Here is a 69,411-nt window from a genome sequence, read left to right as displayed (position 1 = left end):
TAGTCGAGTAAGTCTTCAGCCCTGAGGGGCAGCAGGCAGAGGTACCGCAGGGGAAGTAAACCTGGTGGGATGAGAATAAGGTCAAGGCACGGGGCTGGCTTAGAGCCATGGGCAAGAAGCACTGAGGCAGGGGCATGGGGTCTGGGACCCAGCCCAGGTCCACGCTGCTGCCGGCCAGGCAGGAGGGAAGAGATCTGGGCACGCTGACCAGCCCCAGTCTCACGAGGTACAGAGCCATAGGTGCTGCTTCCCAATTTGGAACCTGTGCCTCTCTCGTTCTGGATGGCTCACGTCTGCAGTAGTGGACCCTGCGGGAGGGAAGCGCTGTGCCACGTAGAGCCCTGGCCCCGGCCCTCAGAGTCCCCCCGGGAGGGCCGACCTGCTCCCTTTGCCACCCGACAGATGCGGAGAGGGGATTCCGAGGACGTAGTGTTAACTGGGCAGCAGGAGAGCAGATGTCTAGCGCCCTCTCTTCCTGGCCCTCAATGACCAATGACTGGGGGCAGGGTTGGGGGGGCAGGTTACCATCGCTTCCAGAAACACAAAGCCACGGGCAGCTCCCAAAAGGTGTAGAAGCAGGGACTTCCCTGGTTGTCCAGTGGGTAAGACTCCACGCTCCCAGTGCAGGGGGCCCGGGTTTGATCCCTGGTCGGGGAACTAGATCCTGCATACATGCCGCAATGAAGATCCTGCGTGCCGCAACTAAGACCTGGCGCAGCCAAAATAAATAAATAAATAAATTAAAAAAAAAAAAGGAGTAGAAGCAGGAGGAACTGACCTGAACCAGCAGCCAGCAGCGTAACCAACAGGTACCCCTTCATCCAGCGGGCGAGGGTCTCTTGGCTCAGGAAGAGGCACGCAGCTGAGCTGGTTATTCAGCTAGCCTCCCAGGTGCTAACCAGTGACATCTGTCTACGTCTGATGGAATGTCATGCATCTATTTAAAATATATAGAGATCTGTCTATATTAAGGTGAAAGATTTATATTGTTCAGTAGAACGAGAGTTAAACAGTAGTATGTGGCCTATGGTGCCATTTATAGATTACGTAGAAAAACCTAAATGTACACTAAATGTATCCATATTTACCTTCCGCAGAAGTTGAGTTATAAAAATTCAAAGCAGAGGGACTTCCCTGGTGGCGCAGTGGTTAAGAATCCGCCTGCCAGTGCAGGGGACATGGGTTCGGGACATGGGTTCGAGCCCTGGTCCGGGAAGATCCCACATGCCACGGAGCAACTAAGCCCGTGTGCCACAACTACTGACCCTGCACTCTAGAGCCCGCGACCCACAACTACTGAGCCTGCATGCCACAACTACTGAAGCCCACATGCCTAGAGCCCGAGCTCCGCAACAAGAGAAGCCACCGTAGTGAGAAGCCCGCACGCAGCAACGAAGAGCCAACGCAGCCAAAAATTAATTAATTAAAATAAAATTCAAAGCAGAATTATGCTGAACACATCATTTCTAGAGTCAGAAGTGAGGCCACTCTGGAACACCATGCCCGGCTCAGGTTAGGGTTGATTGCCTTCATGATCCAGCATTTTCCTTCCTCCTTCTGGAGTGGTTTGCAGGTCGGGGCTCACTGCCCTCCACAGCACTCAGGAAGACCAAGTCCCGTCTGGGGACCTTTGTCCGCATTAGCTCGCAGGGGGCTGGAGGGATTCGGTGACCAGCTTATCCCCGCTTAGCAGATGGGGAGCAGGCAGGAAGAACACATGCCTCTGAGTGGTCCCCTGCGGGCCCTCCAGGAGCCAGTGTCCAGGAGGGCGAAGGTGGCAACGGTGAAGCACTGGTAGTGAGAGTGGAAGGGCAGAGCTACCCTCCAAGGCCATCGTTCAGGTCCTGAGCTGTCACCGAAAGGACACCTGGGGAGGAGAGAAGTCAAGGAGGGGGAGGGGAGGGGCAGCTCCAGCACCACCGCCACTCACCTGACTGGATGGGCCACTGAGGATACTGGAAGGGGTTGGCGCTGGTGCAGCACCAGGACCAGAATGGGGTCTGTCCTCTGCAGGAGCCAGACCTCCATGGGGTCAGACTCTTGAAGCAGCCCCACAATGGGGTGGTCCCCCTCCCTGTGGTAGGAGCTGAAAGCCTTGTCTGCAGGGAGAGGGGCCCATGAACTTCGGTCGGCTGTATGTCTGGGAAGTGGGGGTGGGTAGAGAAAGCGCAGGGACACCGTACCCTTTTCCCTTGTCGATCTGCAGCTGGAGCCACAGGGGGCTGTGCTGGGTCACAGTGGCTGGATGGGGGAGGAAAGAGGGGCGCCTGGAGGGGCAGGAAGTCACTGGCGTTGAAGACACAGTGGATGTGAAGCCTGAAGTCCAAGTTGGAGAGGATGGAGGAGAGAAGACACAGAATCGGCGCATCCAGATTACTGTACTATGTGGATGGGACATAGGAGGCTTGGTCCAGCAGGGCGGATGGATGCCACCTGCAGTCCCCTGGGTGATGTGCGTCATTGCCCCATCCTCTGCCCACCACGTCTTGTCTTCTGGGGACAGGTCGAGCCTGCTGTGCCAGGCCATCTTCTAGATGCCGAGGATGGAGCCCCCATGGGGCTGACAGATGCCCACCCTGTTCTGAAAGCTCTGTCATCTCACACACCCGGGTTTGAATCTTATCAGCATTTACTGGCCATTTAACCTAAGCCTCAATTTCTTCATTTGTACAATGGCGCTGACCGCCCCCCTCCAAAGGCTGTGGTTAAGGATCAAGTGAGGTCACGAGATAGCGCCCTGGGGTCATCATTGTCCTTGCAGTTGTGGCTGATCTGCCACTGGGTCCAGTGTGCCTGGCTGGCCTGCGTGGCACTGCACGCACCTGGTGGGGGGAGGGGCACGCCGGCACCCGGAGGTGTCCTGCAGGAGGAGCTGACCCACCCCACCCCGGCTCCTGAGCGCTCGACCTTTACTTCTCCTTGTGGCAGAGCCCTGGGTCCGGGCCTGGGCCGGTGCCCTTGGGGAGGACGTCCTACCAATGGAGACCAGGGCCTGGCGCAAAGGAGGTGTCAGTACACACGAGTGATTCCACCCTGACCGGAAGGCCTTTCCTCTGCGGAGCCCTCCAGCTCATTCCTGATGGCCTACAGCTGTTTCCCCTTATGCTTCCCTTCTGTGATGAATTCCGGCTAGCTCCCGTAGCTTTTAAATCCTGATGTCCAAAGCATGCCAGATTTGTCCCCCGGTCCCCCTGGGAATACATAGCATTTTAAAAGAAAAGACATTTGAACCCTGACGCCAGCAGCCTGCCCCAGCCCTCATGGCAGGAGGGTGGGGAAAAAAGACATCTGGAAACCCACTCAGTGCCAAGCACAGAATTCCTACACCCCGTGGTTACCATATTAGTTCAGGCTGAGGTTGGTGCCTGGCCCCTGGGGTTCAGAGACAGGTGTGACAAGCTCAGATGTCCTCAGGGGTTACCCCCTGGCATCCTGGGTTCCTGGCTCGTTTTGCCACCTGAGTCAGCAGGTGCCGGTGGCCCCTTTCAGTGAGGGGTTCTCCCTCCGCTCCTCCCCCACCCCACCCCGTACCCTCAGAGCTTCAGCCCCAGTTATCTTCTGCCTCATCTGCGGCTTTGTGACCTCTGAGATCAGGAGGCGGCAACGGCCAGGCACAGCCTTGGCTTCTTCCTGGGGCCTGGAAGGGGACTTTTCAGCTTCTTGATGCTTCGTTTCTCAGCTTAGTTCCTGGAGGGATAAAGGCGAGGGCTCTCGAGGACTCCGGCCCTCTCAGGCCCTGCTGTGGCTTCTGCCTGCCAGGCGTGGGCAGGCCTGGTCTAATGCTCACATCAGCTCTGGTTGAGGGGTGTTGCCCCGGCCTGGGGGGCGGGTGGCGCTGGGAAGAGGTAAGTAGCTCATCCGAGGTCACACAGTGGGTGATAGCAGAGCTTGGACATGAACCCAGACGGCTCCAAAGCCTGTGCTAAGCTCACCTGTGCTCCCTTCACACCCAAGCCCGCAGCCCAGCCTGTGTGAGGAAGGTGCCGTCCCACGTGATGGAACCCTGTGGCCCCATCCAGATGCCGATGTTGGTCACCAGCTGGTTGTGCTGGATGCGGTCCACCTGTAGGAAGAGACAGCTGGGGGAGGCCCTCCCAGGGGGTGGTCATGGGCACCAGGGTGGCCCCCACTCTTCCTGGACTGTGGTGTCACAGCAGGTGAGAGGGCCAGCCATGGAGACCACGGAGGATCCCGCCTCCTGGTTGGGGGGCAGCCGGGGGAGGTGCGGGCCAGGTGGAGATTGATCAGTGTCCTGCACACCAAGGCCGTTTCCTGGGACACCACCAGGACGAAGTGACTGTTTCTGAAGCACTGGACAGTCGCTGGGACGAAGGCAGATCAAAGAGGAGGGTCAGGGCCTTGGGGTTCAGGGTCCATCATAGACACGGTGCGGGGAGGGCCTGGGCGACCGTCAGCATTTGAGGGCTGGCCTCGGAGGGGAGAGCTGGCTTCTCTCACTGCCCTTTCTTGCAGTGGTAACTCCAGCAAAGCCTTCACAGACCAGACTTTCTCACGCAGGCAACAGACAGGTGAACTACACTCTAGAGGTCGGGTCACCATTTAATTTATCATCCACGCTGGAATGTTCTAGATCTACGGGTAGGGGTACATGTAAAGATAGATTAACTGAGAGATATGGGAACATATGTATATGTATAACTGATTCACTTTGTTATAAAGCAGGAACTAACACACCATTGTAAAGCAATTATACTGCAATAAATATGTTAAAAAAAAAAAAGATTAACTGTTATCAGGCTGGGGCAGGTGGTCACCACATCTAAAGATCTCTTCTGCGGTCCATTCTGGGGGCCAGGCTCTCCTAGGAACGGGGCGTGGAGCAGTTTCATCACTGGCAGGTGGGGTGGGGGAGGAAGCCCTCCTATTCCTTCAGCATTCAGGGGACCAGGGCCTTGCTCGGTTTGGAAAGTGGCACCTGTGTTGCCATAGTAACAGGGACCCTCTCTGGTGTTGTCATGACTGCAGCCAGCTGACGGGCTTCCTTTGAACTTCTTCTCACTCTGCGGGGGATGTGCCTGGAGGCCACCTGGCACTGTTCCTGAGTCAGAGGGTACCTAGGGCTGGGGACAAGAGTGGTGAGGACAGGAGAAGGAGCCAAGTGGGCTGCAGACCTCCAGGGAAATGGAGGGCAGTGGCCTCGTAGAGCCCAGCAAAGGGCTGTCAGGCCACCCGATCCTCAGGAAGGCTCCCGACAGCGTGTGCGCGCACGGAGGACTCCTCCGTACCTGCGTAAGCTGCTTCTCAGCTGCTCCCCACCGTGTTCCAAGGTGCCCCGCTGGGGTCGAGCTAGGGTGGGGTGGGTGGGTCCAGGGACAGTGAGGCAGGGGTTAAATGAGCTAAGCTGTCCTCTGGGGTAGGGCAGAGGGGATGCGGATGAGGGGCAGGAAGGGAGAATGTGGTTGGTGGTGCCAGGTGGGAGTCTGGAGTCCAGGTGTGATCAGGTTTGGGACAGATCAGAGTGACCATTGGGCAGCCCAGCTTCCACGAACACCCTCGGGTGGGAGCGCCCATCCTACAGGAGAGAGGGCGGCAGGGGAGCAGCCTCCAGGCAGAGGAGGGGTCAGTGCCCAGGACTTAGTCTTCCTCACCCACCAGCCCATTGAGTGGTCTTGGGTTCCGATGTGTCCCTGGTCCCTGAGGGGCCTCTCTAGCCTGACACTGTGTCAGGGCAAGCTGGTTCCCAGCCGTGGGGTCTCCCCCAGAGCAGTGAGACCCCTACCTTCTCCAGCACATGACAGTCTTTGTAATTGGCAGAAAAGACAGCGGGTCCCTGGGGGATGGAGCAGCTGTTCACCTCAGATGGGTTCCCAAATTCACCTGCAATGGGGGGAGGGGAGAGAGGGATGGAGGGAAGGAGTCATGGATGCTGAAGGGTGAAGCCAGAGGCCGTTGGGGTCTGCTGAAAAGACTCCCCACTCAGGAGAAGTACCTCCTAGAGGTCTCCTGGGGGATTAAGGCCATTAATACCACCGTGGCTGTTACCGATGACAAACAACGGGAACAGACAATTAAATAACGTGGCCTCCTGGCTGGGATCCTAAAACAGAAAAAGACCTTAGGTAAAAGTTAAGGAAATGGACTTTAGTTATAACAATGTGTCAACATTGGTTCATTAATTGTAATAAATGTACCATCCTAATGTGAGATGCTAATTACAGGGGGAGCTGTGTGGGGTATATGGGAACTCTCTGTGCTATCTTCTCAGGTTTTCTGTAAATCTAGGACAGTTCTAAGAAATAAAGTCTATTAACAACAACAAGCCTGGTTCACAGACAGGGGCGCTTCCCACGCGGCCGGCAGGGTCCCAAGGCCTTGCTTGTATTAGCTCATTAGGGGCCATCCTCCGAGGGGAGGGGCTGTCCCCGTCTCCATCTCCTGGAAGCCTGAGCGCAGGGTCCGGAGGAGCCCAGCTCAGCGCGCGTTAGACCCCGTAGGTCATTATAATTCATGGCTGCAGGGAGAGCATGTGGCTTGGTAGTTAAGAGTCTGGCTCCAGTCCAGCCCCCTGGTCACTTTCTGGCTGTGACAAGGGACACGTCATTTTTCTGAGCTTCGGTTTCCCGTTGGTGGATTGGGGTTGATATCGCTTACCTCGCAGGGTGAGGGGAGACTGAAAGAGACGAATACTGGGGGTGATGAGTCATTTGTGATAATGACTGAACACTTGGTAGTGATCAACTTTTACTGCGATTAGCACTGAGATGGGGGAAGCTCCGTGGGTTAAGGGCCCCGGGAGCAGAGCAGGTGGAGCCTGCGAACCCAGAGGGGGGGCAGTTTCTGGAGGGAAGGCTGCCTGAGCAGAGGCAGAGGCGCCAGTGGGCACGGGGGGGTGCCGTGGGGGGGGGTGGGTATTGTGCCGAAGCGGAGGGAATTTGGGGGTGGGGGAGGGCAGGGCATAGAGAGGTGGGGAAACATCGGACTTAAGCTGGGCTGGGAAGGGGAGGAGAGGTGGCTGGAGGGGGGCAGGGGCTGGTGAGGTGACTTCTTCCTGCGGGACGATGGGAGGATTTCAACTTTTTATTTTGAAATACTTCCAGACTTACTGAAAAGAAGTTCCATATATCCTTCACCCAGATTCCTCAAACGTTAACTTCTTTTAACATTTGTTTCAACGCTCATCTTCTCTCTGATTGTATGTACACGCACACACACACACACACACAATTTCTTCCATATAGCATGAGAGAGCTGGTTGCAGACGTGACTGACTCTAAACACTGCTGTGTGTATTTCTTAAAAAACAAGCAACCACAGTCAAAAGATCAAAATCAGGAAATCAACATTGGTATGACCCAACTGTCTAATCTATGAACCTTATTCAATTCACCTATTGTCCTCATGCTTTTACAGCAAAGGAGAAAGTTTTTTTCCCAGACCAGGTCCAGTCCAAGGTCAGTATCATGTTCCTTGGGCCTCCTCCAATCTCGGACAGTCCCTCTGTCTGTGTCTTTCATAGCGTGAATATTTTTGAGGAGTACAGGCCAGTTATTTTGCAGCATGGCCCTCATTTGGGTTTGTCTCGTGTTTCCCGCTGCTTAGACGCAGTTTATGCATTTTTGGTGGTGTGTGGGTTGCTAGGGCCACCATAACAAAATACCATAGACTTGGTGGCTGAAACAATAGAAGTGTATTTTCTCACAGCTCTGGAAGCTGGAAGTCCAAGATCACGATGTCAGGAAGCCTGGCTTCTTCTGAGGCTTCTCCCCTTGGCTTGCAGGTGACTGCCTTCTTGCTAAGCCCTCACATGTGCGCATACAGCCCTGGTGTCTCTTTATGGGTCCAAAATTCTTCTCCTTCTAAGGACACCAGTCTGATTGGATTAGGACCCACTCTAATAGCCCCATTTTAACTTCATCACTTCTTAAAGACCCCATCTCCAAATAGTCACATTCTGAGGTACTGGGATTAGGGCTTCAATGTATGGATGGAGGCACAGTTCAACCCATAACAGGCAGCAACACCCCAGAGGTGATGTTGTGTCCTTCTCATTGCATTCAAACTGGAGGCCCATCGGACTGGCTTGTCCTATTACTGCTGATAGACCTTTGATCACTGGGTGAGATGGGATTGGCCAGGTTTCTCCACTCTACAGCTAGCTACTGTGTTTCTCTTTGTAACTAGAAAGTATATTATGGGGAGATATTTTGAGACTACTTAATTATCCCGCCTCTCAGCAAACATTCACCCACTGGTGTGCTGGTTCTCCAATCCATCATTCCTTCTGTCAATACATTGCTTTGCTTTCTATTGTAACAGAGAGCTTTCCCTGATGGGGGGTTTTAGGTGCCAGGGAGAGCACCAGACAGAGGAGTTGAGAGACCTGGCTTCTATCCTGCATTCACCTCTCAGGAGCCAAGGGACCTTCCCCGTCTGTAAAATAGGCATGGAATTAGATAATATTCAGAGAGGTGTTTTCTAACGGATCACGGACCTTACTCGTGAGGAAGGCGTCTCTCCCAAGTCCCTGGAAAGGCAGAGAAAGAGCAGGGGAGCTTCCTCATGGCCAAGGGCAGAAGGATGCCTTTGAGAAAAGTGGTGCTGAGCTGTCCTGGAGAGAGAGAGCCCTGAGCCCTTGGTCATGACTCTACATTTCTGCAAAGACTCATGGGTACCAGAGCTCATCTGCCTGATGCTGGATCGCTTCAGCCTGCAGCGGCTGGAAGCAGGGTTTCAGCTCCCAGCCAGGGATTGAAGTCAGGTCACGGCAGTGAGAGCCCTGAGTCCTAGTCATTAGACCACAAGGGACAAGTGGCCAGTTGCAAAGCCCTGGCCCATCAGCTGTGTAGAGACGAATTTCCATATAGAGATGGAAAGTAGCGAAACAAGTAAAGTGTTTATTAGGAGGAAAAGGGTTACGTGTGGATAGACACACGGGCGGGCTGAGAGAGAGAGAGAGAGTCATGCCCTTGTGATAGTTTGAATCACTTATATGGGGCATTCCTTCCCGGTTTCCTTTGGCCCATCATCTTGCTTTGCCTGGTTCTGAGGCCGTATTTGGTTTATCTCAGAGTCCTCCCGTGTGTGCACACGCATCTCTTAGCCAAGATGGATTCTAGCAAAGAGGGCTATGGGTAGGTTGACATCACTTACTATGAGATGATGCCCCCTCCCTTTTGACCTCTGAGGAGCCTTTCTGCACATGTATAGTTGGGAAGGACTCCTTGACTTCAAGAATGAGGAGTATGTGGTCTTTTATCTCTTTTCTGGGCACGGCTCAGCTATTCTTTTGCTCCTCATCTTGGAGTATCTCTCCGCAGGCGACAGACTCTGGCTGCTCAGCCTGGAGCCCATCTGTCTCCTGCCTCAAGCCTGAAGCTCCAATGCTCACCCACTAGAGACCTTGGGAAAGTCACCTACCGGCTTGGTGACTCCATTTCCTCATCTGTATAATGGGGCTAATAAGGGTACATAACTTGTAGGGTTGCTCTGAGGATTCAATAAATAACCCATGTAAAGCACTGAGAACAATCTGCATGTGGTAATCATTTGAACGTGATAGTGGTGAAAACCACCATTATTTTTTATGGTTGAGGAGAGAGGGTCAGATCAGGGTGACTTGACTTGGAACCTTGGCTTCCCTCTTGGCCTCTTTCTGAACCTCAGTTTGTTTATCTCTTTCTCACCTTTCTAAACTTAGTCCTTTTTATTTTTGAAAATTTGACTTGAGTTTCTGAATATGTAAAGTGGGATTAAAAATAAGGTCAAGGGACTTCCCTTGTGGCGCAGTGGTTAAGACTCCACGCTCCCAATGCAGGGGGCCCAGGTTTGTTCCCTGGTCAGGGAAATAGATCCCACATGCATGCTGCAACTAAGAGTTTACATGCCACAACTAAGGAGGCTGCCTGCTGCAACTAAGACCTAGTGCAACGAAATAAATAAATAAATATTAAAAAAAAATAAGGTCGAAGTCACTGAGGTGCTGAGAATTCTGCGTTAGTTCTCCACCCCATCTGTTTTTTGTTTTTTGTTTCCTTTATTTTTAGTCTCACCACAAGGCAGTGGAACTTCCTTGACCAGGGATCACGGATCAAACCCGTGCCCCCTGCAGTAGAAGTGCGGAGTCTTAACCACTGGACCACCAGGGAAGTCCTCACCCCATCTCTTCTGCTAATAAAAGCCAAGGCTGGAGGGAGGGTGCCAGTGGAGGCAGGGGCCTTTCTAGGCTGGAAAGGCAAGGCTAAAGGGGACTGAGATACTGTGATTTATGATAAGAAATATGTATTTGGTCTTTGTCCCCATCCTGGCAGAGCTCCTAAACCCCCTTGGAATTTCCTGGGAGGGGAGCAAAACAAATGTGTCCTTTGTTATGTTGTTGAGGTTCCTTTAGGAAGGCACCTAGGGATGGGGGCTTGTTGCCAAGGGAACCAACCACATGGTTAGAGGGTTAGAACACATCCCCCCTTCCCCACCTCTTGGGAGGGAAGAGGGGCTGGAGATTGAGGTCAATCACCAACAGCAAATGATTCAATCGATCATATCTATGTAGCGAAGCCGCCATAAAACCCTCAAAGGACGGGGTTCAGAGCTTCCACATTGGTGAACATGTGGAGATACGGGGAGAGTAGCCCCAGAGAGCATGGAGGCTCTGCGCCCCTCCCATACACCTTAGCCTGTGCATCTCTTCCATCCGGCTGTTCCTGCAAAACGTTTCTCTGAGATCTCTGAGCTGTTCTAACAAATTAATCAAACCCAAGGAGGGGGTCGTTGGAACCTCAGATTGATAGCCAGTTCAGATCAGAAGAAGAGGTGACACCTGGACTTGTGATTGGTGTCTGAGTAGGGGAAGGGGACAGTCTTATAGGACTGAGTCCTTAACCTGTGTGATCTGATGTTATATCTCCATGGAGATAGTGTCAGAATTGAATTGTAGGCCACCCAGCTGGTGTCATGGGGAAAAAAACCCACACAAAATCATGGGGACCAAAGCATGTACGGGGAACCAGCAGGAAGCAGGTCACCTCACCCCAGGGGCTTGCAGACAGACCCAAGGGAAGCCCTAGCCATGGTCTCTGTGTCATAGGGAAGAACAAATCTGACTCCATATTGGATCTGTTTATTTTACTTTAACCTTTGTATTCTATTGCTTTTGCTACAAGTTAATCACTAAAGGGATTTTGCCTATAAGCTTAAATTATACATAATGGCCCATCTCTGGGAACCCTGCCTCCCAGGTAATGAGTGTTAAGCTAAAATCCCTTTGCTTAGCTCACAGGAAACATCCTGACCAAGCCCGCATGTGAATGGCTGTAGGAAAGAAGAAATTAACACATCCCCTCCGGAGTCTGGCTGGAACCAGGAAGTGTTTGACTTCCCCCCCACCCCCCCACACCGCCCCCCCTACCCCGCCCCAGCCTTTTAGTATAAAAGAAGCCTGAGTTCTAACTCAGGCAAGATGATTCTTTGGGACACAAGTCCACCATCTTCTCGTTCTCCTGGCTTTCTGAATAAAGTCGCTAGGCCTTGCCCCAACAATTGGTCTCTCAGTTTACTGTCCTGTCCTGTGGTGAACAGTACAAACTTGGACTTGGTAACACCTGTGGATCCTGTCGGCTGCAGAGATGTTTCCCGAAGCTTGTGGAGCATGTTTAACAGCAGAAAGTCAGCCCTACTTATCCTGCAGGGCTGATGACAATGAACCTCAGAGAGTCCAGTCATCTGGGAAGCGCTGGGTTCTGGTGCTGGAGCACCTTCTTCTTCTTCTTTTTTTTTTCCTGGTTTATTTATTTATTTACTTATTTATTTATTTGTTTAGGCTGCACCACACGGCATGTGGGATCTTAGTTTCCTGACCAGGTATCAAACCCATGCCCCCTGCAGTGGAAGCATGGAGTCCTAACCACTGGACCACCAGGGAAGTCCCTGGAGCACCTGCTTCTGAGTTCCAGCTCTTCTGCCCACTGGCTGAGTGGCCTTGGCTGGGCCACTCAACCTCTCTGTTTTCTTCTCCGGGAGTGAGTAGGATAACAGTCCCTACCTCAGGCTCAGAGGGTGCTCGTGAGAATTAAACTAGCTAATACACGTAAAGTGCTAAGCCTGGTGCCTGGCACATAGGAAGCACCTGGTAAGTGTAGCTGTTACTATTTGAAATAGGTTGAGTAGCAGCCCCTCAAAACATATGTCCATATCCTAACCCCCAGAAACTGTGAATGTAAAGCTTGTTTGGAAAAAGGGGCTTTGCAGATGTAATTGAGTTAAGGACCTCAAAATGAGATCATCCTGGATTATCTGGGTGCAGTATATATATATATATATATATATATATATATATATATATATATATATATATAATGCATATAAAATATATATATATATATATATTTTGGTGAGGATTAACTGGCATACATGTGGGTCTGAGAAAAGTTATTAGTTAATAATAACAGGAAGTTATTAGTCCCCAGGGTTGCACCCACGACAGGTGAAAACAGAGACTGGGAGAATTGCATCAGGCCATGAGTAACAGTGGATCCAGATTGGTCACCATGAGGAACTGGGGGTTCTTTTTGGGCCTAATCTCCAATACTAGAGATTCATTCTGTGCAGCAAACATTCACTGAGAGCCCTCCCACATGTCAGGCCCTCTGCTTGGCTTTGGTGATGAGGAGATAAAATAGGAACTGTCTCTGTCCTCCAGTTGCTCGTGATGAGGGTGGGGAGCAGTTGTGTGAAAGTTACCATGGAGGGCAGAGGTGCAGTATATGAGGTGAGGCAGGGATGTGGGAGGTAGGGTCTGAAAGGCTCAGCAAAGTCTTCCCAGAGGAGGTAACCTCTGATCAGGGTTTTGAAGGATGAATAGGAGCTCACAAAGAGGCCAAGGGAGGAAATGGTATTCTAGAGCAGGAAGCAAACAGCACAAGGGGACAGAAACAGTCTGGTATGTACAGGGTGTGGGGAGGCAGTGATAAATGCTGACTGATGATAGGATGTGATTAGGGAGAAGCAGAAATGAAGGTGGAGGCACAGTCAGGGCCAGATCACTGAGGGGCTTATGGGCCATGTGAGGCGCTAAGCCTCCACCTGTGGGTGATAGTGGCATTAGGGTGCTCCACCCGGGCCTCCCACAAAGTGTCATGTGGGGTCCTGCCCCTCTGCTGTGTGTGGCCAACTCCAGGGCCTCCCAAGTACGGGAGGCTGGAGGGTTCCAGGGCCTGCCTCCCCTGCTTCCTGTTGTGCATCTCACTTCCTGTTTTTCTGACTCTTTGAAGAGGCCAGAAAGGAACATGAAAACCTGCTTCCTAAGGCAGGGCCGGAGGGAGAAGGCCCTTCTGGGCTTGGCCCCATGGCTGGGGGGTAGTTGGCCCCTTCCCTTGACTGTTCGTTAAACACACTTGATGCCATGATCATCCTCTTGGGATCCCAGAGACACTGATGATCACAGAAAGGGGTCTTGCCGTAGAGAATGGACTTGAGGACACGGGGAGGGGGAAGGATAAGCTGGGACGAAGTGAGAGAGTGGCATGGACATATATACACTACCAAATGTAAAATAGATAGCTGGTGGGAAGCAGCCGCATAGCACAGGGAGATCAGCTCATTGCTTTGTGACCACCTAGAGGGGTGGGGTAGGGAGGGTGGGAGGGAGACGCAAGAGGGAGGAGATATGGGGATATATGTATCACTTTGTTATAAAGCAGAAACTAACACACCACTGTAAAGCAATTCTACTCCAATAAAGATGTTAAAAAAAAAAAAAAAAAAGGGGGTCTTGCAAGATGAATGGGGGAGGGGAAAAGGCATTCCAGGCAGCAGCAACAGCGAGTGCAAAGGCTTGGAGGTGAGCAGAGGGGGAGGGGGCAGGGACTGGTGGGCAGTGTGCTGGATCCCGAGAGGACCTGAAGGCTGCTTTGAGAGTCCGGACAGTTCCCACAGGCAGCAGAACCCCCGCAGAGCTCTGTGAGGCTCTGGTTCGTCTCCTGCAGTACGTGTGGCTGACGTGGAGACAGACCTGACTTTGGCTCTTTCAGGCTCTGACATCAAGTTGCAAGCCATGGAGAAGGCTGTGCTTCAGGGACTATGGCCTGTGCTCTGCGGGTGGCTGCATCTTTCTCCAGGTCCTGGGGGGGTCACTGGACCGCCCACCCTCCCTCCCTCCCAGTGCTACCAGGACCCAGCTGCTGCTGCTGCCTGCTCCGAGTGCACCAGACGCGAGGAACCCGAGTTCTCCATCCCAGCCAAACCAGCAGCATCAGCATGCTCTGGGGAACTTGATAGGAATGCAGATGCCCAGGCTGCACCCCCAGACCTGCTGGATCGCACGTACTAGGGGTGGGGGACCCAGCAGTCTGGACGTAACAAGCCCTCCAGTGGGTCCTGAGGCACATTCCAAGCGGGATTGGCTGGTCTATCGGCCAAGGCCCTGATCACGTCACTCTCCTCCGGGCTCTGAGCGCCACACGGGCCCGTCTGGCCGCCTGGGTGTCCTCCTGCCTACAGCACTGGCCTGACACTGCGGAGGCCTCCACAGGGTTCTCTGATTGCATCTTCTCCCGGAGGCGCCTGTCCTCTGCTTTCAGCCAGGGAGCCCCGGCTCAGAGCCCTCACGGCTCCCGAGACTTTCTCTCTCAAGTGTCTCGTGCGGAACCCCAGTGCTCGAGATTCCTGACATCCAGGGAAGAGGCACATCCTCCCCGTGCCCCCACCTCCCACCCCCTGCCCCAACTCCAGCTCCTTCCCGCCCAGGCCACCTCCATGTGGAGCCTGAGGGACTTGTGTGGGAGGCAGGTTTACACCGTGGGAGTGCAGCCAAGGGCCCTACAGGAACAAACATCCCTGCCTCCTTGTTTAGAAAATGCCTTGGGGCGCTGCTCATCTGGAGTACTTCGTTTGTTTTAGTAACTTTTCATAAATTGTCCTCGGGGATCGTTGGGAGACAGTCACCGCAGTGATTACAGGATTGGAAACGAGGGTTGGGGGAAGGGGCAGAGGAGTGAGCGTTTCAGGTGAGCAGGGCCGCCATCAGGGCTTGTGCAGAGTGTTCACTGCTCAAGGGTACCTGGTGGAGGGGGTGAGGTAGGGCTGAGAGCCAGGAGGAGGGCTGGGCCCCACCCCAAGCCTGAGGCCCTAGAGCTGAGGTAGGTTATAAGAGGAGAGGAGGGATTCTTTTTTTTTTTTCTGGCCGCACCACATGGCATGCGGGATCTTAGTTCCCCGACCAGGGATCAAACCCATGCCCCCCGCATCGGGAACATGGAGCCTTAACCACTGGACTGCCAGGGAATTCCCAAGGCAGGGATTCTTTCTAAGCCCAAAGAGCAGTCTGTGCACCACTTTGGGGCAAGGACCGTGCAGAAGGAGCACCTTTAAAAAAATTCATATTTTATTGCTGTGAAGTTACTTGCCCAAGATCACCTGCTACATTCCACTGCCTGCATGGCCTTAGAGGATGTCTATGGCTCAGCAGGTTGGGTGTGGAGGGGGGTGGATGGGGATGAAGGTACTTTCCCACGAGTGGAATGGAAACACCCACCTAGGGAGGGCTGTAGGCACTTGTCTTTAGCAGACGGAAACCCTCTGTCACTAAGAGGAAAGGGGCATTACCCTAGAGCTAGTGATTTGTTTAATCAAGGCTCTTACTGACTCCATCTTGGATGACAGTGAGCAATAGTTTCTCCATCACATTCTTCACTCAGGATTGCAGTCTCTCAGCAAATTTATCCAGTGCCAGGCCCTGGATTAAGTCTGTACCAAAATGGAAGAGTTTTGTAGAGTCAATCCTATGGGGGTACCCTGGCCCTGATTTGGGGGTACTGAGTTCTTAACATGTTTTGAGTATTTCTTGGGTGCTGGGATGCTGAGGTTGGAGGAAAGGTCCCAGGAAGCTTGGTCAGCGAACAGGAGTGAAGACTTAGGGAACAGTTCAATGCAAATGTATACAGTTCAATCACCTCATCCATGGGCTCTGAGCCCAGCCCATTTTATTATTATTATTATTATTATTATTATTGGCTGCACCACATGGCTTGTGGGATTTTTAGTTCTCTGACCAGGGATCAAACCTGGGCGCTTGGCAGTGAGATCGTGGAGTTCTAACCACTGGACTGCCAGGGAATTCCCAGCCCGTTTAAAATAAAAGCTGCATTGCCTTTGCCCTGCAGCCTATACCTATTTTTCCCCAAGAGGGAAGAAACCTGATTTTTATGAGTACCTACTGTGTGCTGGGTGCTTTGTGAATGAGGACACCTCACTCAGCCTGGGAAGTGACACTGTCGCTCTGGTCACAGATGGCCGAGTGGGGGCTGGCATGGGGAAGTGGCTTACCTCCCAGCTGGGCCTGCGGGCAGCATGGACAGCCAGGCCTGTGTTCTTACCATGGCCCCGCCCTGCCTTCCTGGCCATAGAGCCCCTGGGGCCCCTCACAGACGGGCCCCCCATGCTGCCGGGCACATGGAAGGAGCCACACCGGTCTCTTTCCTGAGGGTGGTGGGGTCAGGGGAGGGCAGTCCAGGACAGTGGACAGACGGACAGGACGCCCTCCTCCTCACTTCTCCTACATACCTGTCGCTCTCAAAAGCACCCCCCATGCACACTCGGGCTCACACTTTCTGGCTCACACCTATGTCCCCATGTGCACTTGTACTTGACCTTGGGCTTTTGCAAAATCTCCTTCGTAAAGGGAGATAGGATGAGCTGGGCTGCCGGCAGTTACGTCCAGTCCCCATCAATGGAGATGGATGTTACTTGAACACCAGTGTGACAACTCACTCTCTAGCTGTCCCCGCCTCCCCCCACCCCACCCCTAAATACACATGCACACACACACACTCTGGGGCTGACATCTATTTCCTCCCTCAGCCTCCCTCCCCTGCCTCTGCCTGCCCGCTGCCTTGTGTCTAGCTGCCTCCAGAAGCTGACTGCCTCTGGGGCTGGAATCCTGTGCTCCCTCTGTGCCCAGGTAAGGAGACGGTGGCCCTGGGGCTGGGCAGCCTCAGTGCCCTCTCTGGACCCAGGAGAGAAGGCACAGTTTTATCAGGGGAGAGGGCTGTTACCAGCTAGGATGGCAGAGGGTTGGTTTTACCAAAGACTGGAGGAGACTTGCTGCTCCGAGGAGGAAAGGACTACATTTTCTTAGGGAATAACTAGATGCCAGGCACAGTGGTCAACCATTAAAGCTTCTCTTCCCAGACTCAGGAGCGATCTGGGTGGGAGGGTTACACGAGCAGTCTTAAGGTAACTGACCCAAGTGCACCCAGCCAGGAAGAGGAGCTGGGATTCAAAGCCAGGTCTCTGACACCAAAAGCTGGTGTTCTCTGCCCCCAGCCCTCTGTCAAAACAGGACCTTCGCTGCTGGGCTCCCTGAGAACCCTGGGAGGCTGGGGGGCAGACTCCTTCAGCCAGGAGGCCCATACTGGATCGGTGCCCAGGGCACAGCAGGATGTGCTGTCTGAGCGTCCCCATGGGACTTAGATGGGGCTAAAGGGAATGTTTCAGCACAGAGAGGGGATGGCTCGTGTGTGTTTGCTGGGAGTGGAGTTCTCTCCCTTCCACTGCAGCTGAGGGACGCTGGGCAAGTTGCTGTGCTTCTCTGAACCTTTGTTTCCTCTTCTAAAAAATGCAGTCTCACAGGGTCATTGTGAATGTAATTGCTCTGCAGACTCTAGAGCTTGGGAAATGCGAGCATTTTCAGGGAGCACGGGGACAACAGCTCCTCTCCCCCCACCTGCGTGTCCCCAGCTCCAAGCGGCTCACCTGTCAAGGAAATTCTAGTTTGATATCTGGCACCCTCACCCTACGAAGGACCGTGGTCCCGAAGAAGGGTGTGGATTTTCTCATCCTGGCCAGCAGTGCCTCCTGTGGAAAGACGAATACTGAAGAACACCTCCCCCTCCCTCCCCCACTTTCCTTCTCTTCTTTCTCCATCATCTCGTGCTTAGAGCAGAGGTAGAGGAAAGAGAACAGGCTGAGTGCTAAACTGTCGCTCCTCCACATGCCTGTGTTGTTCGGGAAGCTTTGGGTCAGTGATTTAAACACTTGAGTCTGTTTCCTCATCTGCAAAACGGGATGGAGGGAAGTACCAGCACTTTTCTTCTAGAGCTGTGAGCAAGAGAGTGAGTACCTACGTAAAGGATCTACCACAGTCCCTGGCATGTCATGGGGGGCCCAGGACAATCGGAGTTCCCAACCCCTGTTATCTGTCGGTCCCCACCTCCTGCAGGCAGCCTCCCACCCTGACCTCCTCTGCCCTCACTGATCTCCACTGGCTCCACATCAGATGGTCTCAGGTTCTTTTTTTTTTTTTTTTTAATAAATTTATTTATTTATTTTGGGCTGCGTTGGGTCTTCGTTGCTGCAGGCGGGCTTTCTCTAGTTGCGGCGAGCCGGGGCTACTCTTCGTTGTGGTGCACGGAGTTCACATTGCGGTGGCTTCTCTTGTTGCGGAGCACGGGCTCCGGAGCGCAGGCTCAGTAGTTGTGGCGCACGGGTTTAGTTGCTCCGCGGCATGTGGGTTCTTCCCAGACCAGGGCTCGAACCTGTGTCCCCTGCATTGGCAGGCGGATTCTTAACCACTGGGCCACCAGGCAAGTTCCGGCCTCAGGTTCTTGATGAGGCTGTGGGTCTTCACATCTGGCCAGGGGCTGGCTTCTCCAGCACTTAGATGAGTAGTTGCTCAGTAAATAGCTGTTGAATGATTATGAACAGGGCTGGGTTTCCTGGGGCTGGCAGAGCGCCTGGGGCTGCCCCTGAGCAGGGGAGAGGTCTTTTGGCCCTTCTGGGCCTCCAGAGCCCAAATCTGGTAGTTCCTTCTGCCCAGCTCTCTCCCTGCTCTTATCTTATTTCCTCTTAAACTACCAAACAAAGGAGGGGCTGGCTCCACTGTTTGCAGTCAACACACCCAACCAGCCACCACTGTGGGAGCGAAGGGCCACAGGACGGATCTGCAGAGAGGCAAGGTCCGGGGGTGCCGTGGGTGGGTGCGTGGGTGGGTCATCCCTTGAATGCACGGACTCCGCCTTCCATTCCCATCCTCCAGCCCAGCTGAATCCTCCTGCCCTTCAGGGGGGCCTCGCTCACACCCCAGTGCTCTGGGGATTGGGAAAAGGAGTCCTTCATGGCCTGATCTTGGTTCGTATTTCTCCAAGTGATCTTAGGCCGCCTGCTTAATGATAATCACAACGCCATTGATGCAGTGCTTACTGCATGCTTACTCTTGCTTGAAATGCTTATATATATTATTAACTCATTTAATTCAACAACCAACAACCCTGTGACCTAGATCCTGTTATGACTGCCATCCGTGTTACAGAGGAGCAAACAGGCTCAGAGAGGTTAAGTGTATTGCCCAAGGTTGCACAGTGAGCAGGTGGTGGGGCTGGGATGTTATCCCCCCACCTTACTGCCCTTGCTCAACTTCATTGATCCCCAGGGGCCTCACCTGTAACTGTCATGGGTCAGAGTCCCATCTCCTGGCCAGGGTCGCCCGTTGCCTGGCACTGCCCACCACAGTGCCTCTTTCTCTCCGCCGCAGAGCCCACGATGTCGGCCAACATCACGATGAAGCCCCTGTGTCCCCTCCTGGAGCAGATGAGCCGCCTCCAAAGCCACAGCAACTCCAGCATCCGCTACATTGACCACGCGTCAGTGCTGCTGCACGGGCTGGCCTCGCTGCTGGGCCTGGTGGAGAACGGACTGATCCTCTTCGTGGTGGGTTGCTGCATGCGCCAGACCGTGGTCACCACCTGGGTGCTGCACCTGGCACTGTCTGACCTGCTGGCCACCGCCTCCCTGCCTTTCTTCACCTACTTCCTGGCCGTGGGCCACTCCTGGGAGCTGGGCACCGCCTTCTGCAAGCTGCACTCCTCCATCTTCTTCCTCAACATGTTCGCCAGCGGCTTCCTGCTCAGCGCCATCAGTCTGGACCGCTGCCTGCAGGTGCTGCGGCCTGTGTGGGCGCAGAACCACCGCACGGTGGCCGTGGCCCACAGGGTATGTCTGGCGCTCTGGGCCCTGGCCGTGCTCAACACCGTGCCCTACTTCATCTTCCGGGACACCATCCCGCGGGTGGACGGGCGCATCATGTGCTACTACAACGTGCTGCTCCTGAACCCCGGGCCCGACCGCGATGCCACGTGCAACTCGCGCCAGACGGCCCTGGCCGTCAGCAAGTTCCTGCTGGCCTTCGCGGTGCCGCTGGCCATCATCGCCTCGAGCCACGCGGCCGTGAGCGTGCATTTGCGCCACCGAGGCCGCCGGCGGCCCGGCCGCTTCGTGCGCCTGGTGACGGCCGTGGTGGCGGCCTTCGCGCTCTGCTGGGGGCCCTACCACGTGTTCAGCGTGCTGGAGGCGCGGGCGCACGCGGACCCGGCGCTGCGGCCGCTCGTGTGGCGCGGGCTGCCGTTCGTCACCAGCCTGGCTTTTGTCAACAGCGTGGTCAACCCGCTGCTGTACGTGTTCACCTGCCCCGACGTGCTGCGCAAGCTGCGGCGCTCGCTGCGGAGCGTGCTGGAGAGCGTGCTGGTGGACGACAGCGAGCTGGGCGGCGGGGGCAGCAGCCGCCGCCGCCGCCGCACCTCCTCCACCTCGGCCTCCTCCTTCTCGCTGGGCGGCCGCCGCCTGTCCCCGCTCGTGCCCGCAGGCCTGCTCGGCTGGCTGCGGGGTGGCCGCGCGGCGCCCCCGCAGAGGGACCGGGCCCGATCCCAGGACGAGCGGGGCCCCCTGAACCGGGCTCTGCGCACCACCTCGGCGTAGCAGGCACGGGCCGGGGGATCGCCAGGCTCGGACCATTCTCCCCACGCCCCCGGGAGGCAAGGGCAGGGAGCGATCGCGCGCAGCAGCTTCCCCAGGGCCCGGACGTTTAGTCGGAGGCTAAGGAATCTGCATGTTAAAGCGCCCCACGTGACTCAGTGAATCCTTTTCAGAAACGAAGTGAGCTAAAGCCGTGCTTCTCAGACTTTCTTATGCGGGAGTCACCCAGGGATCCTGTCTGCTTGAACGCGCCGCCGGGCGGGTGTGCTGACAATCTGCATTTCTAACAAGCCCCCAGGAGGCGATGGGACCACACTCGGAGTAATGCGAGGTTAAAACCCTAAGACATCTCAAACTAGGGTAGTGGACGCCCCAAGGTACACAGGACGCATCTCCCTGGAGCTGTTTTTAGCAGATGATGGGTGGGGTGGATTTTTACATTAAACCAGTGATGTAGCTTTGGAGTAGAAAGCGAGAGAGGAAAAGTTCGGGAAGCACTGTTCCAGTCTAACCTTTTCGCTTTGGTCATTTAGTTGCGCTTTACTGAACTACACGCTTTATCCCACAATCTCGAGGGGCAGGTTCTATTAGCCCCACTTTTTACCATGTGCAAATTGAGGTGCAGGGAGGTTAGGTAACCTGCCCAAGGTGCAGGGACTGCATACCAACCATTAGGCATTACCTGTTCAATTACTATTTAGTACGTGAAAAGGCACCCCCCACATACCCAAGGTCCTTCAGAGAGCAGCTGCGTGGGAGCCCCCATCTCTACCTGTCCGACCCAGCATTGCCCAAAGTGGAAAAAGCAAGGGGTGCTATGGTCAAAAGCTTGGGAAACCTGGGCTAATCAAAGTGCAATGGACATCCTTATTGAAGGTCTTTAGTGTTTGAATGAGCCCTGCAACCTCCGTGACCACAGCCGGTGATATTTCCTAGCTCATCTGACACATGTGCCAGCCTACAGTTCCCTGGGACGCCCTCTGAGCAATGCTGGTAATCCCTAGATCTGTGCAGCACCCACCTCCCTCCCGACCGCACGGGGCTGCAGCTCTGACCCCCAATTTGTAGGTGTGAGGGGTAACTTACCATGGAATCTCCACTCTACCATGTCTGTTTAGCTCAGCATCCCAGGGCCTGGTGCAGAGTTGGTGTGGTACACGTTTGGTGGATGGAACGGCAGCGGAAGAGCCAGGGGAGAGACTCTCCTGGGATCTTGGTCCAGTGTTCCCTGTGCCACCACCCGCAGCTGGGCTCCCAGCGTTTACTCTCAGTGCCAGGCAGGGCCCGGCCCACAGCAAGCGCTTGGCAAACGGAGCAGTCGATAGACAGCTGGCTGAACGGACATCCCACCTCGACCTGGCCCATGCTCCCTCCTACCTGCTCCCCTGCTTCACCGAGCACTTGGCGCCAACTGACACACAGTACATTTTACTTGTTTATTATGTTTTCTCCATCAGAATGAAAGATCCTTGAGGGCAGGGACTTTTGTCTGTATTCCCTGATACCTAGAATTGTGCCTGTACACAGCAGGCGTTCAATAAATATTTCTGCTGTAGACTGGATGGCATGAGTTAATCAGATCTCTGGGGCTTCTGCAGAGTCTGGTACAGGAAAGGGGGAGCTAGAGAGACCCTGCCCCCTGCAACCTCCCCATTTTAACCTTAAGTGTTGAAAAGTGGGGCGGAGCTGGATTCAGTCTGCTTGGTGACAGGGTCAGTGGGATGCAGAGGGACCCAAAGCAGCCTTTGGGGAGGTGTGTGTGTGGGGGAGGTGGATTCCTGACTTCCGGCCTCCTGGCCTGGGTTAGACCCAGGACTCTGAGACAGAACATACATATTTTGGGGAGTCACCCGCCAGTCAGCAGCTCCCTGAGGAACCAGAAATTACTCTTCGTGGTTTGAAGGCACTCAGAGAGGACGGGGGAGGGGAGGGGGGGAGGGGAGAGCTGACCCTCCTCCCTCCTCCAGTCTCTGCCAGGTCCCAGGCTACCTCTGGGTCTCTGTGCCACAAAGACCTGCCTGTGAGCCCTCTGGGAGGCTCAGAGCCCCGTCTTGGGTGGAGCCACTGTTTTGGAGCCATGGGGTTGGAGTGCTGCGTCAGCAGAGGCGTGTGGCCAGTGGCCCGAGGGCTGCCGTGTGTGACACGGTGGTTGGCCACAGAAGGCCTCGGCCATCCTGAGCTCAGATCTTGGCTGCCGGCCGCTGTGGCGGCTGCTTCTGCAGCTGGGCCAGCGTGTCGCGCTTCTCAATGGAGCGCAGCTGCTGCTTCTTCGCCCGCTTGAGCTTGGTGGGGTTTCGGATCTGGGGGAGGTTGAAGGGAGGGTATTAGCATGGCTGGAGTCTCTGCCCTGCTCCCCAGGGAAAGGGAGGCCACCGCGGGGGCCTGGGACTGCGGCACGAGCGGGGGCCATGAAGCAGGGGTGCCGGGGTGTCTGGAACACGACACTCAGCCTGGCCGTGTCCCGTCCCGCAAGCAGGGCAATGCTCACCACTTGCACGATCTCCGCCTTCCGCTCGTTCTCCAGGCGGCGTTTCAGGTTCTCGGCGCGGCGCTGCTTCTTCTCCTGGACACACAGGGGAAGGGGATTGGGTCTGGGAGCCAACCGAGGCGGCCCTGGTCTCCCAGGCAGTGAGAGGTGACAGAATTCCCAGGGAGGAGGGCAAAAGGCCCACTTATCCCGGCTCCGGGTCGTTCCTGGTGCTTGGGGGTGGAGAGCCAGCAAGGAACCATCCCTGTGCCCCTGGGACCAGCACCCAGAGGCCCACTGTGGTGGGAAGTTCCTGACTTCACCTGAGAAGGGGGGCGCCTGGTCAGGCGGCTGAGGACGGGGGCTTAGTCGACACTGGGGTTGGAGGGGGCGGGGCGGGGTAAGACACAGGTGGCACCCCACCCGGAAACTCAGGCCCATGCAGACAGTGGTTCCCCTTACCACGCCCCTCATCAACTGCCCGGGGAGATGGGGTGGCTGGCCCTTTCCCTCATTCCCGTCCTCTCAGAGTCCCCCTCTCCCCCTGAAGCCCATGAGCCCCTAGAATGCAAGGGCTGGGGTGAGGGCTGGCTTCCTGAGGTTCACCCTGGCGCAGGGCTGGGAAGGGCGGAGGCTGCAGAGAAGAGGCTCCGGAGCCATCTGGTCCCGGTTTGAATCCCGACTCTGCTACTTCCTAAATGTGTGACCTTGGCCAAGTGGTTTAAGCTCTGTGCCTCAACCTCCCATCTTTAAAGTGAAGATGATTACCTAAGATTGTTTTGAGGACTAAATGAATGAACACACATACAGGGCTTGGAATAGTACTGGCCCACCGGGAACACTCAGAAGATGAATGTAGACGGAGTCTTCCTTGGGAACGGCTACGCCGACTGCTGTCCCTGGTGGGGCAGGGCAGGGACGGTGGCCCCAAGGCTGTGCGTGGCCAGGGGCCTCCCTCGGCTTTGGCAACACAGGGTAGAAGGGGTGGCTTGGGCCCGCGGGGAGAAAGGAGAAGTGACACTTGAGCTCCCGCAGGCGCAGGGGAAGGTCTGGGCTGGGGGCTGGGCAGGGGCACCTCTAAAGGGGACGGTGACAAGAAGGTTCTCTCTTGCCCAAGAGGGAGCCAGGGCCACACAGGAAGCTAGATAAGGCCTCAGAACGAGGCGGCGGCCACACAGTCTGCAGGGCCTCGGCCATAGGCCGAGCTGGGGCAACTCAAAGCAGGGGACAGATGACCAAGTGGCCGACCCACCCCCTCCCCTCATGGCCAGGCAGGGACTGCAGGCTGGGGGCGAGGGGTCTGACTCCTCCGGTGGCCCGGGGACCACGAGGCGAGTGACGTCCCACTGAGCAGTCCGCTCCTGGTGGATCGACACCACCACCTCCCTGTCTGCCTGCTGGGGCTTCCTGGAGACTAGAGAGGTTGGGCGTGAACCTCTAACAGGGCACCCGTGGCCCTGGGATAAGCGTGAGGGAGAGCTGGACGGACGCGCAGGCCGCCCACTTCGCTGACGTGTCGCTGATGCCAGCAACACCCGGATGAGGCCTCCCATCTGTATGCCTTTCCCACCCTTCCCCGGGGCCCCCAGGCTGGAGAACGGCTCTTGACCGAGTCCCCCCCCACCCCTGCCTGGCCGGCCCCTCACCTGCCGGCGCCGCTCCTTCTCCTCCTGCAGGTGCCGGGCGAAGTCCTTGGTCTGCTTTCTCTCCCGCCGGTCCTTCATCTTCTGCTGCCAGGATGTGCGCAGGGGCTTGTCCTGAACCATCTGGGAGAACCTGGATGGGGGAGACTGAGTGCTCTTGGGGTCCGCGGGATGCCCCGGTGCCCTCCCTCTGCGCCTTCTTCCCTACCTGCCTGCTTGCCCGGCAGTCGACCCTCCGGGTCTGTAGAAACTTGGAGCAGGAAAGGGCCCTGATCACGCCCACTGCCATTTCTTAAGCCCTGGTTATGTGCCTGTGGGAACTCCTGTTCCCTCCAGTTTATAGAGGAGCAAAGAAAGACTCAGCGAGGTTAAGTAACGGCCCAAGGTCACCTTGCTCCTGAGCAGTAGTCTGTGACCAGAGCCCAGGCCACACGGCCTCCACCACCAAGCTCCGCTGCTCCGACCGCGCGCAGAGGGCTGGGCGTGGACGCCTCTGGAGAGGGGGCCCATTTCATCTCAGAACAGCACAAATGGTCACGGTCCCCTGCAGTGATTCAGAACCTCTCTCCCAGCAGGGGAAATGTGAAAATGGAGTGGGTGCTAGGGAACATCGGGGAAGTCTTGATTTCCTAAAGAGTGATGGTGACACGGTCACAGGAGAAGCGAGATTACCTCTGTAGGAACGCACACCGCCAGGATCTAGGGGTGGGATGAGAAATCTAGGACGTGCTGTAAAACATTCCGGGAAGATGGAAAAACGTCAAGGAGCGAGAGGAAACTAGACCAGGAAAATGCCGAGGGCTGCTGAGACTGGTGGTGAGGGCTTGGGGGTGCAGGCAGCCGTGCCGCCCCTTTTCTGTAAGCTTTCTCCTTGAACGATTTGAAGCCTGTTCGGGTGTCCCACGGGCCTTCTTTCCCCCTCAGCAGTTCCTCTCGTAGTGGCCTTTCCGCCTCCCTCAATAATTTCTTGACTTTCAAAAGAGCTCCTGTTTACCCACGTCCCCTCTATCATGCCCCAAGCGGTCACAGCAGTGGGCACCAGGCAGTGTGGCCCCTGGGGAAGGTCAATACGGCTCTTCCGGTTCATCTTTCCCCTTTCTTGCTCCACAGGAGTCTGCACATACAGCCTGGACCCTGACCCCAGGCCTGTCCGTCCTCAGTCTGGTTCTGCCTCCCCCCTCCCACCCCTCCTCCCCAGTTCTGCCTGCCTGCCCCCAGCACACCCCCCACTGCTCCTTCTCCCCCTCCCCTTACGTGGAGACAAGAACCGTGCCCATCACAAAGGGTGGTGGGAGGATTAATGGCTCACGGCCCGAGAAGCACTTAGCACAGTGCTCTGCATATAGTAGGTGCTCAGTGAATCCACCCTTCAGAGAAGGGAGACGGTGCACCCAGGGAGGACTGGGCAGAAGGTGGCATTAGGCCTGGGCAAGGGGGGTGGTGCGGGGTGGGTGGGTGGGTGTGTGCTTCCCGGCCTCGGCTCCCTCCCCCCGCATGCCCCCTTTTGCTGGGACACCTGTGCAGCAGGTGCTGCCCCCGCTGTCTCGGGCTCACTCACCAACTGCTGAAGTTGCTTCCTCAAAGGTCCCAAACATCCATTCAACAGCCCCTCTGGCCCTTATCCACAGGCCTGGTGCCGCTTCTGAAGGTGCTTTAATTCTACTGCAGCAGCTTCCTTACTGGTCTCCCTGGTCTCCCCTCTGCCCTCCTAACGGTCTGTTCTCCACAGGCCAGACCGGTCCTTGCAGAGGTCAGATCACGTCACTCTTTTGCTCAACACCCCGCATGGCTCTCACGCTCACTCAGGTCCCTGCAAGCGCCCACGTGGGCCCACGTGACCTGGCCCCGTGACCACTCTGACCTCACTCACCTCCTACCGCTCCCCTTGTGCCCAGTGACGAGGCCTCTGGACTGTTTCTCAAACACAAGAGCACACGCGTGCCTCTGGCCTTTCTGTTCCCCTTGCCTGGATACTCTTTCCCAATATGTTCATTCAGGCCTCTGCTCACATCCCTGTGGCAGTGAAGCCATCTCTAATCACTGTGACAACGCCCTGCACCTCTTGCTTTGTTATTTTCCTGTATTGTCCTAATTACTGATCTATGTATATATTACGTGTTGGTTACCCATTTCTCACAACTAGAATGTTTTGTTTATAGCCACGTTTACCCCCAGATCCTAGCTCAATGAAATATAAACTGGTTGAATGAATGAACTACCTTCTGTTCTCATTCATCTACTTGTTCGACTCAGTGCCTAACATGTGCTGGGCTCTGGGGAGGATCGAGCCTTTGTAGGTAAATCCTCACTCTCCTGGAGCCTCTGGTCTAGAGGGGAAGCCGGCAGCCGACAAGAATCACACACGTAAACAAGCATTTGTGCAAATGGGGGTGTTACAAAAGAGAGATACAAGGTACAATGACAACATATAGCTTGAGGACTTAACCCTGGTTGGGTTGGACAAAGAGGGCTTTTCCCAGGGGGTGATGTTTAAGGGGAGCCCTGGGAGATGAGCAGGGAATGGCCAGGGGAGGAGCCTTTCAACAGAAGGAACAGCATGTGCAAAGGCCCTGAGCTGGGAGGGAGCATCACCGACAGGGGGCACACAGCGGGGAGGTCAGTGTGGGAGGCGCTCAGTGATGGCAGAGATGGCAGAGGAGAGGAAGAAGTCTGGAGCGCAGCTCCAAGCAAACAACAGGAAGCTGGGAAGCATTTCAGCTCGGGCACGAAGCTGGGACAAAACACCCTTTCTCTTGCTTCTTGGTGTCCTCTGCTGACCCTCTCTCCTCCTGGCCTGTGTGGCGGAGCAGCCTCCTCACGCTCAGTGAGCTCCTCTCCCCCCCCACACACCTCCCGGGTACCAGGACTCCAGGCTCCCACACTCAACTTGCTCACCATCCTCTTCCCACCGGAACCGACCTCTTCATTTGGTCCCACATGGCCACCAGTGGCCCCACCATTCTCTGGGACCTGCTGGGACCGAGGTGGAGGGGCAGCGCCACCACCCACTTCTCCAAGTCCAACAGTCGCTCCATCTTCAAAGTCTCTGATTGGTGACTTGTAGGAAATCACTCCCTAAGTTTCAGTTTCTTCTCTGTTTGAGGGGGGAGGGGAATAATGCCCACCGCCTTGGGGTTTAGGGGTTCAGCAAAATGACATCTGCAAAAAGCCTAGCACAAAGCTTGACGCACAGTCATCCCTTAGTAAATGTCCGCTTCTTCCGTAAAATCACTGCCTTCCCCTATGGGCCCTCACAGCCACGAATTCCTGTCTGCCCAGTGGTTCCCAGTAGCTAAAACATGAACTGGACCCCACCTCTCCTTCCTGGCAGCCTAAACATTTCCTTCTTCACTTGCGCCTCTTTGTTCCTTCACTCAACAAGCATTTAATTGAGCACTTACTGCCCGCGGCACAGAAAGACAAGACCTCACGCCTACCCTTTAGAAGGGACAGTTAGGGAGTTTGGGATGGACGTGTACACACTGCTATATTTAGAACAGATAACCAACAAGGACCTACTGTAGAGCACAGGGAACTCTGCTCAATAGTATGTAACAACCTAAATGGGAAAAGAATTTGAAAAAGAATAGATACATGTATATGTATAACAATCACTTTGCTGTACACCTGAAACTAACAACATTGTTAATCAACCATGCTCCAATATAAAATAAAAGTTAAAAAAAAAAAAAAAAGAAGGTTGCAATTCAATGCAAGGCGGTTCTACAGAGCACGGGTAAAGGGCTTTCACGCAGACTTTGGAATCAGATCTGTGTTCAGGTCCTGCCTCTACCACACATTTAACCTCCCTGAGCCTCAGCGTCCTCATATGTAGAATGAGGATAATCCTAATGCCTGCTGCTTCATAGAGCTCATGGGCAGATTCAATGCCAAGAAGCATGCTGCTCCCTGTTTGACAGGCCCTTCCCCCGGCCAGTCCGTACGAGAGCACTTAGCAGCGTCCTATACACTCAGCGCTTGGTAGTGCCTTTTATCAAAAAGGCAAATAACTGTAACAGGTAATGGTGGATGAAGACCTCACTGCTGGTTTACTTGCTTCTGCCCCCTTACTAGAGAGGGCAGAGACAAGGATAAATGCGTGTTGAATGAACACACAGATGAGGTGCTATCCAGGGGTCCTTTAAGGGCACCCCTCCCTGAGATCCCAGCGCATTTTACCACATTCTGGTTATAATTACCTCTCTGTGTGACTCCTCCAGTGATGTGAGATCTCTCCAACCTACGGGCTATCTCCAGGCTTAACCCAGGCTCCAGCACCACACAGAACCCCATCCCTGCCCAGCTGGCCCCCACCTCACCTCTTCTTTGAGCGGTCCTTCCACACCCGCCCAGACTTGGGCTTCCCCTTCGGGATTTTAGGGACCTCCTCCTTCTTCGGTTTCTTGGACGCTGGGGCCTGGGCTGAAGAACCTTCTCGCTTCTTTGGCCCGAGGCCGTCTCTCTCCGGCTGCCCGGCCGGCGGGGGCTTGCTCGGCTCACGCTGATCCCGTGGGGAGCCGGGCGACTGGGGTGTCAGCTCCTGTAGTGGCTGAGAGGGCTCGGGACCCGGCGCTTGCTGACCGGGGGAAGGCTCTAGTGACCCTGGGCTCGGCTGCAACTGATGTCGGGGGGACCCCGGGGTCGGCTCCTCCTTACTCTTAGGCAACTCCGAATCCGCTTCTTCTCGGTCCTGGGAAAACTTTGGTGACTCCTCATTTGGCTTTGGCTGAAGTCGGGAGAATTCAGGACTCGATTCCGGCTGTCTTTGGGGCGACTCCAGGCCTGGGTCTCGCTGACGCTGGGGCGACCCTGGGTCCGGCTCTGGCTGCTTTCGGGGAGACCCCAAGCCTGCCCCCTCCCGTAGACTGGGTGATCCCGGGCTTGTCTCCGGCTGATGTCTGGGAGACTCCAGGCCAGGTGGCCGCACACTCCGAGGAGACCCGGGCTCCCTCCTTTCTTCTGGGTTCGACTCGAACTCCACAAGGGCCCGTCTCGCCCGCAGAACCGAGGTGGGGTTCTCGGGGGATTCAGGCTTTAGTCCTTCCAGCCGCCGGCTGCGCCTCAGCGGCGTATCCATGGCCCGGACAGAGTTTCTAAACGCGAGCCCACGTGCAGTCGCTGGGACTACCGGCGCCGTCCTATGACGTCATAACCCCGCTACGTCTGCGCCGGGCAGGAGGGGCTGTTGCCCCGGAGGCCATGTTGGTGATGGGCGAAGAGGCGCGGGGAGGAGTCCGGGGAGAGCGGGTCTTACGAGGCGCATGCGCAAAGCGCTTTGGCGCTTTTACCTGTGATTGAAGAATGAGTCCCAGCTTGAGATCCGTATTCACCTTCCCTGCGAGCCCAGTCTCCCGGGGGGAAAGAGAGTGTGCAGGCGGAAAAAGGTAGAAGGGGTCCCATTTTCGGGAGAGAAGAGGATTGGAAAAAGATCCAGGGAGCCTGTAGGCAAGGCTGGATGGAAACTTTGCTGCTAATTCACTTCTTTACCGCTAACTCAGCTTCAGCGCTGAGCACAGCCCCACCTGCTGAGTCACTGCGGACAGGACACTGGAGCAGGAGTGAGAGTATCAGAGTATCAGATGGGCCCCAGGGTGTCTTGACTGCTGATCAAGAGGAGGTGAGGAGGAGGAAAACACAGGCAAGGTTCCTGGAGGATGGAAAAATGGATTGAGGATCCCTTAACACCTCTCACCCCTTGGCTGGTGCCACACAGCATCTAGAATGCACCCCGATGAGTTTAGCCTGTTGAAATCACCTCCCTAAGGGTAAGGCGATGGCACGGCTTCTTCACTATCCTTAGAGGTTGTCAGAATTAGTTGCACCCTTGTGCTGTAATCCTGTGTCAGTCCCTGCCTTCCTGGCCGCTCTCAGAGGCTCCATCTGCAGGCTCAGCGGCCTTGGGCCCCTTGCTCCTGGACCAAGGAAATCCTTGCAGTGAGGCTTTGTCTCAGTGCCCCAGCCCAGCAGTGCAGCTCCCCGCTGCAGAAGCAGCTCAGACCCCTCCTTGGCCAGCTCTTCCAACTCCCAATTCTCAGTTCCTTAAATCTCCTGCCCCAGCCTGGCCGCCTAAATGGCCTGCCACTCAGATCCACACCTGGCATGCATTACCAGGGCTGTGGAGGAGGCACGCCACCTCACTGTCCTGCCCTACCCTGGGTCCCCTCAACTCTCCTGGCTTCCTGAGCACCCGTCCTCAGCTGGAGGGATCACTCTCGAATGCCAATTGGATCGTATCCTGGTTCCGCTTAAAATACTTCAGAGGGTGATCTCAGGTCCCTGCCAGGTGATGTAAGAGCAGGGGATGCTTTACAGACGTCCTTCAGATCAGGTGAGGAGACCCCTAGTCAGTGGAGGCATCAAGCGATCTCTGGCCCAGAACCATCCCTTCCACCCAGGCTCAGTCTGTCATTGTCATTATAAATGGTGTGCAGGGGCCCAGGGGACACTCCTGAATTTTTCAGAAAAGGTTGGTGTGACAGTTGCTATTGGAACTCTGTTCTCATATGCTCTTTGTCTTTCTACTGCAGGCATCCCAGCCTCCTGCCCTCGGGGGAAAGGATGCTGACTGGGGGGTGGGTCTTCTATAGTCTCCCAGAGGCCCCAGCAGGATTGAGCCTCAGTTTCTACGAAGGCAACCTGGTCATTCATGCACCTTCTTTTGGCTTCTCCCCTGTTCCTGTCTCAGCTTCCCACTCCCTTATAGGTGCTTGCTGGGGTCATTTTCTTCCTTTCTTTCTTTCTTTCTTTCTTTCTTTCTTCCTTCCTTCCTTCCTTCCTTCCTTTCTTTCTTTCTTTTTTGGCGGCGCCGTGTGGCATGTGGGATCTTAGTTCCCCGACCAGGCAATGGAACCCGTGCCCCCTGCATGGGAGTGAGGAGTCTTAACCACTGGACCACCAGGGAAGTCCCCTTGCTAGGGTCATTTTCTGAATAGACTATTTGCATTTAAATCCTTGTCTCAGAGTCAGCTGTGGAGGAACCCAGCCAAAAACACTGGGACAAGCAATTATTGGACCAGGCATTCTTTCAAGTGCTCTATATGTACAAACCCATTTAATCCTCACAACCACCCTGTGAGGCAGGTGCTGTTGTTATTACTCCCATTTCACAGATAAAGAAAACTCAGGCACAGAGAGGCTGGGACACTTGTAAAAGTCACACAGCAGAGAAATGGTGGAGGTGGGATCCACATGTGGGCTTCTGACTGCAGAGCCACAGCACTTAAGAGTAAATCTCCCTGTTATCCATGTAAGAAAACCAAGGCACAGAAAAGCTAAGCTGTTTGCCTAAAGTCACACAGCTCTACATCGATGAGCAAGGACTACATTTCCGGTGCTAACAAGCTTAGTTGCCTTGCGCCTGTCCCTCCCGTGGGCCTCCCTCACCCGTTGCTCACACTGATCTTGGTCTGCGCACTGGGAGATGCTCGGTGCCAGGTCGCCTCAGGGGCCTGCCGAGGCTCTGTGTGCGCACGCGGGGGGCGGAGTATGCTGAATCAGCAATACCAGGCTTGTTTATGTAACCTGAGATCTGCTGACTGAAGGAAACTGCGTGCCCACAGATGACGGAAGATACAGATCAGGTGTTCTTCTCGGAGCCATTGAGCCTCCATCTAGCCACAGGTGCTGTGGTTGAGAGGGTTTGACCTATCAGGTTTGAGATGTCAGGAACCTGTATCCCTGTATCCTCTGCTCAGCACCAAGATCAGAGGTGGCTGGGGAATGGGTCCTGGCAGTCACCAGACGCACTCCTTGAGCACTTGCTCAGTGCCGGGCCTCCCCTGGGTGCTCATTAATCCCCTGGGACCTCGGTGCAGGAGGGTGATTGCAGCACGTGCTGGATGAGCGTTTGCTGTATAAGTGAATGGGCAGGGAGGAACATCCGCGGTTTACCAACAAGGAAATCCAAGACTGGGACAGGCTGTGATCTGGCACAGGGTGACCCAAGGAGAGGGTGCAAGGTGCAAGGTCAGGGCTGGAACTCGGGGCTTCCTGACTCTAAACCCAAGCGCTCACTCTCACATGCGTTGTGCTCAGGAGTAGGAGACGGGGGCTGAGGATGTGTAAGGACTTCCTCGGTCTGGGAGGGTGGATCTGGCGACTGGGACATCGCTGAGTGTGGCTGGAGTGAGAGCAGGGCCCCGATGAGGCGGAGGCATCACTGGACTTGAGCTGCCCATGCCTGCCCTTCACTGGGTCACATGGGTCCAGGCTGCTCTCTGTTCCACTCAGGGTTCTCAAGTATTTGAAGACAGTTTTCCTGTAGCTTCCCCAGAATTGTCTTTTATCCTGGCTGAATATCTGCTCCTGCAGCTGTCTCTCCCACAGCAGTCAGTCTCTGGGGAAGACACTGGTTCTCTACAGCCTTCCAGACCGTGGTGTCCAGAGCTCCTGCAGGCACCCAGGGTTGATGGTCCCACGGAGAGCCAAGTGGATTTGTCACCTCCCTGCTCAATGGTCCCTCTCAGTATGGCCAGGCACCCACCCTCTTTCTCAACAGTGAGCTGCCAATTGAAACACTGGTTCCAGCTGCCGATCCCAGGATCCTGGACGTGAGCTGTTGGCTTTTCTAGACAAGTGCGGGATGTGTCATTTGGCCGTGCTACATTTTGCTTTGACCTCTCTGGAGACCCGGTTCTCCTCCTTCAATCTTTGCTGCCCCCTCCTCCTGTGGGCGTGTGAACAGCTGGTCTGGGCACCGTGAATCGGGCTTTCCTGAGAACCTGCAACAAGAGCGAGGTTATCATGTCTGTTCTTATCATGGGTTCTTATCTTGGAGGTTCATCTTTTCTGCGCATTCCCAGCAGCTCGCAAGGAGTTTCCGATCCTCAAGAGGAAGGGGCAGAGACCTCAGCAGAGGGGCCAGGGGGAAGGACGGGCAGGAGTGGCACCTGGGACCCCTGGGCGTTGCCAGGGTGCAGAGACGCTGACTTGACTGGGAAGGGACCCCTTTGCAAAGCTCTCGTGAACCCACAAAGCTTATCTCCTGATCCCCTCACAGCATCTGCAGGTTTTGCTGAAACAGGAAGGGGTGGATGCGCTACTGCCAGTGCGACAAGACCTCTCTCTGCCCTCCCACGCCCCCGGGCCCTTGCCAGCTTCCACAGTCTGGTCCCCTGCCCTGGGCAGGCCAAGGAAGGGAGCGCAGGGGTGGGCTGGGGAATAAACACCTGTGCCAGGTGGGAGGAAGATACCCCAAGAAGGGGGGCATGGCAGCTCATGCCGCCTCTCACCCTCACCCCAATGTGTCCAATAGCAATGCTTCTCAAACTTGGGTGGGCATCAGAATCACAGAGAAGACATGTTAAAAGCCAGACTTCTGGACCCAAACTCCAGATGTGATGATTCAGTAGGTCTGGGGTGGGCCTGGGGTTCTGCATTTCTACAAGCTCCCTGGTGATGCTGATGTTAGTACGTGGACCGCACTTAGGGGAGCTGCGTCCTGCTGGAGGGGGTGAGAGATTTCCTGTTTCACCTTCACGGGGCTGGGGCTGAGTTCCCCATCATCCTACCACCATTGACTCATTCACCAAATATTGATGGAATATTTACTCTGAGAGGCACTAGGAGTACAGCAGGGGGCAGGGCAGTTGTGGTCCCTGCCTCGATGGTACTTACATTGTCTTGGGGCACTTGTGTTAAACACTTGAATCTCAGAACTACCCTTTGAAGAAAGCTGAGCAAGAATCATCATCCCTATTTCACAGGTGAGGAAATAGCATCGGAGGGAGGTTACGTGCCTTGCTGAAAGCCACATGAATGTTAAGTGGCAGGGCCTGAACTCAGGACTTCTCAACTCAAAATCTGGCCACCATCCCCTGGCTGTGATACATCTCAGTTTCATGGGGCTGGATTTCGATGGCAGAGATGCAGACCCTGGACACGTGTCCGTGGGTGACAGCTGGGGGCTTCATTCTTATGGATGGAAGGTGAGCTTGACAGACAGACAGACACGCCTCCCCACACGGCCCCACACACAGGACTCAGTTCCTGAGACCAGGATAACTGCAGAGTTCACGGTGACTCACTTCGCCTCTTTCCTCGCTGTTCACTTACCCCTCTCCTCTCATTTCCTCTAACATCTGGTTCCTCTGCTGCTCTGGCCCCTCCTCGGTGCCATATCTGCTCCAGCGAGGGTGGTCTCCTCCATCCAGTATGGCAGCCTCGTCTCCATGGCAACCCCTGGAGACCTTGCCTTGGTGACCAAGGCGCAAATTATGAGGCCCCTTTTCTGAAGCACAGACCAACTAGGCCCCTGATTTGAGGATGGGAATCTGCTGGCCCTTTGGCAGGGGAATCTCTGCTCTCTCTCCCCCTCTGCACACCCTAGCAGTGAACAAAAACCAGCCCTGTATCAGACTGAGCTGGTAAGTTGAGGTTTCCCCTTAGTCAGTAGTCTTGCTTCTCCGTTCCTCTCACACTGCGTCCAAAACCTCATGCTCCTGGAGCCCAGTGGATCAGCCAGGCTCATCCTTCTGGACCTCACACCCTAAGGCTTGCTCTACCGAAGGATCGTTACAGAAACGAACAGATCATTTCCCCCTAAAGACCTCTTCATATGCTTACAGATTTAAAAGCATAGTGTTTATGGTAAATTTTAAGGACATAAAAATTATAGCAAATTTGATGAGAAGACATTTTATTGCTGTGGATTAGAAAAACACAAAAATATACCAATTCCACTGGCAGTTTAAATGATAGAGATTCTGTCCACAGTGGCTATCAAGCATGGAGGGCGTTTGCAGGTATTATCTCATTTAGTCTCAGGCAACCTTATGAGGAAATTAATCCTACTGCCCTGCTTTTTAGAGGTGAAGGAAAGTGTTCAGGGACGGGCAGTTGGAGACAAGCAGAGAGAGAATTCAAATCCACGACTCTGCCTCCAAAGCAGGTATACCTTCACCTATACCGCTCTGCCTCTGTGTTTTAGGCACTTGACCTAAATAAAAAAAGAAATCCTTTCTTTAGCCTAGGCCTAATTTTCGATTCTTTAAAAATAAGTCCCGAGGCAGAAATTTCATGTTGTTAAGAAATTGTATGCCTTCCACACAGAGCAGGGCTTATCAATCAAAGTTATTGATTATAACTTTGTGTATTTGGTTATTCTGCTGCTCTTTTATTTTCTCTTCAAAATAACATATTACAGAACACTCAGATATTATCACTCTCTGCTTGAGTTGTTTTAGTTCTCTGCCTGTGAGATGACTGTGGGTAGATGTAGATACCCCACATTTTTGTTCTTTGAAATCAGACACAGAAGGTGTAGGAGATTGCATTTTTAAAAGCTGGCTGTGGGGGGTTTCCCTGGTGGCGCAGTGGTTGAGAATCTGCCTGCCAATGCAGGGGACACGGGTTCGAGCCCTGGTCTGGGAGGATCCCACATGCCGTGGAGCAACTAAGCCCGTGCACCACAACTACTGAGCCTGCGCGCCTGGAGCCTGTGCTCGGCAACAAGAGAGGCCGCGATAGTGAGAGGCCCGCGCTCCGCGATGAAGAGTGGCCCTCGCTTGCCGCAACTAGAGAAAGCCCTCGCATAGAAACGAAGACCCAACACAGCCAAAAATAAATAAATTAATTTAAAAAATGAATTTAAATTAAAAAAAAAAAAGCTGGCTGTGGGACTTCCCTGGTAGTCCAGCAGTTAAGACTCCACGCTCCCAACGCAGGCGGCCCGGGTTTGATCCCTTGTCAGGGAACTAGATCCCACATGCCGCAACTAAAAGATTCTGCACGCCGCAACTAAAGATCCTGCACGTGGCAACAAAGATCCCTCAAGCCACAACTAAGACCCGGTGCAGCCAAATAAATAAATAAATATTGGCTGCATTGGTATCTCCCATCCATGTGTTCTTCTTCCAGTGTGACCCTGACACCGTTTCCCTTGAGTAGTAGGACCTCTGTGATCGCCTTGGCCAAAAGAGTATGGCAGAACTGTTGCTCTGTGACTTCTGAGCCTAGATCATAAGAATGCCATGTGCTTCTGCCTGGCTATTATGGGGTGCTCACTCTTGGAGCTTAATTGCCATGCAGTGAGGAAGCCCAAATCATCCCACGTGGAGAGACCACACGGAGAGTCCAGTGAAGGTGTTCCCGCTGACAGCCCAACTGATGTCCCAGCTGACAACCCACATTGTCTGACAGGCATGAGCACAGATACTTCCAGATGATTCTAGCTTCCACCTGTCAGGTCACTGCCAACTTTGAGTCTTCTTAGGAGAGGTCCCAGAAATCATGGAGCAGAGGCAACCTCTGTCCACTATGCCAGGTCCAAGTTCTGTGCCACAGAATCTGTGAGCATAATGAAATGGTTGTTTTACACCACTAAGTTCTGGGGTGTTTCTTACACAGCAATAGTAACTGGAACCAGGAGATATTTTCTCATAATCAGGAATCTATCTCAAGGGAGAAAATCTTGTGGCCTCTTTTGCACCTTCTCCTGGGGCAGGTGTGATTGGCAAGGACGACACCCAGTCGTAGCCCCATGACTTTATTAGAGGCAGATTGATGGCAGAAGCAGATTCCTTGTTCTTTAGTCTCAGTATGTTAATACATTTTACTTGTTTACTTGTCTATTGTTTATTTCCCACTGACTAGAATGTCAGTTCCCCATGGACAGGATTTTTTTTTTTTCTGTTTTGTATGTTACTACATTCTTAGAGCCCAGACTAGTACTTGGTACTTAGCAGTTGCTCAATAAGTAAGTTTTGAATGAATGAGTGAATGCAGATGAAACATCAGTGAGCACACTTTTTGATAATGATTTCTCAAGAGAATTTAGTTAACATTACCAGGTTCTAGTTATTATCATAATAGAAAATTATTTTTTGGATAATGGCAAGCTCACATTGTAGTGGGAATTTCTTGTGAATCATGGTAGAGAATAGAATAGAGAAGAGGCGAGAATAATAGGGAATAGTTAAAAGAGTTAGGAATTAATAATTCATAGCTAAGAGTCCCAAGCTCTTCTTGAAATAAAGGAAAAAAAGAATCATTAAATGTGTGATGAGCAGTTGGGGGATTTCAGGTCTGTGCTAAGCAGTTTGTTCAAGGAATTTGCTCCTGGACACTCTCTAAAGTGGTTTAGGATCAATCATCAAACAAGAATCGATTCAGATGATCTTTGTTGCCTGGTGTCTGCTGAGTGTCAGGGGAACCACAAATAAGTGTGAGGTGGGGATGCTGTCCTCAAGTTATGCTGAGTCCAGCTGGAGAGGTAAGACTGAAGCCTGTGAGACCGCCAGCCCAGCAAGGCAAGCTAGCCCAGTGGTAAACCTGTAGGGTTTTACCTGCTGAGGCTTCTGAGGGTGAGGGAATGCCTAGGAGGACTTCCTGGAGGAGGCAGGTCCAGGGGGGATTGAGAGACTGGCCAGGTGGGCAGCTTCCCCAGCTGACTCAGAGGAACACTGAAACTTCACAGGGGTTCATCAGAGATCTGCTTCCCATTAACTTGGGTTTCTATCTGTAAATCCTTACATAGCTGGTAGAAAGGAAATTAGTGTCCCTTTTACCCTAATAGCCTTACGTAGATAATTAAGCAAGTACTTAAGTAGATAATACCCTTAAGTAGGAAGAAAAACTTCTCCTCCCTAGCACCAGCCCACCTCCATAGGGTCTTTTTGTGATGCACCTTGCAAGATTCTGTGCCTACAGGCCTGTCCGGCCCTGAGACCAGCCAGCTGACAGCCCCTGGAGTGGACATTACCAGGCAGCTCAGATTTCGAAACCAAATAATGCACAGCAAAGGGCTGTTTACCAAGAACGTATCTGCAAGCCTTTAAAACGTCTCCTAAAACGTTGTTTGGTTGCAAAAGAAAACTACAGAGAGGATAACAGCTACAGAACAGTAAACCATGAACATCTGGAAACACCTGGTCACTATATTTGGAAAAGGATTTGTTATGATCCCCCAGCAAGTCACCTCTGCAGTTTGTAACTGTGTGAGGAATGCTCTCCAGTTTGAGCGGGGTGAGAATCAGAAGAAGAAAGACAGTTCCAAATAACTAGAGTTCTATTTGGTGCATGTAATACAACTCTATTCTGGACACAGAGAAAGAAGCAGTACGATTCTTACTAATGGAAAAATGATTTCTTCCCGTCCTCACTAAGTGAACATTAAACAAATACTGGAAGATTATTAATTCAAAGGGTGCCAAAATTTTAAACTACCCTGGGTGCCCAAGTGTTTCCGACCTTCCCTGCAAGCAGGATGACTTCTGCCAGGCTGCATATTCTTGCTGGTGAGATAAGCCTAATAATACACGCAGAATAACTTTAGAACCTCCCGGAGGCCATGATTAGTGTCTGTGGTCGAGGTATTCACATCCGGAGGAGGGGGTGTCAGTGGAAGACCCCAGGAAGAAAGCAGCTCGGTGTCTCTGTCCTGTGACTCTTCTGGCTGCTCCCTCCTTCACCAATTCTATTCCATTCTGCAAATAAATATCTTTCTGGGAAAAACAATACTTACATCATAGGATTGAGTGGGACTGACCCCACGGGGCCCAGCAAGTTCAGCTCAAGGTCAGTGCTCGATGTCACACCACCACCTGGTGGCCTCTTGTCATGTCTCTGGATCTTTCTGTCTGCAGAGAGTGACTTTCCCAGGGTCTGCAGTGACCTGATAATTTATCATCCACAGGAGAGCTTCTGTCTAGCTGGGACACCAGGACACCTGGTGCAAACTAGATCGATGCCAAGAACATATGGTCACTCTATTTTGGTGCCTCCTGGATACTGGGTGTTATTCTGCAGTCTGCTGTCGTGTGACAGAGGTGGGTACCAGGAAGTGATGCTCTTCTGAATGTCTGTCAGTAGATTGGTGGTACTCTCTCTCCTCCAGGGTGAGACATCTGGCTCATGACAACTCACAGTCAGTCTTAGATCCTTAGGAATCAGTGATACACTATTTACTAACGCGAGGTCTTGGGTTCTCCAGAAGCAGTTACTATTCTAAGGTAGCACTATACATATATTAACTCATATAGTCCTTATCACACACCCTATGAGGTGGGAGCTATCATTATCCCATTTTCTAGATGAGGAAATGGAGGTCCAGAGAGGTTAAGTAATTTGCCCATAGTCACACAGCTAGAGGAGGAGAGAGCTGGAGTCAAACCCAGAAAGTTTGGTCCCTGGGTTTGTGCTCTGAGCCACCATGTTACATTATCTTCTGGGTCTCAGTTTCTTCATCTGCGCAGTTGATGTAATAATAAATGATCTTGTGGGGACATGGTAAGGATTCGAGATAATGTTCATACTGGGCCCTGCAGAGTGCCTGGCACACCAGAATGGTTTGGTAAATGGAGGTTATGATCATTGCCATCATCATCATCACGGAAACCGATGCGTGAGTGCCCTGGGCAGCCGTGTGTTCACACATATAAATCAGAAAGGAAACAGTCACCCAGGAGGAAAGCAAGGTTGGGGAAGGGCTCTGACAGTCTCGGGGGCAGCCAGGTGTGAATTCAAACCTCTGTGTTTTATTTACTAATTAGGAGTCCTCGGGCAAATCACTTAACCTTAGTTTCCAAAAGGGTAAAATGGGAAAAACAATATTTACATCCTAGGATTGCCATGAATGTTAAATGTGAAAATGTACTTAGCACCGTGCCAGGCACAGTAAAAGCTCAGGGAGGCGGAGCTGTTGTTATTATCCTTCTCAGGGAGACGATGCCTGGCTTTGCAGGAAAAGAAGTGCACCCTTACCCCAGGGGCCTGTTGGGCCTCAGAGGTGACATGAGGATGACCTCCTGAGGAACTGAGGCCCTGCCATCCCCCCTGCCCATCACCAAACCACTGCCTCTACCCTCTCCCCAAGTTTTCACCCTCCCACTCCACCCGACTCATGCTTTCCGGGGAGTTTCCTGCAGCAATCGCCAGGGGTTCAGATTTGTTCAGCGGGCTCTCAGGAGTTGGGATGGAATGGTTCAATTCCAGGGGGTGCTGTTTACATTATTTGTCTATGGGCATGATGGCATCTGGAGTTGTGCAGTGCACAACCCGTGCAGTCACACGTGGCAGCCCTGGTGGGATGGAGGGCTGCCACTGAGCGCTTCCTCTTGTGGATTTCATTCTGCAGGAGCAGGTGTAAAAAGATCCCAAGAGTGGTGGGAGAAAGTTCACTAGGAGGCTTGTATTCCAGGCCATTCTGGGAGTTGCAGGGAGGTTTGGTACTAATCCTCCATCAGCTGGTTTTCACAGATACAATGGTAGAGAGTTGTATCAAAAGATGTAATGTACATAAATCCCAGTCCTTAGAATCTAATAGACACTCAATTAATATTTGCTCATTTAAAGCAATGGCCTTCCAAGTTTTGTCTCTGGACCAGCAGCACCAGCGTCACCTGGGAACTTGTTAGAAATGTAAATGATTGGGTCCCACCCCCGTCCTGCTAAATTAGACATTTTGGGAATGAGGCCCAACAACCTGTGTTTTAACAATCCCTCCAGGGGATTCTGAGGCACGTTCATGTTTGAAAACCACTGATTTAAAGAAATGTCTGCTTCTCCTCTCAGTTTATCACAGTGTTGGGCACGTAGGAGGTAGTCAATGGGTCGTTGGTGAACTAGTGAAGGGCTGGACGGATGCTCACTGAGTGTGTGGAGTGCACGATGTCTGCTCAGCTCGTCACACCTGGCACCAGTGTACGTACCCGCCAAGGCATCCAGCCATCTACCGATAGCTAACATTCACATAGCTCCCTGTGGATTACAAACTAATTTTAGTTTATTCTGTTTATTTTCTCCCTCAGTTTATTCTTTCAATCATGGATGCATTCATTCTTTCAGCAGTTTTTACATAATCCTCTTGACAATCCTTCTCAAGCTGAGGGGCACAGAGAGGCTAAGGGGGGTCACTCAAGGCCATGCAGCTTGCAAGTACCAGAGCTGGTGTAGACCTGAGCATTAGCATGGAGTCCGTCGGTCTCAGCTCCGCATTACCTAGCTGTGTGATGGGGGCGGGGGAACGAGGGTAGTCACTTTACCTCTCCAAGCCTTAGCTCCTTCTCGTGTGAAATGCGGAAAAGATCGGCATCTATGTCAGCAACCTCTGTGTATTTCGAGGGTGGACTGAAATACGTGTGTAGAGACCTGTGATGAGACTGGGCACACAGTCAGTGCTGGTGCACGGTGCCCCTGGCTTTATCAATGATGTCATCAACATCCCTGAACCCATCAGAAGTTCCTGACATGAAACACACACTCATTCACTCACACAGGTGTACTTTTCAGACACAAAACAGGAAAACTGAACAAACGTTGGGTCTGTTTTATGAAAGGATTTGGGGTATGAATATTTAAAACGAGCTAACCTCCACCTCTTCTGCAGGGATAGGACTTCAGGGGGGCCTACAGCTTCCCTTCTGGGGTCTGCTAAGAGGTAGGGGGACCCTGTGTCCTGGAGGCCTCCCATGTCATCCTTGGATGTGCAAGGGCCTCCCAGTGGGTCTTCTCTAAGTGACCAGGAGCCTGGCCTTTGGAATTAGGCAGACTGGGCTTAAAACCCAGGTCTGCTCTTTAATAGCTGTGTGTTCTTGGGAAAGTTACTTAACCTCTCTGATCCTCTGTGTCCTCAGTGAAATGGAGACAATAAAAGTGTCCGACATAGGGTTGTTGTGAGCATTAAATGATTTAATATATGTAAAGTGCTTCGCACAGTATCTAGAAGACAGTAAACAATAATAAATGGGAATAATAATATAACAATTAGTATTATGTATTCTAATATTAGATATAATAATTATTTATTACTATTATTATTTATTATTTTGCTTATTACTTCTCTTGTGGCCCCTTCCAGTTAATTCCTTATTGCAGCTGAGAAATCTTTCAAAAACACGGATCTGATCCTGTCCTCTCCCTGCTTCAAATCCTTCCATGGCTCCCTACTACCCCAGGGTAAAGTCCAAACTCCTCAGTGGGGTGGGGCCTGGGATGATCTGGCCCCTGCTGACTGTTCCCCCTCCGGCCCTTACACACTATCTTCTTATTTGACAACACCGTCTTCTCCCTCCAGGCCTATACTTGAAGCACCCCGTTTCCCTTTGCCTGGTTGCTTCTATTCCTTCCCCAGATCCCAGCTTCAGTGCCACTTCCTCAGGAAGCCTCTGTGCTTCTGTTCCACTCTGGAACCTCCCAAGCACTGAGAGTGGCCAGGTTCCTAGTCACCCCCACTTGACGGTGAGCTCTGTGGGGATGGAGACCACTCTCCCTGTCCTTCTCCTCCTCCCCAGCATGTGCACTGGGGTCTGGCACAGAGTGGGTGCTCGTACATTTTGTCCACGGGAATTGCTCCACAAGGATTCCTCCCAAGAAAATCTGTCAGAGAACACAGATTATACCTCCTGTGATTTCTACCAGCTTCTTCTGCAGAGAGTGGGGTATAGCACTGTGGGAGGTTGGGTGCATTGGCCTGGGGTAAGTGGGTGTTGTGATGGTTAATTTTGCGTGTCAACTTGCTGGACCACAGTGCCCAGATGCTGGTCAAACGTTGTTCTGGTTGTTTTTTTGAAGCTGTTTTGGGGACAAGATTAACATTTAAATAGGGGACTTTGAGTAAAGCAGATTGCCCTCCATAATGTGGGTGGGCCTCATGCAATCAGATGAAGGCCTGAATAGAGCAAAGACTGACTTTCCCAGAGTAAGAAGGCAACCTGCCAGCAGACTGCTGTAGGACTGGAATTATGACTCTTCCCTGAGTCTCCAGTCTGCTGGCCAAACCCATCAGATTTTAGACTCCCCAAGCTTCCACACCACATGAACCAATTCCTTAAAATAAACTTAAGTCTCTCTATCTACACACACACACACACACACACACACACACACACACACACCACATTCTGTTGGGCCTGTTTCTCTGAAGAACCCTAATACAGATGGGGACAAGGAATAGACACAGACAGCCCCGGGTGGTAAGAATTGAGTGGATGAGTGGGGATTTTGGTGGCTGCAGCAAGTGTGAAAAACTGGGGAGAGGGGAAAATGTCCCCAGAAAAACTCTGGGATGCTTTCTGTATGGCAGGCTGGGGGAAATCCTGGGTCATATCCTTAACAAAACCTGCAGTAAAGGCCTTCCCTGTTCCTCCATGCTTCTTGAGCCAGACTTTTGGGGCCCTGGCACTCACTTGGGTTATGTTTGTTGAGTGAATGAATGAATGAATGAATGCACCGCCAGCATTGGAAGGACCGTTTGAGGCCACTTAGCTCAGCTCCCTCACATTTCAGAGGAGACTCAGGCATGTCAGCCAAGAGGGAAATGTTCTTCCAAGAAAAATTCTAAAGTTTCCTTACCTGTGGGCACATGTATGCCTTCATGTGTTTCCAACAGCTTGACAGTTTAGCCTTTATTTTGCTTTAAAGTCTTCTCTCTGCGCTATAACCTTTAGGGTAGCTTGAAGCCTCTCCCCGAGCCCCGCAAATGTGGAAAGTCAGTAAAGATGATGGAGATGAATCTCCTGAGGGAGGACTTCCTGCCACCCCTTCTCTACCCACCATCCATTTACAACTCTTTCCTTCCTTAGGGGGGAAAATGAAACAGTTTTATAAGTGTATTTACCTTCAGATTGCTTATGACCTACGCACTTGTCTTCACTGGACGTTTTCTTTTCTTTTTTTAATTAATTAATTAATTAATTAATTATTTTTAGCTGTGTGGGGTCTTCGTTTCTATGTGAGGGCTTTCTCCAGTTGCGGTGAGCGTGGGCCACTCTTCATCGCGGTGCGCGGGTCTCTCACTGCCACGGCCTCTCTTGTTGCGGAGCACAGGCTCCAGACGCGCAGGCTCAGTAGTTGTGGCACGGGCCTAGTTGCTCCGCGGCATGTGGGATCTTCCCAGACCAGGGCTCGAACCCGTGTCCCCCGCATTGGCAGGCAGACTCTCAACCACTGCGCCACCAGGGAAGTCCTCATTGGACGTTTTTCTGAGAGTTGCCTGGGTTCCTTGGGTGGGGATGGAATGGATCATAATTATCCCACTTGTGTTCATGAAAATGTTTTTATTTCATGGTTTTTTGCTTAGTAGCAGGGTCTTCAGGAACAAATTTGAGTCGTTAATTGAGGAATAGGTGGATACTCCTGCCCGCTTTTCTATCTACACATGTGGATGTGATATGCTCAGGGTCTCCAGACACGTACACACAGAAAAGATAATCACCTTTAGTCACTACATCCCGACAGATGTGACCCAAGCCAAAGGTCAATCTTTTATTGATAACAAAGCAGCAATGTTCGGCATGTTTTCAAGACACCAAGTGCAGACCCCTCTCCCCGTGCTGCTGTGTGTGTGTGTGTCAGGGGGCGGGGTAGTGATCTGTGGAACTGGACGTGACGAAGGCAGGGCTGACCCTGCGGAGACAGGAGTGAGGGAGACAGCGGCAGAGCCTCGGAGAGGCCTGGTGTTGGAGAAGAGTCCTCGGAGGCCACGTTGAGCTCAGCTCCCAGGAACCGCAGGTGCTTTGGGCTCAGGCCGTGGCTGAGGGCTGCTACACCTGCCGTGGTGGGCTTTCACAAGCTGGAGAGCCGGAGCCGTGGGCACATCTTCAGCTGGGTTCAGGTACTGGAGCTGCAGAGGAAGGAAGAGCCAGGCCACCTGCCTTCAGTTTGTCCAGGAGCCCCTTCCATCCCACGGTCCTTTCCGAAATTCCTTCCTGTTTCCCTGGGACCCAGGCTCCCCCTCGGCAGACCAGGCAGTGGCGGCCAGAGCCCTCAGACTGCGTGCTTTGGGGTGACTCCTTCCCATAACTATGGGATTCCCTGGGGACAATGTTGCCCAGGAATCATGCCCAGATTCTGGGCTGGCTGTGACCTCCGCCGGGTCACCTGGGTTCTCTGAGCCTCCCTTTCCTCACCTGTGACGTGGAGGTCACAACACCTTCCCTGCCCACCCCACACCTATCACGAGGGTCCGGGGAATGAGCTGGTAGAGCCCTGGCCCTGATGATCTGTTGTAACCATCCTCTGCAGTAACACACAGAGCTGCAGGCTTCAGGCGGGACCCAGAGGTGTCCCCCTCCGCTCTGTTCCCTGTGGCATCTGCCACCCCCGGCAGAGTATGGCCTCATCAGTTTTACATGGGTGATGAGCTTTAAGCTTTTGTCAACGTCTTCTTCCCCAGCCCCCTCCCCTGTTCTCACGGGGTCCTCAGAGCAGCAGCCCCCAGTGTAGATCCAGTGGGGCTCACCACGGCCACTGCACACTGGGTGCAGGAGGGCAGGCTTCTGTCCCCCACCCCACCCCACCGCTCCACTGTCCCTCCTCCCTTTGCCTACCCCATCTAGGACCTGGGGACAGAGTGAGGGTGTGCCTGTCCTGTCCCTCAGAGACCCTGCTGACCCACTCACCAGCCAGGTGTAGCAGAAGGTGGCCTGGAAGCCCATGAAGGTGCATGAGAAAGTGATGCCCAGCTCCAGGATGGAGAAGACCATCAACAGCACCAAGAGACTCTTGCGAGGCACCTGGAAAGCTAGCAACAGGAAGCCCAGTCTGCCTCCCTGCTCAGCGTGGGAGGGGCCACCCCAGCCCTGGGAGCTGGTCAGCAGGTCCAACCAGGAAAGCATGCACCAAACACCACGTGCTGGGCTGACAACTGGTACCCGGATGGATAAAGGAAGAGAAGCTTTCAAGGAGGGGTGAGCCCTCTGTCATCCACTGAGCACCTGCGATGGGCTCATTTAAATCCCAGTCCCTTATTAGGCAGCTACCATTATGAGCCCCATTTCACAGAGGATGAAACTGAGTCTCAGAAAAATGAAGGCAGTCATCCAAAGTCACAGAGCCGGTCAGTTAAAACTGGGATTCAGACACAGCCGTCTGATTCCAAATCCCATGTGATCAGCCCCTCAGCCAGCCTGATTTCCCACAGCAATAAGTACAGAAAGATTGGGTAAGAAAATATACAGAAGAGTGTCTAGTGTATTCAGCAGTAGGTCGCAGTGATGTGCATGAGAGAGCTGAGCTGCGAGTTGGGGTGAGGAGGGAGAGATGGTAAGAGATTCCTGGCTGTGAAAGGGGAAAGAGAGGACCAGAGTCAGAGAGAGCTGCAGGCTGTCAGAGACTTGAACCTGCGGAGCCAGAGGGGAAGGAGAAGGGAGGGATGGAGGAGAGAGACCGGGAGGGTGGAAGCACTGATGGGGCTCAGGGGACGCTAGGACGAGCAGCGTGTCCTCTACTGGTCAGGAGAGCACGGATGGGCTGTGTGATGATTCACACAGGGATGTTTGAGGTCATGGGCAGGAAGGCGAGTCCTGGGGCTGTCCAGGGACCCCAGGCTATGGAGGATAGTCTGGGATCTTAGGCAGTGAGGCTGCTGAGGGGTCAGGACAGGGCAGCCGCGGACGGTGTGTTTCCCCTTCCTGCACCTGTGTAGGGTGTTGGGCTGTCTCTGAAGATCAGGATGGCTCCCTTAGTTCTTCCCTAGGGCTAAGCAGACGGAACCCCTCCCCCCAGTGTTCTCCCTGCCCCCCTTGCTTGCCACATCTGGGGGCCGTGGTAGTGACCCCATGATGTATTCATGTGTCATCCCACAGTCTGATCTGGATCCCAGACAGGAGAAGACAGGCTTATGGTTACCTTCACCTTCAGAGTCGTCCCAACTCGCGTTCTGCCCCCCTCTCCCCGCCGCACCATAGGAGGCAATGACAGACAGACCTGGGGGCGAGTTCTGCCTGAAGGACTCTACAGGTATGTGACCTTGAGTAACTGACAAGGCAATTCAATCCTATTCCCCAGCTCCCGCTTTGGTAAATGGGGGTTAAGACGACTTTTCTGGGTTGTTTCCAGGATTAAATAGTACACAAAGGGGCAGGTGCTGATTCTCTGGCCCCTTTACCTTCTCCACATTTTGGGCTGCAGTCACTCACCTGGGCATACCTGCCACCGGCAGCCAGCTGCGTTAGAAAGGTGCACATGCCGAGACCGGCACACAGCGAGCTGGCCAGGTTCAGCCCCATGCTGACCCTCATCTGCCAAGGAGACCAGAGCACCCGTCACTACCCAGCCAGCAGGGGAGGGTGCTGGCCTCACGTGCCAGGAGTCACAGGCTTCCTTCATGGGCTTTTGATCCGAGAAGAACCGCAGACCTGCTCTGGGGGACTAGGAACCAATGACTGGAGGTGAGAAAGACACCTCTGCTCCGACTGCTGCATCCCATGGGCCATGGACGCCAAGAGCTGCTGCCGCCGATGGAAGCCGAGTCAGCCTGAACAGCCAGACGACAGCTCTGTGGCTGGGGGCACAGGCAGGACGCCTACGGCCGCTTCTTCCTTCTGTGCCCATGCAGACAACACTAATCAATCCTCACAACCCACCAGAGTTGGCATCGATATAAAAGCTGTTTGCCATCTGTTGTGGGTTGAATTGTGTTTCCCCAAAAGATATGTTGAAGTCCTACCCCCGGTACCTGTGAATAGGACCCGTTTGGAAATAAGGTCTTTGCAGATGTAATCAGGTCTGAGGTCACAGCGGATTAGGGTGGGTCCTTAATCCAATAGGACTAGTGTCCTCCTCAGAAAGGAAGAGACACGGGAGGAACGCCATGTGGCCAGAGACATAGAGGTGGAAGTGATGCGGCTACAAGCCAAGGAATGCTGAGGATGGCCGGCGACCCCCTGGAGTGCAGGAGAGGCACGGAAGGATTCGCCCACAGAGCCTTCAGAGAGAGCATGATCCTGCCAGCACCTTGATTTGGGGCTTCTGGCCTCCAGAATTGCGAGACTATGAGCTTCTGTTGTTTTAAGCCCCCCAGCTTGTGCTAATGTGTTCCAGCAGCCCTTGGAAATGAATACAACATCCCAGTTCCCTGCATCCAAAATCATGACTCTGATTGATCTCCTCTGAAGCTACTTCTGATCCGATGCCCCCAGCAAGGTTAACCTTGTATGTGCCTGCATTTACCCTATCGCACTGGGGCAACTCGGTGGCCGTGGCGAGGTCTGGGCTGGACTGAAGGTGTGGAGGACTAGGAAGTTTCCCAACCCCCATGGGTGCAGGAGGCTCCCACGGGGGGCGGGGGGGGGAGGGTAGTCAGGAGTTCAGGCCCAGGTAGGCAGGTTTGAGGGCACAGGCCCTCCTCTCACTCTTCCCACCATCCTGCACAAAGGCTCCCGCAAGGATCCACTTTCCTATGAGGTTTTCCAGGAGGCAGAGGCCATGGCTGAGAAACTCACCCCAGAAATTGTGCAGTTTGCTGCGGTCATCAGGGTGGCTTCTTCTGCAATGAAGAACTACAGAGAGAGGCAGGATTTACGGTCTGAGAGCCCAGGGGTGGCTCTGCCTCCCTTGTGCTGGGAAGTTTACCATCTGGAAGGACTGACCCCGAGGGTGGGCATCTATGGCTCATCACGACGTGGCCACGTAGCAGGGAGGAAAGGGGCTTACGGCAACAGGGAAGGGCACGAGGCCTCCCACTGGGCTCTGCAGAGCTTGGTGGGCCAGAATTCTAGAAGGTGGGTCACAAAAGACTCCTAGGTACTTGGTCCTTCTCAAACTTCATGAGCATACACGGAGCCTGGGGTGCTTGTTAAGTGCCGATGGATTAGTCTGTCTGGGGTGGGGCTGAGATTCTGCATTTCTGACAAGCTCCCAGGTGATTCCCATGCTGCAGGTGCATGACCATGCTTTGAGGAGTGAGGGACCAGGCTCTTAGTTTGAAGATGGAGAAACAAGGGAAACAACCTGCCCAAATCATGGGGCTGGTAGGTGATAGATTTGGGCGTAGAAATCAATTTTTTGACTCTAAGACTTGGCAGGGTTTGTTTCACTGCAGGGGGTATATTTCTTGACTTGCATCTCTCCCTGCTACCACACCCTGACCTTTCTTCTTCCTTGGGCTAACCCTACTGGGACAGGGGCCCTTTTTCACCACGCCCCTCCGCTCCCACCCCACGTGCAAGGAGGCAGCTGCAACCCCCAGCTGACCACCCAAGAGCCCAGCTCCATCCCTTGGGTGAGCAAGGTGGAGAGGACCGAGCTCTTCCCCTGGAGCTCAGAATAGCTTCACCCCCACTGCACAGACGTTTCAAACTCTCCCCCGAGGACCTGGGAAGGGAGCAGGGTCCCCAGGTCCCTGTACACCTCCTCGGCTCCCTGGAAAGCCTTCACCTGGCGTGGTCCTCAGGATACTCACAAGCACTCCGCCGGCCAGTGGGTACCAGTAAGTGGTGGGAAATTCCACAAAGTTCGGGACAGCAGCCAGGAGAGCCCCACAGCTGACATGCAGCAAGCCAACAATCATCTGCAGGGCCTGTGGGGTGGGGATGGGGTGAGTTAAAACCCCAGTGGTCCCGGGAGGGGCTCTGTCTCCCAGGGATTTAAATGGCTGAGCAGATCTTTGTCCAGACGTCCCTGCCAAAAGGGATCTTAGACAAACTCCCCATCCACCACCTCACTTGGCAGCGAAGGAAACAGAGGCCTGGGGAGAATGAATGCCTGGCCAAGCTCACCCAGCCAACGAGGTGTAGACCCAGGCCACTGCATCCCCAGTGGGGCACCATGGGTTTGCAGAACCCCAGAAACCTTGGGTTAGGACCATCTTGGGCATCTGGCCTAGTCCTCCTTCATGAGATATTATTAATTAGTAACGCTGGTTACCCCCAAGGTGCCAGGCTCCAAGGGTGCTAAGCACTCCCTGAGCATCGAATCGTTTAGCTCAAAGTACCAGGAGGCAGGCACCCTCGTCACCGGATTCAGACGGGAAGTGAAGCTCAGCAGCGTACATCACTTGCTGAAGGTTGCCAAGCTGGCACCTGGGCTTGTCTGTGCCCAAGCGCACGGCCTGCGTCCCCACTCTCCCTGTACCACGTTTCCAAGCTTCCTGCTTGTTTCAACCTCTCCTTCCAGAACACCAGTTGGCTCAGCCTAGGCTGACTGCCCAGAGTTTGTGGTCATTCGTCCCCAGGTGGCACCAGCATCTTCCTAGGCTTCTCTGACCCTGAAAGCAGCACTGTGACCTTGCCCTTAACATTCTGCGTCTCTGAGTGTCACCCAGGAGGAATAGCTTCTCCCACGCTCTCTCTAATCTTCCTTTCCTTTACAGCTCATTGGCCAAGTTAAGTGAGCCCCACTTCGGAAACCTGGGCTCAGAGGCCCCAGCTGGTGAGCAGAGGATCTGGGGTTCCAGCGTCTGGCTCAGCTGCTGTGCTGACGTCAGCGCCCGACAGGCATCCTCTGCCCACACTTGCTGATCTTACCACTGACCAGGACCTTCCAGGCACGGTGGGGAGAGCCACGTACAGATGTGGGGCATCAGAAAAGGAAGGTTGAGGGGACCCAGAGGGAAGCTGGACCGTGATTCCAGAGGGGCCCCAGGATGAGGTCACCCAGCTCACTCTGGGTTCAAGCAGGTGCTCTCCAGGCCATGGTGGCTGCCCAAGGCTTTTCCTGTTATTTTTCTGAACTGCAGGCCACGCGGGGAAAACCCTGCAGATCTGTCTTGCCTCCCTGTTGCTCTAACTTTGCCGCTGGAATATACCCTCGGCCCTGTAAATCCTGCTGACCACAAGGCTGCTGGGATTGGTGGTGGCCGTTTCGTGTCTACCTTGGAAAGAGGAGGATCTGCGGGGACTGAGTGGTCCACTTTCTCCCAAGGTGGCTGGATGTCCCCGGAAGAATAGCTCCTCCCTGCTGGGGTGGGCACTCTCCAGGGTCTCAGGCTGTGGGAAAGGCTCCTCTGGGCTCTGCCTGGGCGCCCTTGGGGTTTCGTGGGGAGGGACCACCACTGACTGCTGCTCCTGGCTTGTCACCGCTGATGAGCTGACTTCTGAGGGCAGCTGGGCTGTGGGCTGGGCTGCCTCAAGCTTGCTGGAGGGACGTGGAGCTGGGCTCTCAGCTTTCGCTCTCTCAGACATCCTCTCGGTGGAACACCTGTGGCACACACACGGGATGAGGGCATACCCAGGATGAGGCGGGCATTCCCAGGCAGATCCCCACTTCCTGGGTCTCAGTTTCCTCATCCATTAGTAGGAGAGGTAGTTGGTAAAACATGGTTGTGTGTGTGTGTGTGTGTGTGTGTGTGTATGTGTGTGTGTAATTTCTAACAGTTAAAAGCAAAGGACAGGGTGTCCACAGAGAGCGATGCGTATGGATCTTAAACACAGGGCTGAGTGGGAAATAAAAGCAAGAAACAGAATGAGACGTCACAATGCCATTTATGTAAATTAAATACTTGCACATGAAACAATTCACAAAACCATACACACTAAGTCACACTAAAGTCGCTGCCTGGGGCTGGGAGGATACGGTGGGGATGCAGGTTAAAAGGAATCAATGGAACGGAAGCAGGGAAAGGGTTTGGACTGGGGAACTACTGCCCTAGGCTCACGCTTACTGACCCATGTTTATAACTTGATAACCCCCATCTCCATTTCACCCATGGGGAAACTGAGGACCAGAGAGGTTAAGTAACTTGCATGGATCACAGAGTTAATAAAGAGTGCAGCTGGGCCTTGAACCCAGGACCTCTGGCTACAAACTTGGATTTTCCTACTTCAGGACACCTCTTCCAGTCTCTCCCCTTATCGTCCTGCTCTGTCAGGCCGCTTAGTAACACCACCAGCTCCACGGCTTACACCTACCTGTATAGCTTGTTACCACTTACCTAGTGTCTTCAGGTATGTTCCTGCTTAATTACTAAGCCTCCCCTGAGGCGTGCAGGGCCAGGATCATCTCCTCCCAGTTTTCTCAGCTCAGACAGATGTCAATTGGTTGGTCTACATTTGAATCCACACCTTCTGACCCCCATACCCAGCGTTCAGTCCACTGCCTCATGCTGTCTTCCTAACCAAAAATGAGAGACATTTAAAAAACCCAGCAAGGGCTTCCCAGGTGGTGCAGTGGTTAAGAATCTGCCTGCCAAGGCAAGGGACACGGGTTCGTGCCCTGGTACGGGAAGATCCCACATGCGGTGGAGCAACTAAGCCCGTGCGTCACAACTATTGCGCCTGCGCTCTAGAGCCCACGAGCCACAACTACTGAGCCTGCGCACTGCAACTACTGAAGCCCGCGCCCCTAGAGCCCGTGCTCCACAAGAGAAGCCACCGCAACGAGAAGCCCGCGCACCTCAACGAAGAGTAGCCCCCGCTCGCCACAACTAGGGGAAGCCCGCGTGCAGCAACGTAGACCCAACACGGCCAAAAATAAATAAAATAAAGAAATAGAAAAAAAAATTTAAACAAACAAACAAAAAACCCAACAAAACCCCAAAACACCTCAAATTACAAGTGAACTCAGGAACAGAGAGCTGGGAGGCCCCTGGGGTCTGAGGTCTGGGGCTTTGAGCCTTCCCCTGACCATGGGCCCCCCCACCCAGCAGCCTGGCTTCCTCCTCACCTCTCCTGACATCGCTCCTTCTCCACCCTGACCTGCAGCCTCTCACTGCCCCCAACGTGCCTGGCTCAGTCCCGCCGCCAAGCCCCGGCACCTACGGCCTCAACCCACGCCCTTGTCTCCTTTCCCCACCTGATGTTTCCCTGTCTTGCTTGATCATAAGAATCAGCTGGGTGCTTGCTAAAACTACAGACCCTTGAGCCTCACTTCTGGCCTTCTGAATCAGACCCTCCAGAGGAGGGGCCTGGGAATCTCGCCCTTGAAAGCACCCCCAGGTGATCCTTCTCATCAGGCCAGTTTGCAGAACACGGGCCCATCCCATCCTCTGGTCCTTCAGCCCCTGCTGCATTTGGTGATGCGTGTGAGGTCTCCTGGCTGTGAGCCTTCTGCGGCGCTGACGTCTCAGCTCTCACATCTGAGCTAGTCAGTGGACCTTTCTGAGCCTCTGTTTTCTCATCTCAAGAATGGGGGTGAACCATCCATCCCAGGGGATCTTGCGGGAGTAAACAGGCTGCTACGTGCAGAGGGCCTGGCACAGTTCCTGGCATGGGGAGGGGGCTGCATACAGGTTAGCATCTCCTTTCCTGCCAGATGCAAACCAGCAGCAGGAATCAGGGCCCTCCTGAGGCTGTACTCACCTCTTGGGTTCCTGTAGACCTGTCTCAAATGGCCTCTCTTCCCAGACACCCACGTGCCCTCTGCAGCAGTGGCTGCGTCCCCTATAAAAGCCTGTGTTTCCTTTCATAAATGGGTGTCTGCCAGACGTTTGCCAGCCTCATGTCTGTCCAGGGCTGTGCCTGGCCCTTGACAGGTGATGGTCAGGCTGGCATCTCAACTCCTCTGCCAGCTGAAGTCATCAAGGGCCCCAGGTTCACTGTCTCCCCAAGCCCATTGTCAACACCACTCGAAGGTCATGTGTGCTTCACCTTATCTCCTTCTGATCTTTTTGGGAGGGATTATTTTCCTAGACTTTCCCCACCACCTCTGTGGGCCATGACAGTGGACACAGCAAGCATCAGGAAGAGTCGGCAGGTGGTGCTTTTGTGGTGATAGAGGCCAAGGGTTAGAGCTGGCTGACAAGACCGGAACATCTCACAAGTTCCACAGGAGTTGGCCCGAGGCAGTAGAAGGAGCACTGTTTGGAGAGGGAGGAGACCTGGCTTCTTCTACTAAAGGTAGTGATTTGCTGTGTGACTTTGGCAAGACCCTTCCCCTCTTGGGCCTCAATTTCCTCATCTGTAAAATGGAGACATTGGACCAGCTCATGAGCCCCAAGGCTGCTTCCAATTCTAACATTTTTAGTCTCATGGTTGGGATCAAGTATACATTTCTACTATAATAGTTATTGACACTGAAAAAAAAGTACCCATTGTCCAAGTATGTGTGACTTCCATGTCTGATATTTCTGAGGTCCTGCCTGGACTCTGCCAATATTTCCATGGAATCCAAGTGCCATAAACTGAATTTTTTCCCCCTAAATTCATATGTTGAATCCTAACCCCCCGTATGATGGTATTAGGAGGTAGGACCTTTGGGAGTGCTTAGATCATGAAGGCTGAGCCCTCATGAATGGGATAGTGTCCTTATGAAAGAGACCCCAGAGAGCTTCCTTGCTCCTTCTGCCATAGGAGGACACAGCGAGCAGTCATAGACCAGGAGGAGGGCTCTTATTAGACACTGAATTTGCCGGTGCCTTGATCTTGAACTTCCCAGCCTCCAGAACTCTAGAAATAAATGTTTGTAGTTTAAGCCACTCAGTCTATGATATTTTTGTTATAGCAGCCTGATTTGACTAAGACAAAAGTTTTCAGCAAGACTCAAGGTCTCACTCGAGTTAACCAGAGATTGTTCTGTGTAAGAGCTACACTGGGATTTCAGTAAATATTGGAGATGTTTATGACCAGCAGTTTCACCTTTCTGCTGCTCAGCTTTCTTATCTGTGTAAAGGGAGTGACATCTTCATGCCTGTCCCACTGTGGGTGCTGAGTCAATTCCTGCTGTCTACCCTCTGCCCATCCCAGTTAGGGAGAGGGGTCCAAGCCAAACCCCAGCCACATGGCTGTTCCTTCCTTCAGGGTCCTCCTCAGACACACACCAAGAGGAAGACAAAGTAAGGAAATGTCATGTTAATTCCAATAGATTTATCAAGTACCAGGGATAAAAGCTGGGAAAAACCCCAATAGTCTTCCAGTATAGCAGAATTAACACATAAGTAACAGAAACTGACCAGATTCAGTTTAAAAAGGAAGAGATTGGCCAACCACAGACATCTTCTTTAAAAAGTGTTAGCCCCAAAAGGTGATTAATAAATGGGATGGAGCACCCAGGAGGGTCTCAGGGTGGGAGAAGACACCATGTGCGTGGATGTGTCCATTGTGGGGAAATGGACAAAGATGAAGTGTTTGGGGAACCCAAAGGGATGCTGACAAAGGTTCACAAAGAATAAGGAATTGTTGGGATTTCCTCCTGTGCCATCTTATGAAGAAACCCAGAGTAACAAGCCTCAGTGTCTTGTTCCCAAGAGCTTGTTGGAAAAACAATAATGGGTCTGAAGTCCAAGTCCTGGCTCTGCCACTAGCATTCAGTGTGATGTTGGGCCAGTTACTCCCTTCCCAGGGTCTCAGTTTCCCCATCTGTGAGATAAGAGTGATGGGGTAGAATGATTGGTACTGTCAGGAGTTATGACTGTGATGCTGTGGCTATTCTGGTAATTAGAGTGAAGTTAGAGACTTACTCATTTTACACAGTTGAGACTGCTCTTCTTTTCTAATATAAACATCTAAGGCTATACATTTCCCTCTAAGTATTGCTTTATCTGCGTCCCACAGATTTTGATATGCTGCACTGTCATTTTCATTCAGTCTATTAATTTTATATATGGGGAAATTGTAGGCAGAGAGGAGAAGACCCCTCACCCCTCAAAAAAAGGTCACACAGCAGATTAATAGCAGAGCAAAGACAACTCTGGCATTTTCCTTCTACCCTGGGGTTTTAAAAAAAGGAGTACTAATGTTCTGGTGTGGTGCATCAAAAGTTCTGACAAACTTTCACTGGAATTTCATTGTAAAAACATAGATTGTAACTATTTTTTTAAAAACTGTAATGCAATTAGGCACCCTCAAGGGTACATCGTATCCCAGATTTTGACAGTTGGAATCCACTAATGTGTTTACTTGGGCTGCTAGTTCATGCTGCTTCTGTGCTGACTTTGACTTAAAATTTCTCATGCCCACCCCATTTCATTGAACAGCATCCCGAGATTGTCAGGCAAGCTGGTAAAAACCATTATCATTTGCAATTACTTGTCTATGTGCCTCATGCCTTTCTTGACACCATGACATCAAATCAAATTCAGAAATAGTGTGGATACAGCTATTACACTCTTCGGTTTCAAATTTGGTGCTCGTTGAAATTGCCTCATTGCTTTCACTGACTTACTTTACAGTAGATAAATGTACTTGTAAAAGACATTTACAGTAATAAAATACCACCTTTATCTGTCTTGTCCTTTATCTGTCTTATCTACAGAAGACTTTGCTTTTAAAAAGTTCTGCTGCTAAAACATTAGCAGCCTACTTTTTCCTGCCTCGCCAGGCGCCGACATGGCTGCAGTGTTTTCATTCGCTGTGTACCCACAGATGTCTGTGGTGGCGTGTTTGCAGCCTGAGGGCTGGTCCCAGTTCTTCCTTCTAGGCATCTTCTAATCCTCAGACCGGTTATTTCCCTCAGCCTCAGTTTCCTCTGCTGCATGAAAGCGAGGTAGACTAGCTGATGTCTGAAGTTCCTGCTAGTGCATACATTGAGATTCTTTGAGTTGGAGCTTGGGGATTAAGGCAGGGCATGATGTTAGAGCTGTTCAGGCAGCTGAGGACAGGAGAGAGCCAGGTGGAGCGGGAATGGGGAGGCTGGTCTTCATAGAGACAAAGGGAGGAAACTGCAGATAATTTGGGGCAGCCAGGGTACTGACATCCACGTGTGCCCCTCCAGGATCACTCTCCCACCCACCGTCTCATTCCTACTCTATGCCAGGATCCAGGTGGTTGATGACTGCCACAGCAGGCTCCCTGTTGGCCAGCTTCCTATTGGTTTCAGCCAATGAGAGATGCTGGAAGGAAATCTCGGAGGGGTGGGGGTGGGGAGGTGGGGGTGGGGGTGGGGGTGGGGAGGAGGTTGAAGCTGGGGTATTTTTTCCCTCCCTCCCTCCCAGGTCACCAAGGATTGGCTGCATCCTCTCCCAAGGGCAACAGCTCCCTACCACTAATGGCCTGGGGGTATTGCACCATTCTTTGTCCCCTTTCCTAAACCTTGCCCTTGTCTTTGTAAATTGCCCTTTTATTAAACCCTCCTCCTCCCATTACCCACGTTGGGCGTGCCATCTGTTCCTGTTGGGACCCATTGATACAGGCTGTTCCAGGAGCCTTGCCTTCTGAATTTCCTCTCTTCCAGCCTCATTCACTGCTCTCCAAGAGTTTTTTTGTTTTGTTTTTTTTTACTGTTTTCCCTGCTCTCTTAATTTCTGTCAATTCTGTGCACGTTTCTAAAGAGGCGAGCACCCCTCTGGCCCATGCTATAGTGGAAGTAGAGAAGAATAAAATTCTACTGCATGTGCAGCTTGAGTGGCTGGTGCACATTCTGATGGAGTCGTCCAGTGAGCAGAGAGACCAGCAAGACCAGTGGAGTGTTCCAAAGGGACTAGTATCGAGGAAGGCCGGGGAAGAGAATTTCTAGGAGAGTTTAGACATCAATTTGCAAATTCAGTAACGCTGCCATCAATACTTTGCCACCCTCCAGGCCTTCTGATTTGTACCCAGGCCTAGGCAGAGATTCGGTGAGAGCTGTGTCACCATTGCTGGTTGAACCCTGTTGTCCTTATTGTCTGTTTTATTATACAAACAGGTAATAAAATATGTCACCACGCTGAAGGAGCATGTGGTCCAGTGGGGAAGGTGCACACAGATGAAAGGACAAGCATTTGTGGCCCTCAGAAGTACCTTCCTGGTTCACGGGCCTTGTCTGACCAGCAAGGTATTCATTTCATTTTTTTGGAAATTGCATGACTTTACAAGGGGGATGCCCTCTCCAGTTTACAGCCATTCCTGTTGACTTATACTTCACTTTCTTCGCTCATTTATGCAGCTAACTTGGCCCTCGAAGGGCTCTGAGTTTGAGACCCTTAAAAATGAAAGGCGGGCTTCCCTGGTGGTGCAGTGGTTGAGAATCTGCCTGCCAATGCAGGGGACACAGGTTCGAGCCCTGGTCTGGGAAGATCCCACATGCCGCGGAACAACTGGGCCTGTGAGCCACAACTACTGAGCCTGTGCGTCTGGAGCCTGTGCTCTGCAACAAGAGAGGCTGCGATAGTGAGAGGCCTGCGCACCGCGATGAAGAGTGGCCCCCGCTCGCCGCAACTAGAGAAAGCCCTCGCACAGAAACGAAGACCCAACATAGCCATAAATAAAATAAATAAATAAAATTAAAAAAAAAAAAGAATTTCATGGAGCTTAACAAAAAAAAAATGAAAGGCACACCATGAGAGTCAGTGTGTGGTGGTGCAAGAGTGTGGGTATGGGGGCGCCACGGAGGAGTGTGAGAGGGTGGGCCGTGAGGCTGGGAGATTTCCAGACAGACAGGGGAGTGGAGACACAGGACACCGTGGGGGGATGTCAGGTGTTGGTGTGGCTGGAGCGAGGTAATTCTGGAAAGGAGGGGAGGAGGCTGGTGGGGTCCTCTAACGGCCCCAAAGACCACCCCTGAAGGGATGTGTGGGTAACAGACATGTTTCCCCAGGTTTTCCTCCTCACTCCTAGAAACCGACCCAGGAAACCAGCGGCGCCTCTGGGGCTGGCGGGCCTGCTCTCTGCAATCACAGGTGAGTGGGCCCCCATGAGTGGGGCTGCCAGGGGCCCCTCTGCTCCCTTCTTCCTTCCTTCCCCCTTCTCAGATCCCCCTAAGCCACGTTCTCCCAGACAAGAGGGAGGGTCCGGCCGCTGGGAACTCCTCCGGAGGAATCTCTTAGGGATTTGGGGTGGAAGCAAGAGCCTGGGACAGAAAGCGAGTGGAGGTGGCCACGTGGATGCGGCAGGGTCAGGCTTGACTGGCAGCGGGATGGCAGAGCGAGGAGCCCGGGCTGAGGGTGGGGCTGGATGGGGTAGCCCCGCCCCGCCCCGCCCACCGGACAGGGACCTGGCCCCGCCCCTTCCCCCCTCGCAGCCTCGCTTCTCCTCTGTAGCGCTGGAATGACCGTGGTGCTAACCTCCGGCGCACCGTGTGGGTTGTGTGCTCACTGCTCTCCCAGGCACCCTTGCTGTTGGGGCTCTCCGAGCATCGCCCTGGAGGCCGGGAGCGGGTGCCAGGAAGGTTCCACGGCAGACCAAGAGGCAGAAAGGCAGAGCTATGCTTCTCGTGCTGGTTGGGAGGCAGAGTGACCTGCTGGAGAAATTAAACCGTGCCTTTTCCCCCTTGTACTCCTGACGGCGGGCTCATCCCTTCTCCCTCCTGGAAAGGACAGAAAAATCTTCTGAGGTCTGTCTCAGGACTGGGGTCTTTTCTTTTTTCTTTTTTTTTTTATATTAATTAATTAATTTATTTATTTTTGGCTGTGTTGGGTCTTCGTTTCTGTGCGAGGGCTTTCTCTAGTTGCGGCAAGTGGGGGCCACTCTTCATCGCGGTGCGCGGGCCTCTCACTATCGCGGCCTCTCTTGTTGCGGAGCACAGGCTCCAGACGTGCAGGCTCAGTAGTTGTGGCTCACGGGCGCAGTTGCTCCGCGGCATGTGGGATCTTCCCAGACCAGGGCTCGAACCCGTGTCCCCTGAATTAGCAGGCAGATTCTCAACGACTGTGCCACCAGGGAAGCCCCTGGGGTCTTTTCTGAGGCCTCCATGAGGAGAGAACAGGGAATGGTCATAGCATCTTTGAGATTCAAGGATGGCCCTACGCGTGCTTCCCTTCGGATCTTTTGGGGAAGGTTTGGCCCATCCAAAAATTACAGTGGAGTCCTCTGAAGGGGGCTGAGGGAGGGGAGGAGAGAGGTGGGTGCTTGGCCAGGAAATGGGGAGTGGCCCTTCCTGGGGAGGTGGGAGGCCTGGAGACCAGGGAGGTGATAGGAGGGCTCAAAATTGGTGGCCACACTACTATGTATAAAATAGATAACTAATAAGGACCTACTGAATAGCACAGGGAACTCTACTCAATACTCTGTAATGGCCTATATGGGAAAAGAATCTAAAAAAGAGTGGATATATGTATATATATAACCGATTCACTTTGCTGTACAGCAGAAACTAACACAACATTGTAAATCACTATACTCCAATAAGAATTAATTAAAAAGTTGGTGGCCACACAGGTCCTCCAGCCTTCAGGGCAGTGGTGGGAGGGGCTCACGGGGCAAGCCCACCCCACACAGAGGGTACGAGGGCAGCTCTGGGGTCCACATCGTGCAGCCAAACGGGCAGCAGATGCCTCTGTGGATGTGGTCCTGCCCCTGCCCCCCACTGTTCCAAAGATGAAGACCTGGAGTTTCTATATGACCCAGTGGTGTTCAACAGAGCCCCAATAATGCTGATCAAAACTATTGTCTACTACACGTTGGCATTTTCCATTGGCACTTGCCATCTACCTCTACAAGGATTAAACCATGTCCTGCTGTAGCTGCTGACTTTCAACACCCCCTGAAAGGAGTTCAGGTGGAGAGCAGAAATGGGGTCCTCTGTGCTCGGGGAAACACGGGCAGAACAGATCTTCAGATAGTTAGATATTTTCAGAAGCCAATTTTATGAGGCCAATTCTTGTATCTCCTTGTATCTAGAAAAGCACTAAAATCCTTCATGGTAACGTCTGCTCCTCGTGACTAGCAGAAGCCTTGTGTAAAAAATATGTGCTTGGTTGCATGTATTCCCCCTTCACCGAAATCACATATATACTGAACTTCCCCCCTGCCTCTTTGGAGCAGTTTCTCAGAGCTACCTGGGATGCTCTCTCCCGGGCTGCAGTCCACATTTTACCCCCAAATAAAACTTAACTCGCAACTCTCACGTTGTGCACTTTTTTTAAGTCGACACTATCCCACCTGTCGGAGCCAGGTTTGACTCAATTAAGAAAGGTAAAGACATAGAATGCTTGACTTGCCCACTATGCCCTTTAAATCCCACGGAAGCCTGTCCTGTGGCTCAGCCCGCGGGCTTGCACGTGAAACCACTCGCGGAGAAAGCGGGGTGCTGCTCCGAGTCGGTGCGTGTCGACATCACTGTGAATAAAAAGAAGTGATTCACCCGGTGCACCCAGGCTCTGCTCACAGCCACACATCCAGTCACCCACCTAGCACACACCCAGACTCTCGTACATATTTTGGGGCTTTAAAAAAAATCCTCCTTATCTTGGAATGGTCTTCACCCCACAGCCTCTTTGGCTTCCCACGGGTCCCCCCTCCTCCTCCGCGTGCTTAGCTCACCCCCGCTGTCGCTGTACTTTTCCTCAGCCCTCTTCTCTCTGTCTCTCAGTGCCCCGTGTCCTCTTGCAGCCAAGCTGGCCCCTCACCCATTCAGTGGACTGGCCCCGGCTTTGCTGGTCAGTGAAGCCCCAGGGCAGAGAGGCCCTGAACGGTGTCTGAGGACCCTCACCCTCGTCAGGGCCACATGCAGCCCTGACCTAGCTCTGCCACTCACTAGCTGTGCCACCTTGGGCAAGTCACTTAACCTCTCTGAGGGCAAGAACTGCTGGCCAGAGCAGGGTAGAGGACTAACTATGTGTGGGGAGGGGGTCTTTACCTGCCCTTTGGCAGGATTAAGCAGGCAGGAAACTCCCAATGACCTGAATCTTGGGTACCAGGCACACAGGTTTGCTGATGAGCCAGAGGAAAAATGCTGGCTCCCGTCCAGGTGGGAAGTTCTCTGGACTTCCCACACCATAGTCTCAGAGAGATCTTTCCAGAACACAAATCAATGGCGCCCTCTGGTCTTTGCTTACTATGGAAGCCCAGGCCTCATCCTAGCACAGAGTTTCCCAGCCTTGGCAATATTGGCATTTGGGGCTGGATACTCCCCTCGTTGGAAGGGGAGGGGCTGTCCCGGGCATTGCAGGACGTTTAGCAGCACCCCTGACCTCTACCCACTGGATGCCAGTAGCACCCTGCCCGTATACGATGACAACCAAAACTATCTCCAGACATTGCCAGTGAGAACCACTGCTCTCGACCAATTAAGTGACAGTCACTGGAGGCAGAGCCTGGGGGAATCTATAGATTTTAAAGGCTCCACAGGTGATTTGATCCAAGTCAGACCTCTGAGCTGCCCCTTCCCCAACCCTGGGTGCTGCCTTCCTGCCCGTCTCTGCCCCGAGCTTCAGGCCCATCCCACCAACCCAGAGCAGAGCCCTGACGTGACCTTTAACTGCTCAGGTTCAACTGTTCACGCCCTGTCCCCTCACCCTCTACCCTGCTCCAGGGGTTGGGGGAGAGAAAAGTCAGGACCTAAATAGGTAGGGGACTCCTATCACCTTCTCCACAAGCCGATGCCCTGGAGTGAAGCCTGATGGGATGGAATGTGCTGCTCCCCCAGTTGGTCTGGTTTTGTATTACTGAACTTTGAGGACAAGTCCCTACATGACTTTGACCCTACATGACTTTGACCCTACATGACTGTCTTAGTCTGCTCAGGCTGCTATAACAGAATACCACAGACTGGGTGGCTTAAGCGGCAAACGTTTATTTCTCCCAACTCTGCAGACTGGAAATTCGAGATCAGGGTGCCAGCACGTCAGGTTCTGGTGAGGGCCCTCTTCCTGACCTGCAGCCGGCCACCTTCTCGTTGTGTCTTCTCATGGTCCAGAGCAGAAAGAAAAGCAAGGTCTCTCCAGTCTCTTCTAAGGACACTAATCCCATCATGAGGACTCCACCCTCATGACCTAATGACCCCCCAGAGGCCCCATCTCCAAACACCATCACATGTGGAATTAGGGTTTCAAATATGAATTTGAGTGGGGACACAAACATTCAGTCCAGAGCAATAGTTTTCATCTGACCCACTGACTTTTGATGCTAACCTCTTTGTAAAGGGTGCTTCCTGTATTTGGAGGCCAGAATTGCCTCTTGCTTCCCTCCCTCCCATGCCTTTGCCCATGCTGTTCCCTCTGCCAGGACACCATTCCTCCCTTTGAGGCTCAGCCAGGTCTCCAATCCTCCTGCAGCACAGCCCTGGCTGCCCTGTTCCATCTGTGTTCCCAAAACACCCTGCCCAGTGGGTCCTGTGGCTGTTTCTCACTCTCCAGAGCCACTGAAGAAGGGCTTTTTCACCTCTGTTTCAAGGAGGTGAAGGGGCTGGACTTGGCTGTCAATCAAATGAAGGCTTGAATCCTGCTTCTGCCACCAAGGAGTTGCATTACACAACCTCTTTAGGCCGCAGTATCTTTACCTGTAAAATTGGGATAACCACAGACCTTTCCTCATAAGATCCTGGAGGACTAAGAGATGATGCTGATAAATTGCTCAGTCACCTCCTGACATAGCTAAACTAGGAAACAGAGGCAGCATTGCAGAGTGGCAACCAGTTCAGGCTCTGGCATCTGACTGAGTGTAATTCCTGGTTCTACCGCTTTCTTGCTGTGTGACTTCAGTAAATTACGTAACCTCTCTGTGCTTGAGTTTCCTCAACCGTGAACTCCTTTTTGTGAGGACTTCTTATAAAAGACCTAGAATGGTGGCTGGCACAGTGTAAAAACTCAGTCAAGGTCAGCTACTGGAGCGGAATAAAATTCCTTAGCATGTGGATGTTTGCAGACAATCCCCCTCCACACCTGCTAAGGATAATTCTATAACTGCCAGTCCTATCTAGCTCTCTTTCTGCAATTTCTTTGTGTCTGTGTGTCCGGGATAGTCCTTGAATATATCAGTTTGGCTAGGCTACTGTCCCCAGTGGCTGTGAAGGTATTGATAGTTTGTAGGTGTGATTGAATCCATAGTCAGTTGACTGTTAGGTAAGGGAGATTTTCCTGGATAATCTGGTGGGTCTGATCCAATCAGTTGAAGGTTTAAAGAATAGAGCTGAGGATTCCCTGATGAATAAAATCCCTCGTGGATGGAAGCTCCAGGCCATGCCCAGAAGATCCAGCAAGTCCTTCCTGACAGCCTGCCCAGCCCCACATCCACATAAGCCGATTCCCTGCAACAAACCTCAAAGTATATCTCCCACTGGTTCTGTTTCTCCCTCTGGGCAGGGGCCTGGCACTTAGCAGGCAATTTGCTCCTGAATGAATGCAGGGTAGCAGGATGCTGGGAAGAAAGTGGGGAGGCAGGGAGCAAGTGATGGAGGCCGTCTGGGGTGGTGGTGGTGAGGGTGTGGGCTGAGGGCTGAGGCCTGAAAGAGCTCAGTCTGCATGAAAGAAACAGCAGGGCCCGGCCAGCTCGGACCCTGTGCCTTGGCCTACCCTTCCCCTGGTCAGCGCTGGGCAGACGTTTTTTAGTTTTTGGCTGCGCTGGGTCTTCGTTGCTGTGTGCGGGCGTTCTCTAGTTGTGGCGAGCGGGGGCTGCTCTTCGATGTAGTGCACTGGCTTCCCATTGCGGTGGCTTCTCTTGTTGCGGAGCACGGGCTCTAGGCGTGCGGGCTTCAGTAGTTATGGCGCGCAGGCTCTAGAGCACAGGCTCAGTATTTGTGGCGCATGGGCTTAGTTGCTCTGTGGCATGTGGGATCTTCCCAGACCAGGGATCGAACCCGTGTCCCCTGCATTGGCAGGCGGATTCTTAACCACTGTGCCACCAGGGAAGTCCCTGGACAAACTTCAGGCCTCCATTAAGACAACCTCCAGAGAAAAGCCCAAACTCGCCCCCCTCCCCGTCTCTACCCGCCCCGTATTCCACATCAGTTCCCCATTACATTCTTCTTAACCCCTCTCGGTTTCCTTTCCAGCAGTTATGTGTTTATTGGTGTGATTGTTTGATTACTGCCTGTCTCGCCCACCAGAGTCTAACCTCAAAGAGGCTAGAGACCGTGTAGGGGTTTGCTGGTGGTGGTCCCCGCCTTGCCCCCCAGACGTAGCAGGTGCAATGCAGTCTTTACCTGTGGAAGGAGGGTATGAATGCGTGTGAGGCTGCCCTGCTCCATCACCTGTCTTGAGGACAGGGGTGCAGGGGGAGAGTGTGAGGAAGGACGAGGGGCGTGACTTTGCGTTTCCTCTTGATGTTTTCGGGTGGGGATGGGGTAAGCGTTTGCAGGATTATCCTATAGACTGGAGGAGACCATAGGTTTGGGGAAAACTTAGGGTGGGGGTTGGATGCAGATGCTCTCAGACTCCCAGGGAAGGAGGTGGGCAAGGCTGGGGAGTATGGCATGGTTGGCAGGGCTGGAATTGGCTGGCACCCAGCTCTCCAGACAGCCACATTGCCCATCACACCCTTTTCTTTCACCTTTTCAGCATGCCCTTCAAAGACCGTATTTGTCCCAAACATTTGCATGGCTTTTGGCTGTCTGTAATGCTTCCACAGAGCCCAGTGACTTTTACTTCACATTCTGTCCTAAAGCCAGCTGCAACCCACAGAAGCAGCAGATCAGAAGTGGAGAAAAGAGGCTACGGGCAAGCCAGTGATCGAAACCAGAGGTGAGAGCCAGAAGTGGCACCAAGGGAGGTGACAAAGCAGATAGGAGAACTCAAAGAACCTCAAACCCCAGGAATATTTGATGCAAGGACAAGTGATCCTAAGGGCATCACTGCACACAGGAGTGTTATAAGACTGTGCAGAGGACTCTATCCCAGACAACCAAAAACCTGGGCTACCGTTTGGGAAATGGCCCGTCTGGGAGGACAGGGCTCCCATGAGCCGCAAGGGCTGACTTTGCTATGTAGGCCAGTGTCGTAGCTGCTCACAACTGCAAGTCTCTTCTGACCAGCGAATGTGCAGCTCCCAGGGAGCAGGGGTCATGCTAGAGCTGTGTTAGGGTGCCATCAGGGGGCAGCACTTCAGTTTGAAGCCAGATTGTCCCTGTCTGAATCCCAGCTCTGCCATTTATAGCTGGGTGCCTCTGGGCAACTTGATTAACTTCTCGGAGCCTGCAGGAAATGGGGATGGTAACAGAACCTACATCCCAGATTGATGTGAGGATTAAATGACATCAGCTTTGGCCCAGTAGGTAGCCCAGTAAAGATTCAAAGAGTGAGCTCTGCAAATCTCTGGGGGAAGAGAGTCCAGGCAGAGGAAGGGCACGGGGATGGTTCAGAGGCAGGGGTGTGCGCAGGGTGTCTGTGGAACCTCCAGGAAGCCAGGGTGGCTGGTACAGAGTGAGCAACAGGCAGAGAGAAGCAGGTGGGATCACGGAGGTGGGGAGGCAAATTGCTTTTCTTTGATTTTTACCATGTTTACCTGATTTTTGTGGTTGTCTTATTTTTATGGAAAGATACTGACTTCCTATTTGTTGCTGATACAAAGTACCCCTCTAACGTAATCGTATTTGAGAAAAAAGTCAATTTAAGGAAACATAAAGGGAATATAGTACAGTCTGCAAATAAACAAAACTCATGAAGACTGTCCTCGGATGACTGAAATTCAGGAAATGAGGAAGGTGGGTCTCTCTCTCCCATATTCATTCAGCCCAAGTAGGTGTGGAATTCCGAGGCTGAAGCTTCACTGGCAACCTCGGATGTCACAGCTGGGATCCTGAACTTGACTCTGATGTCAGAGCTTTCCACCTGGATCACTTCATCTACTCTCCCCCTCGCTGTACAGATGGAGACACTGAGGCCTGCTGGGGCAGGCAGGGAGACACACAGACGGTTTGGAGGGAAGAGCTGGTCAGAGTTTCTGACTCAACACCCCGCTGCCCTCACCCCAAATCCAGGGATTCAGATGCACAAGTTCTCCCAGAGGTCTCTGGGTAGGTTGGGTCAAGGGAAGATGGTGCCTTCCTGGGCTCTGAGGGAAATTCTCTGGCTCCACTCACAGCCCCACATGGACAGGTCCCCTGTGTGCCCTACTGACTGGGGGAAGTGGACAGGGAGGGTGGAAGGGGTGCAGGGGGCTTCCGGCCCAGGAGTCTGCTCCCAGGGCTGGCTGTGTGGGGAGGCAGGATCCAGCTGTGCTCGGTCCAGCTGAGGTGTTATGGGGCCTGGGGGCCTGGAGATCCCTCCTGGGCCTGAGGGGCTGGGCTGGCCCCATGCCTTGGCCACCAGCACGGGGCAGACATTTCTAGCAATGGCACCATTTGCCCCTTTTTGGTAACCACCCCTTGGAATCAGTCCGTATCTGCCAGGGAGATAGGCCCACGGGGTGAATTCTGATGGCGTGGGGAGCCCAGGGTCTCTTCACCTCTGCTCTTGTTTGTCCTGCACGTAGCCTTGAGTCACATCCTCATAGGATGGTGGAGGCGTCATCGGCGGCCCCCTGAACTCCAATGGTGTGTCAGGAACAAGGGACAGGTCATCCTTCTGCAAAGAGAAGCCAGCATCCCCGCTGCCCGTATATGTGGGGCGAGTGGTCATCAACAAGGCCCTTCCCGCCGGCTGACTTGTTGGAGTCTCAATTCCCCGTGAAGGCGGGGAAACTGAGGCTTGAGAGACGGAGGGACTTCCAGGAGGCTAGGGTATGACTCTCTCCCCATCCGTGATCCTGAGAAGGGAGAGGCCAGGCTGGAGGCGGTGGGCCTGGCCCTTGTTCCTGGCCTGCTACCTGTGTGCTGGTGACACGGCACACCACTCACCCTGTTGGCTTCCCCGGTGGGGCTGGGCCAGCTGATACACCGAGGTCCCTCTGGGCTAGAATTCATTCTGGGGGCGGGTCGAATGCTGCCTTTCCCTCGTCCCTGATCGGTGACAGGGAGCTGCAGAGCCTGTGTCCGGCACTGGCTCCCAGATGCAGGAGGGCGCAGAGGCCCCGGGGACTTGGCCACTTACTGTCGTGTGGTTGTAGGGAGTCACTTAACCCTTCCGAGCCCCACGCTTCCTCTTAGAAACGGGAACGCAGAACCTGCCTCTGAGGGTGGCTGTGAGGTTCAAGGAGGTGTGGCCCCCAAAGACATCTGTGTCTTTCCCCCGAACCTGCGACCATGTTAGATTACATGGCAAAGGGGAATGGAGGTTGCTCATCAGATTAAAGCTGAGATGGGGAGATCGTCTTGGATTCCCTGGGTGGGAACAATGGAACCGCAAGAGTCCTTAACGGAGTAGAATGGAGACAGAAGGGAGATATCGGAGGCTGCTGGGTTGCTGGTTTTGACAATGGAGGAAGGGCCACAGGCCAGGGAATGTCTGCGCCCTCTAGAAGCTGGAAAAGGTGAGGAGACAGACTCTCTACCAGAGCTTCCAGAAGCGAAGGCAGCCCGGCCCACACAGCTTGATTTTAGCCCAGGGAGAACCACTGCAAACTGCTGACCTCAGAACTGTAAGATAATACAGCTGTGTCATTTTCCCCCGCCAAATTTGTGTTAATTTGTTACAGCAGTGATAGGAGACTGATACAGCCGCCTGCGGCATTCAGCACGGTGCTCTGCCCACGGCACATGCCAGGAAGTGGGAACAGTTATTGTTAATTCCTGCCACTAGGTGGCGGGGCCTCAGTCTCGCTGACCTTAAAAATGGGGTTGACCTCAGTGACTCAAGGCCCCTTCCAGCTCTCTGCCGTCTTAAGAAGAAGACTTCCTGCCAGACAGCCAGGCAGGGACTAAGACAACTTATTTGTTTGGTGTTAAGTAAAACTCACGTGCAAAGTCATATCGGCGTTATGTGAAAACTCAGTACATCAAGGATGCTAACATGAAAACAATTGAAGTGTTAAAGTTGCAGAATTATGGGGACTTTAGAACATACTTTTTTTACAGTGTTTGAAAGTTAAGATTATAGTATGAACTTTTTTCCTTTAAAGAAATGAGCCTAGGAAATAACTTCTGGGGTGGGGCAAGTGATCCTGAGGGCATCTATTCTTTTATTTCTAAATCTATCTGGCCTCAGTCTGCCATTCTGCCATCCTCATGAGCACACAAGGGCTTGGCTATGGGTGGGATGTGCCTTGGTCTGAGTCCTGGTTTTTCTCATGGCTGTTTGACTTTGGGAAGTGATGTGACCACTCTAAGCCTTGGTTTACTTATCTGTAGAATGGGGTGGGGTCAGTACCTACCTCAAAGGGTGGTTGAGAAGCTTCAGTTAAATAAGTCATGTTTCTCTAATGTGCTTAACAGAGAGGGTCCTTGGTACCCCCGAAGTGCTCAGTCCCTGTGATCCCCCCGCTGATTCCCACCACAGCCACAGCCCACAACATGCTGCAGCTCCTCCAGGCTTCCCTGGCCCGTCTCTGAGCCATTGCACCTGCTGTTCCT

At 53.2% G+C, this 69,411-nt stretch overlaps 3 protein-coding genes across 3 annotated transcripts in view; 1 reads left to right on the top strand and 2 right to left on the bottom strand.

Moving 5' to 3' along the window:
* ZP1 (zona pellucida glycoprotein 1) overlaps positions 1–8,752 on the bottom strand; it is a 9,402-nt gene extending 650 nt beyond the window's left edge. The window contains 17 exon segments of the mRNA XM_036861367.1: positions 1–61; positions 1,744–1,867; positions 1,927–1,971; positions 1,973–2,099; positions 2,179–2,246; positions 2,248–2,322; positions 3,981–4,079; positions 4,131–4,186; positions 4,189–4,322; positions 4,937–4,996; positions 4,999–5,081; positions 5,393–5,482; positions 5,484–5,533; positions 5,741–5,838; positions 6,613–6,631; positions 8,458–8,485; positions 8,634–8,752. The exon segment at positions 1–61 is cut by the window's left edge and continues 21 nt beyond it. Coding sequence (XP_036717262.1) covers positions 1–61; positions 1,744–1,867; positions 1,927–1,971; positions 1,973–2,099; positions 2,179–2,246; positions 2,248–2,322; positions 3,981–4,079; positions 4,131–4,186; positions 4,189–4,322; positions 4,937–4,996; positions 4,999–5,081; positions 5,393–5,482; positions 5,484–5,533; positions 5,741–5,838; positions 6,613–6,631; positions 8,458–8,485; positions 8,634–8,752 — 1,336 coding nt within the window.
* Positions 8,753–19,461: 10,709 nt separating this feature from the next.
* PTGDR2 (prostaglandin D2 receptor 2) lies at positions 19,462–21,962 on the top strand. The gene is made up of 2 exons (XM_036861935.1): positions 19,462–21,028; positions 21,816–21,962. The coding sequence occupies exon 1, from the start codon at positions 19,489–19,491 to the stop codon at positions 20,698–20,700; it is 1,212 nt and encodes a 403-aa protein (XP_036717830.1). The 5' UTR covers positions 19,462–19,488; the 3' UTR covers positions 20,701–21,028; positions 21,816–21,962.
* A 164-nt stretch (positions 21,963–22,126) lies between these two features.
* CCDC86 (coiled-coil domain containing 86) lies at positions 22,127–30,390 on the bottom strand. Its single transcript, XM_036861936.1, has 4 exons — positions 29,127–30,390; positions 24,811–24,940; positions 23,186–23,260; positions 22,127–22,997 (listed from the first exon to the last, which is right to left on the bottom strand). The coding sequence occupies exons 1-4, from the start codon at positions 29,882–29,884 to the stop codon at positions 22,878–22,880; spliced, it is 1,083 nt and encodes a 360-aa protein (XP_036717831.1). The 5' UTR covers positions 29,885–30,390; the 3' UTR covers positions 22,127–22,877.
* Positions 30,391–69,411: the final 39,021 nt, after the last annotated feature.

This window comes from Balaenoptera musculus, chromosome 8 (genome assembly GCF_009873245.2).
Source record: "Balaenoptera musculus isolate JJ_BM4_2016_0621 chromosome 8, mBalMus1.pri.v3, whole genome shotgun sequence".
Classification (NCBI taxonomy): Eukaryota; Metazoa; Chordata; class Mammalia; order Artiodactyla; family Balaenopteridae; genus Balaenoptera; species Balaenoptera musculus.
Note: the sequence above shows the minus strand (reverse complement) of the source record. Positions and strands in the feature narration are given on the sequence as shown.

Bases quoted from the DNA above. Each gene is read 5' to 3' on its own strand.
- PTGDR2 (XM_036861935.1), top strand. From the start codon at position 19,489: ATGTCGGCCAACATCACGATGAAGCCCCTGTGTCCCCTCCTGGAGCAG.
- CCDC86 (XM_036861936.1), bottom strand. From the start codon at position 29,884: ATGGATACGCCGCTGAGGCGCAGCCGGCGGCTGGAAGGACTAAAGCCT. The intron at 24,941-29,126 runs GTGAGGTGGGGG...TCCCCCATCCAG, and splicing joins AAGGACCGCTCAAAGAAGAG to GTTCTCCCAGATGGTTCAGG. The intron at 23,261-24,810 runs GTGAGGGGCCGG...CTGTGTGTCCAG, and splicing joins AGAAGGAGCGGCGCCGGCAG to GAGAAGAAGCAGCGCCGCGC.